Consider the following 72,089-nt stretch of genomic DNA (forward strand, 5'->3'; position numbering starts at 1 on the left):
TGTGTTCTTGACAGTAACAAGCCAGACCTCACATGTGTTTGCCACCTTCACTGGTTCCAATACTCGCTGTACACGACGGCTCGATCTCCTTGTTACACCTATGCACAAAAGAAAACGTCTCAGGCTAATTTCGCAAGCAGATGCTGCCTATAGTTATGAATGACATCTTTACAACTACCGTGTATTTAGGCGCCTTTCTTCGGTTCAAGTCATCCTCTTCAAGCGCATATTTCTTCACGAACACACTGGCACACCTGTTCTTTATGCTTGTCGTCACACTAGGTTGTCACGTGGCCTGCCCTATTCTATAACCTTCACGTTTTCTTTCTATAATTGTGCGAAGCGCGCACATTTCGACACCAAAAGCTCCGGATTTTTGTACAAACCACCGAGAGGTGAGGTGCCTGGAAGACAGAAACAACGGGAAGTTTTCTTCTAGCACTGGCAGTGTGCGTTGAAAATATATTAGTACTTTACCTACCTCGGGACCACAAGTCACAGTTAAAGACGTCATATGATGTGAGGGCTCTTTTTATGTTTAGGTGTTCTCCGGCATTGTCCAAAGAGTTGTGTTTTGTAAACGCATTTGGAGGGTGCACAGAGATAGCGTGTATTCGGCCGTCCAAAATCCGTAGTCTAAGAATACACGGCTACTGGTTTCGGAAGACATAAGCACCTCTACAGAAGGCTTAAGACGCTTCCTGAATGTCAGCAAAGAAGGAACAGATGTCCCTATGTCATGGCTGACACAATGCATAGCGACAGACATTTGGACACTCAATCCGTGGGTCTCCCCTCCGTGCCAACATTACTACTTTTAAAGGATAACAGATGAATGCTTTTTTATTACGAGGCAAAGGACCCGCCTTTATATGGCCTGCTTACGGTGAGGCCACGAACGTTCAAGAAACGGAATCTTCAAATAGAGGTCACAGCCAGTCGAGGAGCATGGTGCCAATCTTTCCAGTCATGGCTCCATAAGACACTTAATCGTCTCACTGGCTATAAATTGTGGCTGCGACGCAGGCTATGTACCTGGCGTGCCAAAGACTTTCATATTTGTCTTTCGTCGCTTGACGGGCGCAGAGATTCAGCACTAATGCACCGGCTGAAGCATTGGGTAGACGGGTCTTGGTAAATGTGTGCGTCTGTTTTAAGGCAGATTGAGATATCGGCTAAACATACCGCTACCTCTAACTCACACCGCTGCATAGAATATATATTTCATAAATATATTACTAAAACGGTAATGGCACAACCGAAAACAATAGTTTTCAAAAGTACAATCTGGGTAAAGGTTGCCTTGAAAAAGAGAAACCAATTGGGAGTTTTGTTGTATTTGTAGATATTCAAGGACAGTCTCTCAAAAGAAAAATGGTTTCGCTAGATAACTGTGGGTAAAATAAAACAGCACCATCACACAGACAGAAACAAAAGTGGAGAGAATGGGGAAATATTTACGTGCGATATAATGTAAGCGATCGAAAGGTGAGGATCTGTTAGTAGCCAAGAGAAAATAAATGAGACGTGTTGACGATCTGATGTTCGACTTGTCATAGCTCAATAAACATACCCCCTGGTTCTTTTAGGGAAAACTAAAACACGATAACGCGCAAAGTGGAAGCTAACTATGCAACAATATACGCGGTCCATTGGTACTCGTGAGATACCAGCACAGGGCTGTGGTGGCGAACATAAAGACGAGATCGCCTCATGTATGATATTTAAAGTTCAATAGCACAGAAAAGGAGTTGCTTGCAATCGAGAAGCAGGAGGATTACGAAAACTGTAACGACAGACAAAAGTGTAATATTACGCGCCTTAACGAAATAATAGGAGGCTCGTTTACTTAAGAGCCGCAAAACGGTGTGCCTTTACAAGCCGTTTTATTGTCCCGCCTTGATATGACAGTAAGATATGCCCAGAACAGTACTTTTGTACTATAAATAAAAGATGCTATCAATGACATTAACCAAGTCAACCTGCGTTCACGGCACTGGCTAAGCGCACAGCTTTACCAAATGTTGAGACACGAAGATTCATAGTTTTCTGTCAGAAAAACAACGAAGGCACAAACCTAAATGTTACAGCCTTCTTAAAACTTAGAATATACAATAGAATAAAGAATAAACAACAGAATTCTACAATATAATATAGAACAACACAAAGTATAATGGAGAAATGTAAGGGCCTACCGGCCAATATTATTAAACAAGGTGAATGAAAACATATGTATGAAGTTTTTTAAAGCAGGTTTGAAACAATGATTCTTTGGATACTAGAATTCAACACGCAGACAAAAACGTGGGAGCATACTGACTAGCATGCGCACTGCGCGGTGTGCGCAAGAGTGTGCTTACTCCGTGGTTGCGGGAGTAGCTGTTATTCAGCGTCAAATGGGAAAGACTTTTGACTGCGTATATCACGGGTATCTGTTTTCAGTAAATGGGCGAGTACGTCGGTAAGCGTATAAAGAGAGTTTTGAGCTAGGACACAGAAATTAATCGTGAATAAGCAGTTGGAACCACCAAGCGAGTGAATATGTCTGTATGGGCAAGCTGATCGACCAGTAGTTCAATTTTTGCATATTTAATACAGAGAAAGTCCCAAGTGACAACTTCTCCTGAAGAGATCTTCATCGTTTCTGTCATCAGCCGGTCAACCTAATGGCCGCCGCTGTAACGTTCAATAAAAGCAAGTGGTGAGACCTGATTAAAAATTACCCGAGTCACCATGACTGCACCACAATGGCACAGTTATAGCCGCTGTGCCATTTCTTCTCGTAACCAGCGGGAGAACAAAAGTTGTGGTTGTTCACGGCATGTGGCCACCAAACCTATTTGGTTGATTGGTGAGGAATGGGGAGCTTTTCGCGGATAATGTACGTACGTTCAATAAATTACAACCGTTATTGGAAGTGTAAGTAGTAGAATAGTGCTTACCATGTTATAATTCTAGGGTATGCAACGTGAGTAGTAGAGCTCACGCAGTTCGCGTAGAGCCGTGATTTTAGGGAGAGTATCACATGTGCTCGCTTGGTTCTGACACAATAACCAACATGCGAAGCAGAAGCGGAGCGAATGCAAAAAACCAGGTGTCGCAAATGCAAGCCGGGTTCCGTAATTCGAGCTAACAAAAACATTAATGCAAAGAAGCAGACACAAAAACGATGTAGCGGCAAAGTTTCATAGTGAGTATAGCCTGGCTCCCCCTCAAAAGCGCGCGAGTGAGACGAAGTGCCCTGCGAGCTTTCCGTCAATTTTGCAGTATAAATCCCTGAATGCTGCCATGGAGGAAATTGAACTAAATGTGTTTCAAGTAAAGTGCTTCGTTATATTCATTGTAATGCTATTTGTGTACTGAAAGAAAACAACTCCGTGTACAATTGCAAAGTGCTTCCGTGCTATTTAAAGCAGCTTGGTAAATTTAGCGAAATGCCCGAAATTCTCGCATTGGTAAACATAATTTTCCGCGACACTCATGCACTGGAGCCGGCTCACCACGACGGCGACATTATTAGGTGCCCCTCTCAACTGCTACCGGGACAGTGGGCCTTACTCGAACAGCCACGTGCGAACTCTGAAGACAGGGAGGAGAAGAGGAAAGGGGCAAGGTTATCACCTTCCAATTAAAGGCCACAACGCTGGTTTTGGTGTTGCTTGCAAACCAAAACTGGCACGTAAAGCTAATATATAATGTTTTAGACTCAATGTACAGAACTTTCAGAGACCACTCGTGTATTGGTTAGGGCGTTAAACTTAGAAAGTTGCAGTGACACAAGTCGCGTTGGGATACCGGCATTTCCCGTGTTTACGTGAGGCAGCTCATGAAACGGTTTTTACCCACTGAATGCAGTAATTGTTTGCGAACTCTGGTGCAAAAGCGGGTAGCGAAGTTGGTTTATGTAAATCAATCAGTTCACGGGCGCATCTAATGATAGTTTGTGAACCTTACACAAATGCGTCTCATCTGACTTTGCCAGCCGACGAAAGGCTGTAGATCAGTATAATCAAACCTCAATCACAGGTACAGCGATAGCGTTACACAGAATACATAGTGCGGGCATCGAACGATGAACTTTCTCTCGACTATGTAAACAGACCTATTATAGGTAGCTTTTTAAAGAATTTTCATTTCAGCGGCGTTAATAGGACGCCCAAAGATGCTCCTACAAACGAAAACATTCGAAAATATAGGGTTTTAATGTTTCATTTTCCTTCATCGCCACCATTTAAAATGAACCTCGTAAGTTGTGGTGCTGAAAGGCGTGTAGGCTGACCAATTAGGGGTAATCGCTTTGTGCTCGTGAACCAGCCAGGCGATGTGACACAGTTTCGCGAAGATACATTTTCCTTCACCACTATTAGAAACAAAAAAAGAATTTTGCTTTTGACAGCGGTCTCAGTTTGGAGTTTTTGAAGGGGTACCTCATAGGGAGCATACAGCGGAATTCGGATATGTAATTATTTTCCGCTTATTATTATTCATCAATCGTCTAGTTAAAGTTTTCATTCGTGGGATCCTTGTCTCTGCTTTATCGACACCTTGTTTATCAACAACATGTTTTTGAAACCAGTAATAAACTCAAACTGAAACGGAAATATGCGTGTACATATAATCGGTGAAATGCTAGGGAATGGCATAGAATGTACTGTAGTCTTTGTAACATTTGCATTTGTAACAACTTTTAAAAACGATAGGCTTCATAGTCTTAATTTGTTCAGTCTCTCTGGCTGTGTGGCTGTCTGCGACTCCATTCAGCCACCCGGCCAATGTAAAAAGAACTATGCGCAATAGCCACATATACTCAAAGCCAAATCTAAACGTCTAAGGCCGGTTTATATGTTCATATTTGTGAACCCTGTTTACCAAAAACAGCACATTATGAAAATATAAGACAATAAATGTATACACAATGAATATTTACACTGTGCCTTCGTCAAAAATATTATAGATGCTTGAACTTTACGGAATCAAATATTACATCCACTGCAGAAAAATGTCACCCTTTCGTCGCCTTTCGCACATGCAACTATAGCTTCTGGCGGCCTTTTAAGAAATCAAGCGGCAACAGTTACGAAAGGTTCCACTATATAAATTCCACGTTCTGCTTCCAACGCACGTGGACTCGGGAAATGCGGTTCTGGAAACGTTGAAATAGGGCGCCTCGATTTACGCGCGTCTACGCCGTGCGGCAGCGCTGGCATCGAGGCACCCGGCGTGAAGTAGAGAACAGCGGTAAACATAAATAGCCTTGAGCAATCCTTTAGCGTGTTTACCTTGGAATGAGCGCGACGGAAGAGGAACAGTATGAGAGGTTATCAAGAAAGCGAAGTGAGGCATTTACTTAGCATTTGTCGGCAAGGACTATCGTCTTTCGTCGACAAGTGCAACAAAAGCTGTAGATACACGGCTAATTTTTAAACAACCAAATATACGTATACTTTCGCATTTCAGGTAGTTGTATTGCTTTACAAAGGGTCATTAAGCTTGTTTCTTAATTTAGAGTAGTAAGGCAATGCGAAAAATAGTGACCTGGGGGCTACTAAATATTCTTCTTCGCAAGCCGCAGCAGTCTTCCTCTTTGGTGATACCTATTGTTCTCATATCATTTCACTATACCAATGAAGTTTGACGCCGAACGTGCTAAGACATTTTACTTATTGGATACACCTTAGCGGAGGAAAACGGTTACAGAAGCAAGATTCCGGCAAAACCTGAATGGCTTATTTGCTCACACACCAATTCCTCATTGTCGCGGCACTTTTCCAATGCTCTTATATTTAGGAGAGCCCAAAAGTGCTCAGAGCGTAAGTTGATAGAGAGGAAGGCGTGTAAGGACAACATCGTATGGACAAAGCACTACGGTGATTTTTCTGTAGTGCCCATAACACTGTGACCCAAGGACGCAGGCATGACTCTCAAATTGTGTGCTCGTGCGCGACAGGGGGGTGAACAGACTTTTCATTCTGGCGTATTTGTAGCCACAAATCCTACGTGCACATTCTATTTCAGGAGTGGGTTACAATGTTGTCCTTGAGAAACAAGAAGGTTTCAAATTGCGTCGCGTGTTGGACATCGTCAAAAAAGCTGTTCCTGAAGCCGAGGTCGCCGACGAAAAAAAACGTGAGGTCACCATCAGCCTGAACACCTTTCAAACCAAGAGCTTCGAGGCTATGTTCAAAGAGTTGGCAGAAGCTAAAAATGATCTTCGTATTGGCAGCACCAGCGTCACTATCGCAACAATGAAGGATGTGTACCTCAAGTACGTTGAACATTTCACGCTGCAGATGTCTTTGTCGGTCCATGGAGTCTAGGAGCCGATTCTGCCACAATGCCTACTATACGTCATGCAAAAACGCTTTTTAGTGCAGAATATTCAATCAATAAAAAGGTATGTTTTTGTTTGAAATAGAGATAAGTACTGATTAGGCATAATAAATACGTTACATTACATTAGACGAGTACAAAATACTGATTACGGCTTCGAAAAAAGGTTTTCGTAATTGGGTTGGTTTCACCGTAATGACGGCAGTAAAAAACGTTTGTCACTTAGCTAGCTCTAGTACTAGTAGGAACCTTATAAAAAAAATCCCGGGCCATATCCACTAAAGTGAAACCTGAGGAGGAGACATTATTGTAGTGTATAAGTGTATTATTGGCACCTTCGCGTTTCCGCCAACTGCGTGAACGCGGGGGGGGGAGGATCTATGTCTACAGCTTTCATGTAAAAGGCTCTTGTCTTTGGAGAACGAAGCTCTCAAGCGCAATTCGTAAGCGAGTGTCCCGGTGGTTTTTTAGTAGGCGTTGTGTGCTCAGTGGAAACAGGCGTAAACGAGTGACCCAGTGTTTTTCTTGTAGGCGTTAGGTTCTAGCGCGAGGCGTAAACGATTTTATCGGTATTTGAGTACCGTGTCTACATGAGACGACGATTACGACGACGACAGGAGACGCCAGCAGCCTGAACCTCTAAGGGGCTCCGCTTGTTGCCCTAAATGAAGCGCCTATGAAATCCGTCTGGTCTTCTTATGAACTAGCACTGTCTCGTGACTCAACGCACTTGCCCTTGGAATTCTTGATGAATTACCCTGATACGATTACACATGAGTGTTACCGCAAGATAACCACAAGAATGATGTGAGAACGCACGAAGAAAATAAATATAAACCAAAGAATCTTGCCATAGGTGCGTAACATCATTATAGTGCTAACATGTCCAAAGAAGCATGCCATGGGGCCATAAAGTACGGCATAACATTATCGCACATTTGCACCTCAGGGCTCAAGAATTAGCGTTCTTTTAAATATTACAAGTAAATACGGCTTGACTAGGCTATGAGCGTTTTCAAACGTCATCTTTTAACCGATTGATTAGTGATCGGAGGGTTTAACTCGCCGACGCAACGCAGGTTATGACGCGCGCCGTTTTGAAGGGATCAAGATTAATTTTGACCAACTCGGGATCTTTAAGGCACGCCGAAATCTCTTACACACGAGCGTATTTGCTTTCTACCGCCATCCTAAAAGCGGCCGCCGCTGCCAGAAATCAAGCCCGCGTCCTCGTGCTCAGCAGCACAACGGCTTAGCCTCTTGGTGGCTAAGCCGTTCGTGGCAGTTTGTAACGTAAAACAATAGCCAGCATTATTTACCGGTACCCCGTAGCAATGTCAACCACACTGTAATATGATTTTAACAAATTTAGAAACATTTGGCTGCAATGCATTTCGCTGAAAAACATTTGGCTGATCGACGTACTTTATAGCATTTACAGAATCTGTGATGGTAAATTAGAGAGGAATGTTTAAAAATATGTGTAAGGCGCCCAAGCCGAAAGACCTACCGGACATTTCAACAGTAGTCCAGTTCATACACATCTAAAATCAAGCTTAGGAGTATTACAAGGGATCACCAATCACGGACGAAAATTTTTTCCATGTTCAAGAAGCTCATTCGCAATATGAGACCAGCTATACGTACTATTCTGCCCGCCTCCCGGTCACCGGCTATTTCTCGGTATTGCGTGTCGTCGCCCTGTTAAGAACAGCAACAAGCATCGTCCGCTAATTTTTAACATGTTGATCAATAGGAGAATAATTATAACGATACATGCTTTTAGCTCTTCTTTCTCCGGGCCTTCCAATATTCCCAATTATGGAGTGCTGTCTGCTCAAGAGGTCAACATCATCCCGTATACCGAGAGGCTATACTACACTTATCCAACTGTGCTAAGAAATCTTTTGCGGACAGAACCTGGGTCTATCACTATAGAATTATGTGGCCACCTTGGTGGTGTACTCGAAAAATATCTATAACCAAACTCTGTCAAACTTGGCCTTCACTCTGGTTTTTTATTCTAGAATCAACCGAGAATCAACACAGGGCACCAAAGAAGAGGAGCAGCTTTTAAGTCGTGAGTGCCTACTTTGCGTAATTCTTCACCAGCTGTGATCTTGTAGTCCGCAAAGTCTAGAAAGAAATCAGGCGGCGTTACAAAAATGAGATAGTATTGGGAAACAAATGATGGAAGTTGTGAATCAAACCGGAAATTTTATTGCTCTGGGGTTTTGAAATAAAAGAGGAAATTCTAACCTGATGGCGCTACATGGCAGGCATTAGGCACACGAAATGAGAGAGGTATAGTTCTTTAATTATTACAATTACTTTTCTTTCAAAATTGCCTACCACATGTTTGGAGTAATTTTTGTTGTCCGCTTCTGTTCACGTAAACATCTCAAATGTGTAGCAGACGTTACTCACGTGAATAAAACTGATTGCGAGGAGATATGATAAAAGGAGGTTTTCGCTGCGAGAATTGGGACGGCCTGTGTTTTAAGACTGTGACGTTCTTCAAATCTTCGCAGTTCAAAATATGTTTAACGGGGCCTACGAGCCGTTTAGATGCGACGCTGAGAGCATCTCTTGTCGGCGGCCCTCTCCTTCCTGCGTGCGTCCGTTGTTGTTGTCCGAAACGCTGCGTCTATCCTCCACTGTCGCCCTCTCCTCTCTGATAGCGAACACTATCTCGCGAGGGGCATTGGATTGGATTCGATTGAATTGGCTTGGCTTGGCTTGACTTGGATTGGATTGGATTTGGATTGTATAAAGTGGATTGTGTTGGATTGTGTTGCTTCATAGCCGCGGCAGACACACTGGCGCCGGCGCGGGCGCAGGTGAGAGCGAACACTCTCTCTCAACATCTGCGGGTGTGAGGCCCAGCGCGCTCTCACTCCGCCGGTGGGGGGCGCTGCGCGCGGTGCTGTGCATGTGCAGTACTCTCTCTCTCTCCGCGGTCTCCTCTCCTTCGGGCGCGCTGCGCATATAACCGGTGTGCCGCACTCCGGCGGCCTTTCGGACGACGGTTGCTCTCTGCTTGCGCTTGAACCCCCCTCAGCATCGCATCACACCAGGGTTCCCGCGAGGGGAGGTGGGCGTAATTTTTTAATGGTCCCTTTTCCGGGTTGGTCACTTTCTGTACCAGCTTTTTGCCATTCGAGGTATATAGTATTATCTGCTCAGTGAAATTGCCCACTCGCTTTCCCATCAACGTCGCCTACATGACGTCTTGTCGGGTTGTATTTGTCACTACACACCTGCATAGCCTTACCCACAACTCACAATCACGGGGCGAGAGCATTGAGTCCGTGGTTTTCCCGAAATCTTTCAACTGAATCCTTGAATAAAGTTTACTGATAACTAGTACCGATAAGTACGTCTGTGCGGCGTATCATAATATGCCTTAGTGTTCCTTTTATGGCAATAATGCTGCCAGCAAAAAAACATTTCAACTGTAAATCTTACTGTCTGTGTGCTCGTCGCACCCCTTGCCGGCGGACTGGGCTGTGTCGGTCTGTCTCGGCTGTCCTGGTTTGGTCCGTCGCAAAGAGAGCAGTCAGTGGTGCGCCAGGCCCACTGTATTGGGTATTCAACGCCCATGGGAGTTTGCAGCAAATCCCGAGTACCTTTGATGGCATGTTCCTTCCAAGAACACCGATGCGTGATGCGGACGCAGGCGCGGACAGCCTGGCTGGCTACCGAGGTTGGTGCTTGGAATGGTAATTCTGAAAAAATTGCGGTTAAAATTTCTGTGGGTCAACTAAGACTCTCTTTGGCTAGGGGATGTAACGAGCCCCCCTGATTCACCGTGGGAAGATGTAAAAGGCGGGGGGGTGATAACGCGCCCCTGTCATCCAGCGTGGGAGGAGGCCGGAGGGTCTATGTTGCGAAGTTCGGACAGCGCTAAAGTAGTATAGATCGTCTATGCTTGGCGCACCATTCCTGAAGAAAGGGGTATACCTAATGATGCTGGGGGCGTGGCGAACCTCTGTAACATGTGCTTCGAAGGGGCATTAATGCGAACTGGTGTGCAGGCCGAGCGTTGTGGCTCTTTCAACCCGTCTTCGGGCCGAGAGCACTGGAGTGCGGGGAGTTCCCCAATATAGAGTCCACTGAAATTCGACGACACCGCTCCTTCAGCAGGGGGATCGTGCTCCTAGCTGCCGCCACGGACGTTCCTGGTTACGAGAATCAGGTCATTTGCAGGGGTTGACGGCTGCGTGCTAAACACTTTCTTGGTGAAGCAGTTGGGGCTCAAAGTGGACACGGTTGATAAGTTATGACTTTCTCTGGCTAGGGGAAGTAACGAGACCCCGTAACCCAGCGTTAGAGGAAGCCAAGGCCGGGGGTAGTAACGCGCCCCTGTAACCAGCGTGCGAGAAGGCCGGAGGGTCAAGGTTGGTAACTATTGTGCTCATGTGTACAGTTCGTGTACAGGCCTGGGCGGAGCGAACCCTGTAACTCACAATGGGAAAGGGGCCTAAATGCGAACTGGTCAGTGGCCGAGGGACTGACGAACCTTTGTAACCTCATGTCTCAGTGGTGAAGTGGTACAGCAGCCAGAGGCCGGGAGCGTAGAAACTCCTTTTACCCGAAATGAAGGGGGGAGGCTGGGTTGGTTCACAATCGTGAACCAACCCAGTTCACGATTGCGATTGGAGAGTGTACCGCAAAGGTCGGTAAGAAACACCTGCGAAATAGGTGGGTGAGAAACTCGGAATAGACAATCGAAAACTGTTGAGCAGATACACTGGCAGGATTCGAGGACGGAAACTACATGAGGTTGATGAACACATTCTTTTACAAACGAAAGAATAGAAAATACACATGGAAAAGTCCCGATGGCAGTACCAAAAAACTCAATGTAACTCCTTTTAAATGACAACAAGGGTATAGCGCAATACCTGGAGGTGGTAAGTGAGATTCGGAACAGCGATCCCAGGATCGTCAGAAGCAGGCTAATGCTAAATATCAGAAGTGAGAGAACGAAACTAGTGGAAAATAAAAAACCCCGCATGGAATCATTCGGAACCAGATCACAGTAGTTAAAAATGACACTTAAAAATAAACCCTCGTTTTTGAAGGTGGCATAATTAAGTGTCTAGACAGGCTAAAGGACAACCTAATGTCGACACTGAATGAATCAGCGGCAGCTGTGGAAGAGGCAACACCTAGGCTTTCATGATTAAGTGGGCAATCCCCCCTTGGAATAAAGATGACGGGTCATAGCGGAGCCAGAGGCCGACGAAGATGAAGACGAAGAATGAGAATGTAAATTTCCCGGGATGAGGGCGGACGAAGGACAATGTGACGCGATAGAGGCACGTGGTGAAATAACCAATGTGGTGGTGACCCGTGCGGTGGACACGGGCACAGCGAATGCAAGTGTGCCGCGATGGCCGGGCAAAGGCTATTTAATCCCGGGACACAGGCCGGGAGGGAGAGAGAGATCAGAAGAACGCCACAGCAGGAAGGTCAGGTGGCACGAGTCCGAGGAACAAGCCGTCGGTACGAGGCCACGCCATCGACCACAGCCACGTCAGCCTGGGCCGGAGTGGACCGAGGTGGCATCGGCTCCTACTTCCGCGTCGTACAACCAACCTGTGCTTTGGTGGCCCCAGCGGTGACGGTCCGGCGCCTGCGTACAGCGAGCACGCACCGTCAACTAACGCTTTGGCGGTCCCCACGCGGCGATGTTCCCGTAGCTCCCCGGTGCTACTTGCTTCCACGGCGACGGCCCCGGGGCCAGCGGTTGCTTCCTGCTACGAGGGCTACCACGAGGAGTAGCTGAAAAGCAGTCCACCGTGTGACTATCACGCCCAACTACGTCGGTACCACCACCCGGCATTTGAAGAAATTTGAAGATAATTGAGCTTTATGTAAAACAGGTAGCGCACTTCTTTAGTAATTTTGTCCCCATAACAACGATAACTTCTAGGTGGTATGCGCCATGCTATAGGCAAATATTGAAAGACAGCGCAACAAAGAGAAGCGCTTAGTCATGTACGCAGCATGACCGAACCCGGCATCAGTAAGCCGGGCAACGAGATCTATCGCTGTCCGATAAAAAGTTCCGCCGACGGTGGGTGTAATTCGTTTTTCCATAGAACCCTCTCATACAGGCTATTAAAAATCTTGAACACTTTTGAAATGTCAATAAACAAAAAAAAAATGGCTGAACGAAACTTCTAAAACACCCGACGGTGTAACGGCTCCTGAAAATGCGTCGCCTGGAATTTTCCTGATGTGTTCACTTCTTCGGTGCCTCTACTATTACCAGTTAACTGGCATATCAGCCTCTCAAGGTACTCCATTCAATCTAATTCCATTAGCGATCAACTGCATGGTTTGTTTCATTGAAAAACAAAAGCTTCCGTCATCCTACAGTGTTAAAGTAAGTTCCAAATTTCTGATCAACACAAGCTGTCAATTTAGATTTGTAACAAAACTCCTCATTTCATCCCGTAAAGCTAGATGTAATATGTGTAATTGGAACATTTAAGTGGGCTTTCATTCTGGCAGTGCCTACATAACTGTCCACTGCCCAACCTAACTCATTGCTAGCATTTTTTGTGAACACATGGCACACGTCATTTATTCCCACAATGAAGAATGCTTAGGGGGAAATATATTTTTTAGTAATTAGAAGGTGGGATCTGGAAAATTAGGCTCAGGTGAAGTGGCGTTTTTATGTTTTGCTAATGATATCAATTGGCTCCAATATCGATGGTCGATTACTGACTATTGAAACTTTGTCCCACATAATATTATTTTTTAAACTTTGCAGTTTTCAGTTGGATGCTATTATTCTTGAACACATATGATATTTCCTAATTAACTGCTATAAATTTACCAGAAATCATTGCCCGTTTTTTTTTCTTTCTGCTGTTCGCTGTGGCGTTCCCAAATACTGTGCCCTGGTTCCTCGAATTTTTATCCACAACAGGGATGTATCGATTAACATTCGCCCTGCAGTCAGTCTATTTTTCTGGTCTCATTTATCAAGAAACAGCCGGTACATGAGGCATAAACCCTGTTCAGTGCAATAATAACAAAGCTATGAAACCATCAAAGTTGTGAAACATGAATCCTAATATAATAAATTCAATCAAATGGGCGTTTCGCAAAATACCTTTAGAGCAGCCAAGTGCTTTTTCCCGTTTTCCTTGGAGCTTTCCCTTCTTTAAGATACGTTGGCATGCACGTAACACGTGTCGGTGTTATTACATTTATTACGCTTTAAGACGTAAAACGTGTGTTACTCTACCCCCCGACAAAATTTTTTATGGCTAGTTATATTGCAAAAATTTCTTTATGAATGTCCTATCCATCCAAAATTCAGGCTTGCCGCTTTTACATCTGGTTCCTGTAAAAAATTACTCCTTGCGGAATGATAGTAAGTCCAAAATTGTGCCATCGTACTGCTGGTTTTCGTTGTAACACGACACATAAATTAACAAAGCCATAAAATACAGGCTTTCTTTACACATTTTCCAGTATTTCAGAAACCTTTGAGGTTGTACTTTATTGGTAAAATGTAGAACAAATATCACATTCTATGGCAAAAGTGACTCTGAGCCAAGTTACTTATCTGCAAACATAGATCTAGAGTAGAAAATGCACGTCCTAATGCGCCATAGAGACCATTTTTATTAGTCGTTATCATACGCACTAACGACCGCTTTTTTTGTCGGTTTATCGCGAACATATGCTACTGCTTTCTGATGTGCTCTAAGCAGCCAATTATAGTGCGTCGCAATATTTCCCTGGTCATTCTCGGTATATATTTGTGCTGCTTCTGTTTCCCTGCTGCGGGTTGTGCTGCTTTTTCCTACTTGATTTGCTTCCCAGAACAACTACCTTTTATTCGGTGCCTTGAGCAATTACAAAAGGTTTTCCTACTTGAACTCATTGCCCTTTCAGACGCCGCAGTTGTATATGCAGCCAAGGGTCTTAGGCGGAATATTTCGCACAGGCGGTGGCTCTACGGACTTTTCGTCAAGCAGCTCCTACACCTAAAGCGCAGCCAGCCACTCTTTCTTGTAAGCCTTCTCATTGGCGTCATAATCGCAACATTCCAAAGGGCAAGTGGCATCCCCATCTACTTTGAAGGCAAGTCGAACTTCGTTGGGCAGCTGCCCCTTATTTGGGGACGTACGTCATAGCATTGAGCTACTACGGAAAATATCGACTTCACAAAACATGTTCCGTCTGTCATCTAGCGCTCATCAACCATGCCAAGCAAAACTTCCTACTGCATTACCAGACGTTACTTAATTACTAACTTTAAAGAAGAAATAGAACATACAAAGAATTGAACAATTTTTCACTACAAACACAGCTGTGGAAATAAGGCATGTAAGCATTTTTGTTTGAGGCATTGTTAGGGGTACACTGAGCGAGTGCAAAATTCTCTACAATGAAAGCGTAACTGAAAGAGCGTTTACGAAAACTCCATTCTGCTTAGGCTTTGCGAGTTTCCAATTGCAAATTTTGCATTTCCTACAACTAGAACAACGCTAAGCTAGCCAGTATTTATCCTAGTGCAATAGGACTGGCTGTTCATGCAAAGCGGCACTTAAGACATGCGTGGCAAGCTGATAATCACTCACTCAATAAATTAATCGGTCAATCGATCAACCAATCAATCAATCATGTGTATTTACGTGAACACAGAAGCAAAGGACTGAGTGCTCGTGCGCGGATATTTACATAAATACAAAATACAAGCAACATATTGTTAGAAACAAACAACCGACTACACACACATAACTTGAACCAGCGTAAATGACAAATAAAACACAGGCGGAGGGAAGAGTGGGTAGTGGTAAACAAAGAAACAAAAAGCGCATTCGTGGCTCTTCTTCTGTTCAGCACGACACAGCAAGCACAGCAACAATGTTTAGCATAAAAACAACAAAAACAATGTCAAGAGTATAGCGAAAAATGATAAGCCAAACAAATCACAGGAAACAGTTTCAGAAATGGGCAACTATGAGTTGGTTAATAAGGGCCGCCGAGAAACTAAATTCAAGCATTCATGACAAAAAAAAAACGGCACAGGCATGATAAAGGCTTAACATAGTGTATTGAACACATCAGTATAGTACCTTTTAAAGAAACATTGAAGAATGCCAAGGCGCCCAAAGGACTGGTTGTAACAATTCTGAACTCTGCGGACAGGAGTGTGATTCGTGTTGCGCGCAGCGGTCCAGAAAGGGCGATCCGACCTGGTGGAACTTTGGGAAAAACTAAACTCTAAACAATAAACTGTAAAGAAAGGTAACCATAAACAATTTTTTGAAGGAATGTAAGATCCGCCCGCTTACGTGTGCAGTTCAAGGAAGGGTCGGAATCATTGGTAAGTCAGAATCACAACCCGGACTATGAAAGGGATGACTGTACCTAAATATGGTTTAAAAATTATCCGTGGCTTAGCTCGGCTAAGCCAGGTTACACAAAAAGTGAGTTAAGGTTCTTCAGTTTATTCTTGGCTTTCCTGGTTGTATAGGTGTATTTTGATTGTCATGCTTACTGCTCCTTCAATGAAAAACACACGGTATACGCATTATGTGACACGTGTATATTTATTAAGCGGCTCCGGCTCTGCGTCGCCAATCGCCCCAGACCTGAGCTGGTTCCACAGGCGCCAACCGGTGTTGCTGCGCGAGCCACCAAGCCACCCGTGGCAGGATCTTCAAATGGACTAGGCCGCCATGTTCGAAACAGAGGTGTGCGAACACGCTGGACGCGTGGGGTGTGGTTCCATAGGCGTTTGCCGGTGCTGCTGCGATACACGAATCATTAGTTCCACACCCGACCACTCCTCGCATCATCAAGTGGACCGGGATGCCACATGCAACACTTGCGGCATATTGTATACACATAAATAGACATTGCATTACATAGCAGTAGAAATGAATCGGGACAAGAGAATTCCTTTGAACTCCACACATTTCCATGAGAATGATGAGCCTATTATGAGGAAAGAGTAGGTACTGTTGAAAAGGCCCCCGAGGTCCGTAAGATCCTCAACCCATCGAAGTTCAGATCCCTGAATGTTGCAGAATACATTAAACGATGGGTTTTTCGTCCGTACGTGATGACCTGCGGTTTAGCAGGGTTCTATATACGACAGTTTTTGCTGTACCAGGGCGATAATTCCGATACATCACCCTGCAAGCAACAGCTGCAATGAACGCCGCTAATGTGCTTAAGTGGTTGGACAACATCGATATAGAGAAGAATTGAATATTTTGTTACACTGTTGACACATCGTAGGATGAAGATTGAAAGCAACCCAACACGGAACTTTGAGGTACACCACATGTTACAGTGTAACCGCCAGACTTTTTGTTTTTTACAACCACGTAAAGGCACCGGTAAGGAGATAGGTGGACAACAAGGTATCAAGGTCTGCCTCTACACCGGATGCTGGAAACTTGTTAATTAAATGATGGTTAACCGAATCAAAGTATTTACTAAGGTTGAAATCTGCAGCCGAAGCCTTTGTCACAAACGTAGCATGTTTTGTAACCGTTCATCGAACCCAGAAAACGCTCTGCTGATTTGGTATCAGAATGTTCTTGACGTAGGAAGCAAGAACTTTGTGCAGTGCTGACTCAAGGAGTTTTGATGCGACACAAGGCGTGAAATCGGGCGATAGTCAAGGCTTACGTATCGCCAGACGTAAATACAGAAAAAATTCGACCGATCCTTTATGCACGAAGCATTTTGCCGGAATATTAATTAGTATAATAGTAATATTCATATATAATCTAAATAATATTAATGTTGGCAGCGAGTCATGCGGTACCCTTTGTAAAATTGACGGCTGCTGCAGTTACTTAATAGTCACTATCCCATACCTCATTTTTCTGTTGAAATTATCCTCATCATCTTCCATCTCATCGGCTCGTGACATTTTTCTTCACCTTCGGTGACCGTGTGTTGTGCGACTTCTGCTACGCCTAATAAACGTTTTGCTGCACCTGTCCTTCACGGCCATTACAAGTGTCGCCTGCTTCAACCCCGTCTTTCACGTCTGCGAACCCCTGCAGCACTGTTCTATTCGTCGAATACAATCATGCGATTGGCTAACGACATTGGAACCAATCACTACGAAGGACCTTTAGCGGTTTCCTCGTATAGATGAGACTTTATATTGCCTTCCCGGTGCTTTGTGTCTTTTGAACAGCAATCTGGATATTTGGGAAGAGCCGTTGGTATCTCGGACAGACGAAACTGCCCTTTAGTAAAGCTGGACGGCGTGTACGAGTTTAAAGTCATGTATTTCGATCTTTGTATGTCGATTGCGACACTCGAAAGGATGATGTACGGTTTTTCGCGGTTTGAAGTTGTGAGGATGCATTTAATACCTGGATGGCGCCATTGTCTTTTCCCAAACATTTAGACGACCTCCAATGTCCTGGGACGTCCTTGAGGTCCTCCATGGTGTTAAAATTCAGCTAAATTTGTGCAAATGTCATTTCTGTAACCCACAAGTGAACATATTTGGACCTGACTGGGACAATGTGATCACCGTGAAAGCGTTTTTGTACAGCGCTCTACGAACGAAGTTCGCAGCTTCGTGGGAATACGCTCCTACTTCTGTCGTTTTCTCACGCCATTTACGGAATGCCCGCCCACTGATGAATCCTGTGAGCACCGATACCTTCTCCTCATTGGGCTCTGCACAAGGAACGTAATTTTGTACTTTCATTGACCGCGTGACCAATTGACCACTTTGAAGTGTTTTGATGATTCGGGTCTGCCGACGATAGTACTAACGTTTGTGGCAAAGGGGAATGAGCTCTGTTGGTTCGGCAATAGACCGGTGTCACTAGACTGATAGCGTACACCAATCACATCTTGAGCCCTGCTGAAAGAAACTGTTCAATCACTGAGCCTGAAAGCGTCGTCCTTGCGTAAACTGTAAGCAAGTTCCTCCTGCATTTGTATGGCAAATCGTTCGCTGTGGTCAAGGATCTCCACACCTTATGTTGGACTTCTTCCTTAAAGGACTCCTCCAGTCGACTTATTCGTAGAGCATTATGACTCCAATAACACAAGTCTAGAAGTATGCACAGGGACGCGACCGTGCGGTCTCTTCATGCTCTTGACACATGTCAACCGGCATTCAAAGACGACTAATCCTTCGTATTCGCACTGCCAGACGTGCTGCAAATTGCTGACCATCACCGCTGTGGTTTGTCGTTTCGAAAAATGATCGAACATCTCATCTAAGAGCGAGACGATGCCACTATGCGTGCATTTATGCTCGGTCATTGCGTCTTATTCCCAGAAACGTGTGTTGGGATGGGGCTAACGGTTTATTTCTGTCCCTCAGCTTTTCCGTTCTTATGGCCTTCGCAAGCTGTACAACGCGCTCACGGGTGGTCACCTTGTCGGTGCTCGCACTTGTGACCACGTACGTTGAAGGTTTAACTGACTGGGCCGCTACCGGTCTTTGCGCAGGTAGGTCACAGATTGGGAGGTTTTTCGTCACCGAAAACATGTCATTCGCTTCCAGCAGACACCCTAAAACCGATAGACGTCCACTAAAAGCATTCTTCGGTGTTTCCTTATAACCATCACCATAAAAAACGTCATTTTTCGTTTCCCCGGTAGGAGAACAAGTGCATCGCTGTACCGTCACACTATGCAACACGTTAACAATGACAAGACCCTCCCCGTGAGCTGTGCAACAGAAGTAGCGTCCATCGACACGCTCAATTCTCTCACCCAGGGAACCTCGTCTGCTGCTTCAATACCAGAAGCGTAACTTCATTGTCAGGTTATCGATGACCTCCTTCGCTCCTGCCGTAAAACACGCAACCGTACTACCGCATATCACCCACGGACGAACGGGCTTACTGAAGGCTTAGCAATGCCCCAGGGGATTTATTCGCCAGGTACTTGTCCGCTGACAAGCGTGTCTCGGATGCCTCACCAACTGACGTAACATTTGTATAAAATTCCTGGCGCCTCAACACTGCTGCCAACTATTCTTTCTCTTAGGTAGTCGCGAAGCCACCTTGCCATTGGACACTGGGTTCCCTGACTCAGGGATTTGGCGACTCAGGAACAGTCACCAAAAGCCCTTTAAATGTGTGGTACTGCTGCAACTGTGGCGCTTCAAGCCATTAGAGTAGGAACTAAGGTAACAAGAGGCAATATCTGTTCAATGTTTCCGCGAACACGGCATTGTGTTTGTTTAATTAAATTTTGTGTTGCCATTTAGCCGCGCCCAGGTGTTTTCTCCGTTCCCATTGGAGGGCGTGTCTCATAATATTCTTTTAAGCCACACGGGTATCGTTTTTTGATTGGGAGAGTGTTTCAGCCTTTCGTCACTAGACTTAAATCATCTTCTTTGATATCTGCGTGTATCGATGTAATTTGATGGTTGAGAAACATTCACGCCAAAAGATAAATACTGGCACGGGAGACGCAGCGGCATTCGATTAACCGACACTCGCCGGTCCACGTCACTGTTGTGACATCTGCTTCCCTACATGTGTATTTGAGTTCGTAGGGTTGTAAAAGTTCGCCCCAATAAACTTTTTTTTTTCGAGAAGTATGCATCGCCTGTTGCTACGTGACATAGGTTTGGAGGCCTTGATATTGCTAATGCTTTTTCTGGATAGTTGACTCGTGGGGAACAAAAGTAGAACATTATCTTACTGTAGTGTTTTGATTGGGGCACACCAAAGTTTGTATAAATAATCCCGCATATGTTCAGTGTGATAAGAAAAAGCGTCCCTAAAACGGACGCTGGAGCTACCTAGATAATTACAATTATGTCATCTATTAACAATTTCTGTATAGAAACAGCCATACAATGTGTTCAATTCTTCCTTCCATTGCCTGCTGTTTTGCAGATGATAACTACACCTCATTTGTGCCCATTGATCTCGTGCGGCAGAAGTGGATCTCAACAACTATTCTTATTGGCGGTTCTCGGTGCCCGTCTGCCTGTGTCGAGTTCCATAACTTCTCGGTCCAAGAGGGAGCGAAAGTTGGCATGTTGACAGAAAGTGCCAGCGACGAAGCTGCTTTGAACATCACTAAATACATGACCACCGTGGCATTCGGAGCGAGATTCGAGAATACAACGTAAGAAGTTATGTATGTAATACCTTAGGCGGCACAAAAAGTGTGCCCTAAGACCGTCCCGTCTATAGGCGCTATCTGGCATGTCCGGCCAGCATCCAGGTTCTGGCAGCCACTGATCATGCATTGAACGGCCAACATTCGGCAACCAGCGCTTCGGTATTTTTCCGTCCGCCCGTGTCCGGACGCACAACGGCAGCTAACCGGCTGCCAGATTTTCAGTTCTCTTACGGCTGCCGATGTTGAGAAAGAGGACGGCCTAAGTACGGGCTTAGGGCATCCGTTTTTTATTCGGGAACCGGTAATCGGCCGAAGCACGGCAAGCGACCGGCCACAGAATATGCGTATTCTTGCGGCAGTTGGTGTCCGTAAGGAGAGCGGCCGGAGCGCGGCTGCCGTGCATTCGTTGTTTTAACGGTGAACCGCGCATCCGACGGTAGAATATTCGTTTTCTTCGGGCAACCAGTGTTATGAAGGATACTGGCCGAAGTACGGCCCCAGAATATACGTTTTTCATTCGGTTAGCTGTCCACGGCCGAATTACGGCAAGCGAATGGCCACAGAATATTTGGCAATCGGTGTTCAAGAGGAGACCGGCCTACGTAAGGTATCTGGTTATACGTCATTTTTTCGGCAAACGGCATCCAGCCGAACAACGGCACGCGCCTGGGCGCCGAGAATTTATGCACAGACGTGTTTGGAAGGAGACCGACCGGTTTTCTTCTGGGGGGAGAAAAAGGTGTTAGGGAGCCGAACCACGGGGACGCGTTTTTCATCCGCTCCGTGTTTCTACGTTTAAAATGAACGAACATCGTTTGTCAAACAGTAATGAGTGTTCTCGGTGAACGGGCAAGGTGCAAGGACTCACTGGACATAAGCAGGGAACCTTTTAGGCCATCGAAATGTCATTTATTGCCACAAGAAGACTGTGCCACACCGACGGGTGAGCTAAGCCTCACCAGTCATCGCTGCTACCACGCCTCTGCCACCGGCTTCGTCGACGCATCAGCTCGACGCAAGTCGCCCCCTCAAGAAATGGAGAGCATTGGACACATCGACCCGGCAAAGATGTCCGGTCCGAGATGGAGAGGGTTCATGAAAATAACTGGCCTTCAAGGGCGTCGAACAAACGGCCACCACGCAGGAGCTGAACCGCCACCATGTCAAGGACTCCCCACCAAAGAAAGGCAAGTGCAAGCAAAAGCGCAAGTTATTCTGCTTACAATTAAACTGCGACAAGCAATGTTGCACTATGTTGTTGGTGATAAAAGCAGAAGAGACTCGCTCGTGCATTGGTAGGATCAACTTCATGCCCTGCACAATGTTACTTCAAGTGATTTTACGACTGCCTATTTAGAAAAAAAAATTATTTTAAATTTACGATAACAACAGAGCCTTGTCACTGACGAAGCCTAGCTGTTAATTTAGTTCCGATGTTTGAAGGTGAGCTTAGCTACTCTAGGGATATGACTCATTTGGTTAAACATAATCGCCAGCATCCTAGCAAACACGGATTTTGTCAGGATTGTCTTGCTCAACGCAGATTGTTCAGTTCACGAACGATTAGGCTCTTGCAATAGATAAGCTTAAAGTGGTTGACTGTATATTTTTGGACTGAAAAAAAGCACATGATTGTGTTCCATATCACCTTCTGCGTAGTACATTTCACCCTATGAACTGAAGGAATCGGTTTTTGCATTGTTATTACTATTGGCCCTATAGCTTTGTTCAAAAGTACTGTGTAGTTTACCGGACTATAGCGAATGAACGTGATTCCGTATACCTGCAGCATTATTCGAATTTAATAACATCCTTGTGTGCTGATTCAGAAAAGTTTTTGGATGTTAAACAGTGTGTTAACGGCACCTTTACAAGAAAACCATAATTCCAATTGAATACGTATACCGTAAATTATGCTGCTGTGACAAGGGCCGAGGAATATAAATACCTAGGAGTTTATTTAGTGAGTGGTTAGAGGTTAAATAGGCAGGTTCACACCATAAAAGTTACGGCTGCATATGTTTTTGGCTTTCTGAGACAAAATTTCAGTGAACCTCCATCTAACTGAAAAGAACAACCGTATTTCACTCATGTGCGCTCAATCTTGGAGTACGCATGTGTTTTAGTGGATCCCTACACCAAAGAGCTGGTTGATACGCTCGAAAACATACAGAATATATCAGTGCGATTCGTATTAGGTAATTGGCACGCTCAACTGAGCATGAGGTAAAGTAAAAGTAAACTGAAATGGCAGGACGTGAAAGATCACACACGAAACCACAGGTTGAACTTTTTTCGTAATATCTATCATTCGAAAACAGGAGTACAAGGGGAGAAGTATGTCCAAGCGCCATTCTACATATCGCAAAGTGGGACCTCTAGCTTAGAGCAAATTATTAACTTTCCTTTCAAGGTGACCCCTTGCGCGATTCATTTCATTTTACATCAATACTGCAGTGTAATTATCTTCCACGTATGATTGCATTAACTGTTTATATTGACGCTTTTCAGCGAGCTTTGTAGAATTATTGTGTTATTTTGTCTCATATTTAATGTTTAGTGTTATGTATCTCCCTTCTTTAATGCATGCAGGCATCAAAGAAATAAAAAAAATAAAACAGTGAATAAATAAATAAATAAATAAATAAACTTCCAGAGGCGCAAGTTTGCCTCCGACGGGTTGAGAACCCTACGCATTCAACCTTGAACAATAAAATATTTATTACCCTATTCGTTGCAGTATGCAAGGTTTCCTGTATGCATTCTACAATTGCTACGTTATTGGTTATGAAACAAATTATGTAACTCTAATTTTACGCCTTTCCTTGCCTGAACACAGAAGGATACAACTGCAGCCACCTGAAGCAGGGCGTCATTCGCAACGCGTCTAGAATTTTTCGAACGTAGTATGACATTAGAAGGAAATTACGTCCTTTTGGACTATTAAGTGGTGTGGACGTATACTCATGTAAGGAGCATTAAAATAGATTGCAATTGAAAGTACCTATTCTCTCCTTCTTAGGATCAGCCCAGCGCAAGATCATCAGAAAAGTTGATCGAGTAGAAAATGCCTTTGCAACAAAAATGGGCAAAAACGGGACATACTTTTTTTGTGAAGGAGTTATAATAAATGCTCCTTAGTGTTTTGTTGAGAACCAAAACGCTTCGTAAAGGCATTCATGCCGGCTTTATATACATCAAGATTGGTCAAGCAACTGTTATAAAAATAGTTTATGTAGTCATAGCATGAAACTGTTCCGGAATATTGCCCTAAAGGAAATTGGCTAAAAGCGGCGCAATTTATCTCTCTGAAATTCAACCCACTAAAGTATGCGCACTCGCCCGCCCTCGCCCCTCCTCCTCATTCCCCGTTTATTACAGGTGCCGCCCCACAGAGGATATCAGGTCTTGGACAATACATCTATTCAAGCTCTACAAAGAACTGAATATTTTCTGTGTTCGGCAGTAAAAGAGGCACAGCAATTAAAGGAAGGACAATTTGTGAGCACTGTTTAATAAATGAATTTTGCTGTCAACTGAGGCTGGTAATTAAGCAAGCCTGCGCTGAAAGCTTGACGGCTGGTGGTTGCGCGCGAGCTCAATTTGATGTGCCTGCATTGGACCCGAAATGCTGGGTTTATGATGCTTCTGCACTGCGCGAATGAGTCTACTGCTTGCGCGACATGCAGTGACCGGCCTCAGTACAGTTAACGTACTGTGGCTGAACTCCAATGCCCGTAGCACGACCGTATTTCCGTTAGCGTTAGTCCGGCTGGAGTCCGACGACCGCATCTCGGCTGTCCTCCGGCGGCCGTACATCGGCCGTACACGGGTGGCTTTGGAACGGGCTGAGCCCTACGGCTGGAATCTGGCCGTATGACCGTAAGCCGGTCGACTGGCAGACGAAAACTGGCCGTTGGACAGCCATGGGAGTACGGCCGTATACGGCCAAAAGGCCCACATTTGGACATGGGCCGAACATGGCTGCCGGAAAACGGCCGGACAGAAAATCACCGGCCAAAGTACACCGACCTGTTTTAGGCCGAACAGTCCTGTGCTGCCTGGGTAAGAAGTCTCTATGTATGTGTCTGCCTGCATGCGTTTGTCAATATATATGCTTCAGGGAAATTTGTCGACGGTATGTTTAGGTGGTTTTCTTAGATCCATCGTATGGGTACATTTCACAAATTGTTACGCTGCAAAGATACGTATATTTGCAGGAATTTATAAGGAAGAACAAGCTTGGAAGCGCTGGGGTAAGCAACAGCGTGAGTACGGCACCAGGCGTTGTTGATCTCGTCATATTCCATCAGCGGCGCAGCATCTACCGAATGTTTCGGTCGAACAGGGATTTCCCCGTAACAATATTTGAGAAAAATATGCGTTGTGAATGTGGATTGACCTCTTTACCCACGGCTTTTCTTTGTTAGTGTGAAACGTCTTTGAACTTGAATGAATAAGAAATTTTTATGGGACAGTTGGCGATTACACTACTGCTTCTCTGTTTAGCTCTGTGTGTTTGTACGTCCTGCGTCACTTTCGAAACTGCGCGTGAACAAATCGTGGAATGTGTGGTGGCCAACGGTCTCATTAGGGCTTTCATGTACTTGTACTTAGAGGGTGTTTATGATTCTGTAGGCAGTGAAACCACTATGAAAAAATATAAGGGCTGTTGGCAGGGACATCTCTGTTGGAATATGCATCCGTTCTTGTTCGACGTAAAGTTTGAACAACAAAACCACTTAAGATGCTGGATTTTTAGATGGTGGCAGTTTTTACGGCCTAGAAAGCTATAACTAACGCAATATGGCTTAGTGACGGCATGTCATTGAGAATGGGTTGCCTTGTGAGTACATAACTAAGTGTAAGTTGTGTGACTGGCCTAAAATGAAAGATCCGCGGTATAAGCGCTGGCCAATGGACGCCCTTATTTTATCACATGTATTTATTACAGTGCATTCATAAATGGGGGACACTGGCGGTACACAAAATACACGCGACCGTTGCCCAACGCCGCACTCTGGGTTATGTCCTGCGTGCATTGAAGGCATTTAGTTTGGCTTCGAAGGATCAAAAACATAAAATAGCGATGATAAGTTTTGTTGTCGGGGTGCTTGTAAAGCAAGAATACTATAGACCAAATAGAAACAACTAACCGGTGGTGATATGGCATATTTACCCTGCCTTTCTCAACAGATTTTCAAGACATGAGAAGTTTGCCCCCAAAAAGAAATAGTACGATCGCACACTTGTGCTTTACAACACCGAAGTTGCTGGGTAAAATTAGAAAAATGCGCGCTGGTCATTCAGGAAAATAAAGGCATCGTGCTTTCGTTTATTGGGATCCCTACATGTGTACGCTAGGAAAGGTGCTCACAAAGACCTATCCTAACTAAAAGCTATCATCTGTTGGTGATTTCTGCACTTCAAGTTTCCTTTGAGGCTGTTTTATTTTCTTTTCTGTCTCGATTTGTATGGCCTGCCATTTCGCACGGGCTTGTTCGTTTAACGAAACAAATTGTTGCTACTTGTCTCACAGCACGCACATGTGCTCTGTAAGGCCTACTTTGACGGCGGCTCGCTCAGACAGTACTCTATAATTATGTAAACCAAACGCTTGCCCTCAACGCGATGGCTGCTTAATCTTTGTAGGGAGCGTTGACTTTTTTGCTCTCTGCCACGCACACGTCACCTGTGACACCAGTGTGGACCAGGGAAATTTACTAAAGCGATATGGTGTTTGTAAAGTTCTCTCGCCAGTACTCCCACAATGACGACGGTATAGATATCTTTACAAGCACTTCGATATTATAGAGTATAGAATTTCGAGCTCCATTTGGTGAAGTGTGCCTAGGCCAACTTTACAAAAGGGTAAGGTCTGGTAGTGTATTCCACTTATTTAAAGTTCGACAGCCTTAACATTTTAACTCTAAGCAATACCAGAACTCAAGCGGTCGTTGTGAAGAAGTCGTGAAAGAGAGGCCACCCACGATAAAAAGCCTCATTTCCTGAACGGTCGATACGGCACGAAAACACACAAATACTAATCAACTTGAAAATATCACAAATAACTGCACACCGATAAATAAAACTGGGCGCATATGCTTTAATCCACCCGGTCGGCCGAACAGAAACCGAGACACACATATATAGAGAGACACTTTATTGAGCATTCTGTAGTCTAAGGGCCCGTAGGGGCCCCGAACTTGTGACGAGTGGCGACTTTGGCAGCGCTATTGGCCATTGCGGTTTGTAACCCTATAGATAGCAGCTCCACAGCAAATTCTTCCACTACTCTTCACAAGTAACTGCAGGAAGTGCGCATTTGGGCATCCCCACAGGATATGAGCAAGATCGGCGAGGGCACACAATGAAGAACATTTTGGGGAGGGGTATAGAGAAGGCTAGAAAAGGGGCCTTCTCGATTATCAGTCCCTGATCGTCCGCGGACTACCGAGACGCGATCTGGCGCTCAATTTTCCCATGTATCCCAATGTGCCTTCCGGTCTGAACACAGTCCTCGGACTGTCCGCGGATCGTCCTGGACCGGTAAATTGAGGATGCCCAAGGTTTAGTTTTGTGGGATTGTGGAAGGTGTTAGTTTGAAGAAGACTCCCCGCGAGTCCTTGGGAAATGTCGTTATATTTGGCGGGAGGGTATCTACGCAGGGCCCGGTGGTGATGGGTAGTAATGTATAACGTAACTAGTCGATCCCTGGTAGATATGGCCACGTGGTGCGAAATATGACTGGACCCGGCTCGGATTGTTAGTCCTCGAGGCGCTTTTCTGGGTTGCCTCATTTCTCACGAGATCAGCGTGCCTCGGTGACCAGATAATATCTACAGGTGAATTGGGTCGATTTTGTTCCAGGATTTTGAAGGCTAGCGTCGATATTAGGCCGCTACCGAAATTTCGAGTTGCCGTTTTAGAATCAGATATTATGATTGATCGGATTGGCCTCACTGAGAGTGGCAACGCAATGGGCGCCGCCTCCTCCGTTGTGGCTGGAGGGGAAATTTAACGGTCAGAGATGTGGGTGGTTGGTCATCGTGGTCATTCTTACAGAGATGGCGTAGGCATCGTAGCGCCTATATTCGGCAGCATCCATATATACTACATTGGGTCGGACAGGGAGACGTTGTATAGAGCTCGTACTCTTTCTTCTCTACTGCCCGCGAGGGGAATAGCATGTATGTTGCGAGTGACTAGTGTGATGATGGGATTGAAATGAATGTCGCTAGAGAGGGGAGATTTTGCTTCGAGGTCACCGATACTGGTTAGTCCTAATGGGGCGAGAATGTGATGCCCAGTAGCCGCGTTTACATGAATGCGACAGAATGCGACAGCAGCGCGTCACATTTCCTAGCGCATCACAAGTAATGCGATGCGCTAGCGTATACATGTAGCGCATTACCCCTGGGGCGATGGTGGCGCCATACGGTGTCGCACATCGAAGGTAAAGCAGCGTTTCTGGCGCTTCCAAAGCTTCCGGAACGGCTGGTTCTGTTCTTTTTTCACGACTCGCATTTTCTGGCGTCTTACACTCGATTTAGACGTTTTTAAATGCAAAGCTGCAGTAGCAGCGCTTACTTTTCTTGTTGACATAATTTCTGATGCGATGCGCTCGCGTTTACACGCACTTCGAAAGTCGACTTACGTGTCTCAATCCGCCCCGGTCTGGCGCATTTATGCGACGCGCTTTCCTAGCGCATTAGCCCCATTTACATGGATGCGATGCGCTCGAAAATTGATACGATGCGATGCGATGCGCCACTTGTCGCATTGATGTAAACGCGGCTAGTGGGAGGTTTCGGTAGGCGCACCGTGTAATTGGATACATTGGCTTCGATGAGCTCCTCCGCCATTTTTAAGCCAAGTCCCTCGACGGTTTCAGTAGATCTATTGAGAGGGAGGTGACAGGAAGCCGTGCATGGCCGGCGGATGAGGCGATTGACTTTCTCTAATTCACGTTTACTGTGGTTAAAGTAGGTGTGTGCGTAAGTGACCCCAATGTTGACAAGGCCTGGATTAGTCGGATCTTCTCTGCCTCCTTGAGTCCATGGCAGCCGTTAAAGCTCGGCTAATTAGCCTAATAGTTATCTAGTATGCTGTACGAGTTTATGAAGAAATCTAGTGCTGGCTCGACATCGATGAATTTTGTCCTCGGTATTTTCAGCACATGGACCTCTGGGATCTGCTTGTTGGTCATCTAAATTTTAATTCCCCAGAAACTTTAGAATATCTTCTGGTGCGGGGTAATAGGAACAGTTATGACTTCCAGGGAAGGCATAATCTTCCAGCTTCTTCGACTACGACGAGCACCTGCCAGCGGAATTTCTTATAAAGGGGTAATCTATGCCGCCCGCTACACAAAAGGTGACGACTTCGGCGTGTAGGCTAAACTTGAGGTCGGAAGTTTGTTCTGATTGGGAATGCTTATTACTTCCAGGTTGGATAGTAGAGGGAAGAGCACCGCCCCCTGCAGGGTTCGATTGGATGGATGTTCAAACATGTCAGAGGTAATGCGGCCTATTTGGATCCTTGCAGTTCAACCGGAGAGACGTCTACGTATGTGGCCTAATTATTGTGCCCGTTTCATGTTAGGCTATGACATCTGGGGGAGAGTCAAACGACTGAATGTGTCGTTGCAGGGTGCTACGCTTTTTTCGGGAGCCTATGCAGTACCAAAACCCGGATGGTTTCCGTACTCATAATGATGGGCAAGCTCATAGACGGTAGTTACTGAAGGGTTGAATCCCATTCGGTTGTTTATGCGGCAGAGAATGTCTCGCATGTAAGTGTCAATTTCAGTGTGGAGTTCCTCAATGGTAGGTGTGAGGCTGGATTTACGGGTGGCAAAACTTGCCTGTAGCGCTTGATGGAGTTCTAGGCAATTGTCTTTTGTTCTACAAGAGTTTGCCTGTAGGATGACGCGATTTGACAAGGGTGGCAAGCTGCTGGTTTATCTGCGCGTCCTGAGGGTGGCGAAATGCTGGTCTATCTGCTATTCCCGTGTGCTTTTCTCAGCTGCCGTTTCCGTAGCGTCCGGGGCTGCACTGCGTTTGAGCGGAGGAGGATTTGCAATGGGGTATTTGGAAGTACGGTTCTTGATGTGATGTTTGATTAACCTATTTCTTGCCGCAAGGATTCAGTTTCTTGCATAACCAAGGTTATTCCATTCCTTATGTTACGTAGTTCCTTAATCATATCCGGGGAAATAGATTGAGGGGATTGTTGGGTTTGACGTTAGCTGTGTGAGTTTGTGCTGGGGCCGCTAACATTTTTTCCAGAAGCAGGCGTGGTATTCTTCGGTGGTTGACTGGGCGGTTGCTTGTTTGACTTCTGCAACACGTGTGAGGGCTTCTTCCGCCTTCAACCTGAGGGGGAAGAGCAGGGGGGGTTTGGAAGTTTGGGCCTGAAAGTGCCTCTTTGCGGACGCCCAGTGGTTGGAGAGCCTGGGCATTCCTTTCGTCTTGCCCAGAAGCAGCTACTTTGCGTAGGTTTCATGGTGTGTGCAGGTTGAGAGTGTGTGAACACGATGGCGAGCCCGTGAGAGGCGGGCCATCGCACACGAACTTCCGAAGGCTGGGGTTGGGTTCATCGGGATTGGGTCCCGCATTTGGAGCCGCATCCGCGGTAGGGCAAACCTCCTGGCGATGTTTGGCTTGCCAGCATGACGTTTAGGTTCAATCTTTCAGCAAAACGGCTTGAAACGGTGCGTTACGGCCCTATATCGGATCCAGTAGGAGACTCATGGCAGATCTAATAGAACTTTGACCATGTTTGATGGGTGAAGTAATTTCGACGAAAGGATCCGTACATTAGGTTTGCAGTCAATAATGCTGCCGTATATGTGTTCAGGTGTGTCGTCACCAGGTATCTTAAAAAGGACTCCCTTTGTCGTATTACTGGAGCGCACACGTGTGCGAAGGATTCCAACGGGTGGCCTTTCAGGGACAGGGACAGGATGGCAAAGTATCTTTTGGCCCGTTCTCTCGAGGGGTGCTGGGCAACAGAATGTTAGCCGCATGCTGCACCCGTACTTCATCTGCCTGGTTTTGTTCTATGTTGGCTTGTTGAAAAACTGCGTCCGCAAGGGAAGCCTCAGCCACTGATCTGAGATCGAGTCCTCCACGTTGCCGGTGGATGACATTGCTGTCAGTTTCAGGGAGTGGGGTAGCAGGTTGGCCGCGCCATCACTAGTGGCCGCCCTTGATTCGAGGCATTTGGTTGCTCGTGGCTGGCAATGCTGACGGGTTATCTGTACCATTTAGAAATGTACGTTGCCGGTGGCCTATAGTCCCATTAGGGTTTTGTATTCCAACTGGCGTTGATTCCTTCTCCGGTTACGATTTTCATAGCTGGGAGGCTTAATTCGTGTGGCGCATTACTCGAGGTGTTAGGCGCGAACCCAGAGTGCAGCGGAGCCATGGCTCTGGCGCTATACCTTATCAGGCCTAGCGAATGGTGCGAATTCAAAAATTTCTGGTGGTGATTACTGACCCTTGGGTTGACCGTTCCTTTCGATGTTTGTGTCGGGTTGATCCGCTTTACGCAGCGAATCATACGGTCCCGGAGTAATCAGTCTGAGGTGGTGTAAGCGGTCAACTTCGCTTTTGATAAGGGAGCCGGTGTGCAGTGCTCGGGCAGTGCCCGGGTGCCAGGTTTTTGAGACGTAGACGATAACCTGTGATAACTTTGCACATAAAGGGACTGCCGAAATAGAGAGCTTTGCTAACATGGTTTCGGAAAAGCGCGCAGCAACTGATTGAGGATTTTTTGAGCACAGAGGAACACATCGTGTTGCGAGCAGTTAAGAAGAAATATTTGGGTCAAAACGTCAGAACCGTCACCCATGGGGACTACCATGGAAACCCTAGGCCAGAACTTGATCAGTAACTCACCAGGGCCGAACTTGATGCCGCACTAGCCAAGCACCCAAGAAACACTAACCCCCGGAAAAGACAAAGTAACAAGATGTTGCGGAACGTCAGAAAATAGATGAAGGATAGATTCTTGTCGAAAAGAATGTTATTTTCGACAGCGGCAGACAGCTGGAAGTGAGGAAACACGGAGATGTCGCCATGCTCTCACAAAATAACACTCTTCGGTATATCCAAAATAAGGCCCATATCTTTGACTTCGTGTGCGGGAATACTAATAAGAACACTTGCTGCACGAGACTGACCTCTCACAAGCAGGAAGCAAGAGAGGGATGAAGGGCACTCTCAGACACGATATACGGATTTCACCTCTACTTGTCAACTGAGGACATCTTGTTACCAATACGTAAAGACGTCATCGATAACCTAATACCCTCAAAAACAAGAGCCATACTCGCCTTGGACGTTAAAGGGGCTTCTGACATCGTGTCGCACGTGGCGATACTCATAATCATGACGACTATTGAATGCTGAGAGAAAGCGGATAATTACAAATAGGCTACCTGCACAGAGGAGGGGACAGGTGGGACTTGCAAACTACTGAGTGCAAATTCAAAGTAACCGCAAGGTGTACTCCGCAGGTCTCGGTCGTCGTACTGTTGCCCTTTAATTTGGTAGTGATGAACCATCTTGCACACGTAAATGAAATTCCGGTATCAGACATGCCATCTGTGCCGACGGCGAGACCTTTTTGCAGTTGAAAGGCGAAGCAGGCCCGCAACAAGACGTCCTGCAGCAAGTGGTTGACTGTACGGAAATCTATCTGTAAAGATGTGTGGCATCTGTTGGTGAGGTGCAAGCAGACATTCTTATATTTAACGAGCGAACCAGAGGTAGAATACTCGCGGAGAACTAAGATCCAGAGGTAGCGCTTTACGGCGAGACCATCCGATGGACGGTACAGTCTGTTTGGAGCTTATCTTTGAAAAAGACGCGGCAGGTGCTGTGATCCTCCAAAAACTACAAACCACTCTCACCCAGGTAACCTACATATTACAGCGAGTGATGAGCAGAAACACAAGCTGAAAAGGGAGGACACAATAAGAGTACGTCAGATGCTTGTAAATTGCATATTCCCTGGCGGAACCTTTTTCTTAGCGCTAAAGATTGCTGACAAAAAAAGCATTTCGGCAATCCCAGATATTACCACAGGGGCTACCAGCTAAGATATCTACAGAAACACTTAATAAGTGAGGCATTATTACAGGTGACTAAAACTCCCCAAGGCGCACAAATACAGCCAAATCGAGCGACCTAAGCTTACCAGGACCGCCCGAGCTTCGCTTTGCCTTTTCGTTTACAAACAGAGGAAAGCACCCCAAAACCAAAAAAGTCCTTGAGAAATAAATCATTTCTGCGAATGTCTCACGCAACATGTACCAACTTTGCCTGAAAGGCCCATGTGAAGCCAGGGTCAAGGCGTTGCGAAAGGTCTACTGCGAGTACAAATACAGAAAACATGTCGGACCTGCGACATACCTGGCAAGAGCCAAGTGGGCTCCTGCAATTAGTCTAACAAACAATATAAGAGATGACGTCTTCCGCAATGGTTAATACGTATGACATTGACTCAGCGGAAGAAACAGCAGTTATAGTTGCCCCTACCACAATACCAGATACCGCAGAATAGGTTTCCGTCATCAGCGACTCCCAAGTGGCCTGGCTTAATCTTAAAAGAGTCCTATTTCAGCGCTGGCAATCGCTACAATCCAACCAATTAAAAAAAAAGAAATATTCTTTGGTCACGAATGCCGTTTGGACCATGCCGCGAGTCTTTGAGCGTAATGAAGGGGCAGATACCACAATCTCAGCCCATCACTCATGTTTTTAAACATTACAGGCAATCATCGCTCTTCCGACAACTAACCGTGAATTCCCTAATGCAGCAGGGACATAGTGGTGCACTAGATACTACGAATAGGGATATACCCGCCAACGCACCCGAACCTAACTAAAGAAGAATCCACCAAATTCCGAAGACTGCCGGTGAACTCACTACTACATTCCCCCCAGCTGCACAGGATGCACCCCGCACTCCTTAGCTACAATTGCAACTTTGCTCCGGGACGGCAAACACAGTAACGGTTTTACGTAACTTTACGGAAGGGCATTATAGAGCTTTACGGGGGGAATCACAGGTGTCGTGCGCACCCAATCCGCTGCAGTGAGCGGTCCTGCTGACCAGCCATATACTGGAAACCAGTTCGCCCTAGTAACAAAAGCCATTGAAGCTGCAGCTACTCACGGCCTCCCGGACTCTGGATCCCTCGCCATGCCTCACCGACAACCATCCCCCACTCCGTTCCTATTCCATAGGGGCAATAAGCGTATATTCCTTCTCCTTCAGCAAAGTAATCTTCGGATATACGTGCCACGCAGTGCAATCCGTACTGTGGGACATTTCCGTTTCATTTTTGGGAGTCCAAGAAAGACCATGGGTATGACGCTGACAGCAGAATTGTGCTGTCACATGCTCCATGGCGCACAGTGAATGTCGTGACATTGGTCTTCCTCTTAAACAGCGCTCAGAGTGGATCCGCTTATGCGAAGGCCTCACTCTTGGCCTAAAAGCAGATTGAGGTTTACCATTTTTTCCTGCTTGGGTAAATGATGCATAGCGCATTTTTGTCGTCACCTCACGTGCTGTCAGAGCCCAGTCTAAGGCAGGCTATCTATCATCGCGCTTAACAATGGCAATGGCACATAACTGCCGTGTCATCGGTGTATCAGAAAACACTCATCTCCGGTACATCGAAAAGATGTCTTGCTTGGTGAGTCCACTTAACGCTATGAAATATGGTTAAACGACGCCACGGAAAGAACGGTCACCAGGTGGCGACTAGACCAGAGGTGTTGTGACCGGCTTTGTTGTAACAGCGTTGAACCCCTGTAAGTTAGGCACATTAGCGGTATTCAGCTGACACACCCAGCTTTTTTTCTTTGCTGGAGTTCAGCACGAATCCCAAATCAACTGGAGACCAGATCCAAGCTGCAGAAATCTGTTTGCACAGCTTACTACAGAATATCTTGTTCTCTGCTTTTGCGGCAGGCGACATACCCCCGGATATTCGATGGCTGGAAGTTACACTTACAAATAACGCTTTCCACAATAACTATGCTAAGCAGCTTCTAAAGGTTGATATAAAATGGGTTTTTGGTATTTGCTTAATTTCTGCAGATTAGAATGAGAGGAAACACCGGTACGTCAAAGTGTGATGCGGAAATAGCTGAACTGGTTCCCACACTTCCACTAACATTCAGTTTTACGCTGGTTCTGTCGAAGTCTCCGGGAATGTTATGCTAACTTATGCTAAACTCCTAATATCAAAGCCACAATATTTACAGAAAGATTGTTAAAAGGAGAAGCTCTCTCTCATGCAACCAGAGCTAATTTGTAAAGTACAAACTCCTTCCAACTTTGTTGGAATTCGGCATTTGGATTAACATCGGCTTTAAAACGCAAGGGACGATCCAGGTTGGACTCCGACCATGGGAGAGGTTTGTGTTCACTCCACTAACAATTATCACCATCACCAGAGAAAGCTGGCATTCATCGAGTGCGGTTCGCGCTGCACACGGAAGCTTCATTCGGTTCAGACAGCTTTCCTTTAAAGGCAGAAGCAAACACCAACAGACTTCATTGTCCAACACTTTCTTCTGGAAAACTCCGAGCGACGCGAATTTTAATCGGACGCTGTTTCACATGCTGGCCAAGGATCATATTTCAACCGAGCTGTACTGGGAAACGCTGACGCTTCAATTTACTTGTTTCTAACCCCAATCGATATTTACAAAAGGTTGCATGTTTAGTACTTGGAGCATTTTAATTTGCATGGGGCAAACACCACGCTACCAATCGCCTTGGAACCTCGTTCGTACAGTAGATTTGCGAGCATTTTTCATAGTAGGAAGCATTGATTTTTTCATTAGTGTAAATGTGACAGTATGTCTAGTAGCTTCCCAGGCCGCACAGCACTGCTCGGCCTAACTCAAGCCGGTCTACTTTGGCCGGTGATTTTCTGTACGGTCTTTTTCCGGCAGCCGTGTTCGGCCTGTGTACACATGTAGGCCTTTTGGCCTTATACGTCTGTACTCCAATTGCTGTCAACCGGTCAGTGTCAGCCGGCCGGTCGACCGGCTTACGTTTATACAACCAGATTCCAGCCGTGGGGCACCGGCCATTCCAAAGCCACCCTTGAGTGGCCGAAGTACGGCCACCGGAGGACAGTCGAGATGCCGTCGTCCGACTCCAGCAGGAGTAAAGCTGCCGGAAGTTCGACCAAGAAACGAGCATCGGAGTTCAGCCACAGTACGTTAATTGTACTGAGGCCAGTGGACGACCACTGCATGCACCGCAAGCACATGACTCAGTCACGCTTGGAAGCAGCACAAACCCACCAATTTGGCTACACTGCACCCATATCAAAGTGAGCCCACGCGCCACCACAGGCCGTCCAGCCTTCAGGGCAGCCTGGCTTTATTATCAGCATCAGTTCACAGCAAAATTCATTTAATAAACTGTGCTCACAAATCGCCGTTCCAATAATTGCTGTGCCTCTTTTACTGTCGCATACAGAAAATATTCGTTTCTTTCCAGAGCTGCAATAGATGTATTGTCCAGGTCCTCATATCTTCTCTTGGTTGGCTAACCTGTAATAAACGGGGAAGGAGGAGGAGAGGTAGAAGGTGCATCCTTTAATGGGTGCAACTTCACGAACATGAAAGCGCCGCTTTTAGCTCATTTTTCTTAAGACAGTCTTCCTGAACACTTTCATGCTCTGATTAATCAGCTATTTTTACAACAGTTGCTTGTCAAGTTTTGATGTATATAAAACCGGCGCTAACGCCTTTACGAAGCATTTTGGTGCACAACAAAACACTCAGGAGCATTCAATATAAATTCCTTAATACAATAAGTATGTCCAGTTTTTGCCCATTTTTCTTGCAAAGAAATTTGTACTCGATCAACTTTTCTGATGATTTTTCATAGGGCTGACCCTAGGAGAGATCGAAGAAGTACATTCATTTTCAGACTATTTTTCGTGTTCTTTTCATGAGTTATGTGCATACCGCTTAATAGCCCAAACGAACGTATTTTCCTATATTGCACTGCGTTAAAGAAATTCTAGATGCGTTGCGAATGACGCCCACCTTCAGTTGGCTTGAGTTGTATCCCTCTGCGTTCACGCAAGGACAGGCGTAAGACTAGAGTTTCCTAATTTGTTTCAAACTAATACCATAGCAATAGTACTATTCATGCAGCAAACCTTGCATACTGCAACGAATAAAACACTAAATATTTCATTAGTAGACTTTGAATTTTTAACCTTCTCTACCCGTCGGACGCGAACTTGCAGCTCTGCCAGTTTATGTATTCGTTTATTTATTTGATACCTGCTTCGCCTTTGCATGCATTAAAGCAGGGAGATGATACATAACACTAATATTCAAATTTCAGACCAAATAAGTCTACAAAACGCGGTGAATATCGGCAGTATAAACCGTGAATACAATCATACGTGAAAGATAATTACACTCCCGTATTGATCTAAGATAAAACAAATTTCGCAAGGCGTCAACTTTAAGCGAAAGATAATAATTTGCTTCAAGCTAGCGGTCCCATTTTGGGATATGTTGAATGGCGCTTCGATATACTTCTCATCTTTTATTCCATTTTTCGAATGATAGATATTACAAAAAAATTCCAACCTGAGGTTTCTTCTTTGATCTTTCACGTCTTACCGCTAAAGATTTCCTTTATTTTCCTTCATGCTAAGTTGACAGTGCGAAATACCTAACACAAACTAGGGTTCTCGGGCCCAGTCAAGCTGTTCATACTCAGCTTTTAGCCCGTGAACCCTTCCAGAATGTTGTTGTTGTTTTTTCTGGAAAAATAAAAATTGAATTGAATTGAATTGAAACTGCACTGTCCTATTCTGTATGTTTTCGAGCGCATCATCCAGCTCTTTTGTGTAGGGATTCCAGAAAGCACGTCCGTACTACAACATCTCGCGCACGTGCGCAAAATACGGTTGTTTTTTTTAAGCTATATGGAGGTTCGCTTAATTTGCCTCAGAAAGCCAGAAACACAGCGCAGAGGTAACTTTTACGTTTTGAACGTGCCTATTCAACCTCTAGCCAGCCGTTAAATAAAATTCTAGTTATTTATATTCCCCACCGTTCTGAAAGCAGCTTAATCTACAGTATGCATATTCAATCGGAATGAAGGTTTTCTTGTAACCTTCACGTAACCCGGGGAAAACCAGTCCGGACATGTTCCTGTAACCTCAAAAATTCCCCAAAGCTCAGTTGCGGGCCCTCTTTTTTCTGTTATATATAACCGTTATTAATATTAGCTTTAAATGTTTGTTCGAGATATTCGGTAATGAATATGTAGTTTGCAGGACTATAGCGTTAACACACTTTTTAAGATTCCACGACTTTTCTGAACCAGCACACCATGATGGTATTATATTCGAATCACGCACATTCGCTACAGTCCTGTAAACTACATATTCATTACCGAATATCTCGAACAAAGATTTAAAGCTAATATTAATAACGGTTATATATAACAGAAAAAAGAGGGCCCGCAACTGAGCTTTGGGGAATTTTTGAGGTTACAGGAACATGTCCGGACGCACAACCATTGAGAGATACCGACACTGTCTTAGCGAAGGGTATTCGGCTATCCATGCAATAACCTATTCATTCAGTTTATAGCCCTCAACGTACTAACAAGAAGGTGATAAGAAACACGGTTAAATGCTTCTTTTTGCAGTGCAGGAAAATACAGTCAACTACTTTAAGCTTATCTATTGATAGAGCCAAATCGTGCGTGAGCTCAACAAGCTGCGTTGAGCAAGAAAAACCTGACGAAATCCATGTTTGCTAGGATGCTGGCGATTGTGTTTAACGAAATGAGACATATCCCAGGTGTAGGTAAGCTCACCTTCAAACACCACGACTAAATTAACATTCAGGCTTTATTATTGGTAAGACCCTGTTGTTATCGCAAATTTAAACTGACAATTGTTTCTGAATAGGCAGTGATAAAAACCTATGAAGTAACACTGCAGGGCACGAAGTTGAGCCTACCTATGCACGTGCGTAGCCTCTTCTACGTCTATCACCAACACAATAGTGCAACATTGTTTTTCGGAGTATTTTTGTAAGAAAAAGAGCCGCAAAGGTGCGCTTTTGTGTGTACTTGCCTTTCTTTGGTGGCGAGTCCTTGACATGGCGCCGGTTGAGCTCCTGCGTGGTGGCCGCTTGCTCGACGCCCTTTAGTGGTAGCTATTTTGGTGAACCACCGCCATCTATGGTCGGAAATCTCTGCGGGGTCAATGTCTCCAATGCTCTTCATTTCTTGAGGGGGCGAATAGCCTCGACCTGATGCGTCGACGAAGACGACGGGGGAGGCGTGGTAGCAGCAAAGGCTGCCGAGGCTTAGCTCATCCGTCGGTTTGGCACAGACTTTTTGAGGCAATAAATGGCATTCGGATGGCTTAAAAGGTTCCCTGGTAATGTCCAACGAGTCCTTGCCCCTTGCCCGTTAACCTAGAACTTTCATTATGGCTTGACAAACGAAGTGCGTTCAATTGAAACGCAAGAACAACAAGTGAATTCAAAACTCGTCCTCGTCGTACGGCTCCCTAACGGCTTTCTCTTCACCCGGGAAAAACCAGTCCTAAACCGGCCGGTCGCCTTCCAAACCCGTCTGTGCATGAATTCGCAGCGCCACACCGCGTGCCGTTGTTCGGCTGTACGCCGCATTCCGAAAGAAAGACGTATAACCTGAGACCTTATGTAGGCTGGCCTCCTTTTGAACACCGGTTGCCAGTTATTCTGTGGCTGTTCGCTTGCCTTAATTTCGCCGAACACCGTTAACCGAATGCAAAACGTACATTCTTGTACCGTACGTCAGCCGGTCTACTTTATAAGACCGGTTGTCCGAAGAAAACAAATATACTGCCGCCCGACGCGTTGTTAGCCGTTGAAAGAGCGAATGCGCGGCAGCCACGCTCCGGCTGGTCTCCTTTCGAATACCAACTGCCACAAGAATATGGATATTCTGTGGCCGGTCGCTTGCCTTGCTTCGGATGAACACGGCTTCCCCAAGGAAAAACGGATGCCCTAAGGCCGTATTTAGGCAGGTTTCTTTCTCAAAATGGGAAGCCGAATGTTAACTGCATACCTGGCAGCCGGGTAGCTGCCGTTGTGCATCTCAACACAGGCGGCCGGAGAAATACCGAAGCGCTGGTTGCCGAATGTTGGCCTTTCAACGTACAATCACTGGCTCCCACAACCTGGATGCTGGCCGGACATGCGAGAAAGCGGCCATAGACGGACCTGTCTTGGGACACACTTTCTGTGCCGCCTGGGTTAGGCTTCGATGTGGTGCAACTTCAGAAAAAGAATTCACGACATCCAATGCGCTAGCGGTACGGGTCTGCTTGAAGGTGAACGGCTCATTAGTGAGACACGGTATCATCATACATCCATTTCGGAGACCTTACGCTTCTCTTTGGGGTGCCTCTCAGCAATACAATTGCGTGTAGCCCTGTAGTAAAATATAAATGATTCGTTGTAGCAAGAGCGAGAGGGAGGGAGAAAGGGAGGGAGAGAAAACTTTTGTTGTTTCAAGGCTAATTCAGCGGAAGGGTTGCGAGTGAGTTAGGAAGGTTTCTGGAGACTGCCAGCCCGAGCGACGACGATGGCTTCTTGCACCGCCGAATCCGAGCTCCAAACACCCTCGCGCAGTGATCACCGTCTCGATAGGATGCTCATAGTAGAAGGGTGTGGCCCAAACGAATACATGGTGTCAGTACACAATTGTCAGAATGGGTGCTAAGAAATCGGTGATAGCATACGTGAATGCCTAAACGCATGCCACAAATACTGTGACGTGAAATCTATGGTTGGATGGAATCCCATCTGGTCGGGGTGGGTCATGATACAACGTGGATAAAAACACCGACCAAAAATATATTTAGTAAAATAAAAGACGTTTCAGGTCCAACACGGGAGCTTTTGTTCACCACTTATTGTGAACCAGGCTCCCCTGTAGGAGCGGAGACGTCTTTTATTTTAGGAAATATATTTTTGCTCGGTGTTTTTATTACCCGTTGTAGCAAATATTTTTACTGTTGCTGAACTACGCAGCTCCATGTTTGGCATGCGGCTTGCTTCCTAAATACCTGCAGAAAACGTATCAATAAAACAGATTTCTCTAACTTATAAATGTGGGTATGAAAGGCAGGATTCCTATGCCAAGTCTATGTTCCCCGCTTCAGTGCACATATTGAAATCTACAACACTCCGATGTAGCGTGAATTTACTGGAAAAAAAGGTCAAAGAAAGAACGCACGCACTACAAGAAGCATTCCTTAGCTCCACATCAACCTATAACTTTCTTTCAACATTACATTGCTAAGCTTGGGTTCCCGAAATATTTGCCCGAAATTGTGAGTGCTTGTAGTCTGAGTTTCGTTATTTATATTCGCAGAAATAAACATTTTGTCCCAGAAATTCTACCACAAAACCATAACGTTTTTCGTTTGCATCTTGCAGGGTTTTCGGCGTCTTTAATCCGACAAGTCCCGTGGCAAAACCTCTGCTGCAGAATATGCTGGTTCAAGCGCAGCTTCGAGCCGACACTGGGGACACTGCGGCGCGCATCAGTGCCAGCTTCCGATTTTCTACGCAGTCTCAAAAGTACCTAGCCTTCGCGAAAATAATGGACTCTCTAGAAGTTACGATTCCGGATGTGATCTCGACAACCTCAGTTCTTCTTTGGTGCCTCATGATCAGTATGTGCAGCTTCGTAGTGTTTCCGTTCCGCGAACGCACCAGCGGCTGCCGCGAGTTGCAGCTCATCTGCGGAATTTCTGGATGGTGCTACGTACTTTGCCATCTGCTGTTTGACCTCCTCATCTACCTGTTTGTGGTGGCTGCATGGGTCGCACTTCTGGAGAACGTTAAACATTTCACGCTCAAAGAAAACGGTAGGTTTTTTTCTGTTAGTTTGCAGCATGTGAAATCTAGTTCGGAAATAGCAGTGCTAGCTTTCGGCGTGCATCTCATCGGGCACCTAGGCACAAAAAATGTACAGAACCTGTTGTAGAAACGAATCTCAGCCCTTTCCCCGTGTAGCAGAAAAACTCCAACACTTATAAAAAAACACGTGTCTGGCGAAGTCTCATATAATGCAAAAATACTTCATACCGATATCATTCTCTTCAGTGGTCATTTGTGAGATGGGTGAGAAGGGTTTATATTTCAGTTCTCCTGTGAATTACAACGTATACTTCCCGGGTTTTTCTCATGAAGTACTCTTTAAGAAGGAAAGGACGCGCTTCGCGAATAATTTATTCCACTATTTGGGACCAACAGCTCTTTTCTGTCGTCGTATTATCCGGAAGAATGCCTAGTATAAAACGTGCCCTTTGTCGATTTCGAGGGACCCTCTGGAAAACGCGGTTTCCTGAAGTAAGGCTGGCCAATCGACACCATATATCTGCTGAAGAGGACAATTTTACTCCCAACTATCACACCCGACTGCCAGCTATATGGCGTAGCCTCGATTGTTCCGTCATATTCCGAGATCATTGGACAGCGCCCCAGTGACGACTTGATGGCAAGCCGGCCAAACGAAGGCATAATGCTAAATATTGGCGATTTGACAGTTCTTTAAATGCATTTTCCAAGGTAAATGATATTACAAAATACTTAAACGTTCCGGGTGATACGAGTTCAAAGGTCAAACCCGAAGGCTAAGTAGATTGAAGCATGCTTTATCTCAAGTTGATTTCTGGGAAAACCATGGTATTTTTGCGTGTCACTACTCAGTTGAGGAACAAAATATGGGTTAGTGGTGTTTTTAAGTTAGCATGGAAAGTGGAATGCCAGTGCATCTGTAACTGAGCTTAAAAGGGGGAAAGCATACAAAACCCCAAAAAAGGAAGATTCGTACGTAATATAATTACCTTTTTAAACCAGAATGAAGCAAAAGAAGCTGCTTGAAAACATACACTGATATTATTCTTTGAATGAGGCAAAAATATGAGCTACTAAAGGTTCCATGTACCACGTCTAAAATGGCTTCACTGTGAGTATTGTGTCGTTTGAATAGAGATTCAGTACCCTTGGCTAAGGTGAGTCAGGAGGGCTGCGATAAGGCCTTGTTGCCCAGTTTTTGGCACTGTGATCCTTACCCGTTTCAAAGCTGCCGCAGCGGTCACGCTGGTCGCGAAGTGTGGAGGTACGGCTCCGCCAGCACAACCTTCTTTGACACTATGAGAAATATCCAGAACACTCAAGCACAAAGTATGAGTGTAAAATTTCACACAAAAGAACGTTAGCGATCGTGGCTCTAATGTAACAGCATCGCATGTAAAGCATTCTTAGTGTCTCCTTCAGGGCTCTAGACCTTGATACTAAAAGACTTCCTTAAGCTTTCGACAAAGTTAGGTTCGCTTCTTATTTTAACCACGTGCGCGAACAATTTCCACTGTTTTAAAGCTTCCACCTTCAGGATGGAGGATACATATCCTCAAAACGATATTATTTGTTTCCTGGCGTTCTTGCTCTGGTGGGCAAACAACACTTACCTCTCTCCAGGAAGGTAGCCACGATATCAGTGTACATGTTATCCGTCATGGTGCAGGTTTCACAGCAAAGAAGAGGCAGGTCGTCTTCGAATTGTATCCATAACAAACAAAACAGTGTTCTTTACCCATATTTCTTGCATAAACTAATTAATTGAAAAATATAGGTTTGGTGTCTACTCGACTACCTTACTAATACCTCCATGGACCTGCACGTTAATTATTTTACGACATACAGAAGAATCTTCTGCTCATGAGCTAAGCTTTTGCGGTACCCGTGTGGCAAGAACTTTTTTGAGTACTCCCGACCGAATGGTGTGCCATAAGCGTTCCTAAAATTCAGCATGTGACTCGCTTTGGAAATACACTTTTAGGCGTCGATGTTGCACAAGTGACTAAACGCCATTCAAATTTGACGAAAGATACATGCAACCAGTCATAACGAGGAATTTGCTAATCGAATTAAGTATACCACACTGCGAAACCTGTTGTTATACACTATGGCAAGTTTTAAAGCAAACAAAATTTACAGAGGACGAAATATGCCATTGCTACCATTTTTAACCAGTCTCCTAAATTCCACGCCAACCAACATTTCAACCATAAACAGGCATCAGTGAAGGAGGGTGATATTTTTTGCCCCACAGAAACCGATCGAGTTTCAGAGAAAACCAATATATAGCAAAGATAAATATTTAGCACCATTAATTAACGGATATATTATACCACGTGTAATGGGAACCGAAACATGTTTTAATTCGTTTGTAACACCTAATCGCGACTTTCTTTTTATTGGCATGCACACGAAATTCACTTTATTTCAACGAACACCTCTTCTATAAAGTATGCACTTTCTATAGTAAGTCCCTTATTAAAACAAAGCTTTAAAACTGCAAAGACCGTTTTAAGATATTATATGAAGCAGCAATGCATTCTCCTTTGCCTACTCTTATACGAATTAATATGTACAGACATGGGCATGAAGGTTCGCTTTGGCAGTGATTTCGTTCATGGGTACTTTCAGTTCACTTCGCTAACGAATCGTTTCTTTTCTGCTTTATCATCATTGGAATACAGACTGTCATTGTGTGGACACTGTGAGCGCACAGTTAGTTTCTTCTGTGGAGGCCTAGTATATTTGGCATCGACGACGTTTAAGAGAAAGCAACATGGCAGTGGTGCTTCCTTCAACAATTGCTGTCAGGGCTGCTACACAATAGGCCCATACTGTGGCAACAGTTTTCTGTAGTCAAAGCGCACCCACGATATTGCCGCCAAAGATAAGGGTGAAAAAGTGTACAGAGCGTTGTTTAAGGACCGCCTATGAAGTTCAAGAAGTGAGTGGTGCCTCGCGTTGTTTAAAATATCCGGGCAGGTTTTGACGATTCGAACATAATTCGAAGATGATTCGCATCACTTGTATTGAGGCAAACGTAAGATAGCTTTTGTGGACGTTGCAAATCATTACAATCATAGCCGTTAGGTACCCTCCGCCTATGTAAACGAGGCCGCAATAGTCTAGAGCCCTTCCGTGGCCAGAAATATAGTATATGAAATGGACGACGTAACGCATGAGCTTTCTCCTACGTTAATTAAATTAAAGCGAAAAAAATTTGCGGCTCACTTTAGTAAATAATGCTTGTAGGATCGATGGAAAGCCTATTCATCGTATCAAACGCATTATGCAATATATTCGCAATACTATTAACATTTGATTACTCTTTGCAATATTTCTTCGCTATGCGGTTACAGTCATTTCTCCACCATATTTATTCTCCTCAAAAAACATGAGGGCAATCGCATGATCAGCTTCACATTCAGCACACATAGAACATTTTAAAGTGCACCCTATATTTGTACTAGTTGATTTGTCTCCAGATAACTGTCAACGGTAACGTAAATCATTCCTCGGCTTCCTGCCTTTGACTTTAGTTTGTGAAGTGCTCAATACGTCTTTTAATTCTTTCAGTGCTCCTTGCCGTCCCTTTGGCCTTCTATGGACCTGTCGTAATCCTGACGAACTACGTGGTGTCAGAATACGTTTCCTCTGTCACGGTAGGATTGACCGTGATGGGGATGCTGCTGTTAACCAGTTGTAAGTGACACGTTAAAAAGCTATGATTTGTTCTAATCTCTTTTTCTAGCAATACTTGGACCTTAGTCTCTGAGGTGACGAACACCAAACCTTTCGGTATTCAACATATTTCCAATTAGCATCATTAAGGTAAACAACTACCAAAATCACTTCATTAGCAAATATTTTGTCACTCTTTAAACCACAAGATAATTCAAATGTTCAGAAAAAAAACGTTCTCACTGCACCCAGGGGGAACAAAGCTGCAACAGTAAGTTTTTTTTTTATTTCGGGCAGTGCAGTTCAAGCAACGCCTCAAGTAAATTTAGAAGCAGACTAATTTATTCAAATGTCCCAGGTAACTCTGCATGAGATGACCAAATTTAGGTTGAAACGACATGCCGAAGCTGTTTTGGGGGAAAATGTGCAACGAGTGATGTACTATTGTGGAAGTATATTGAAACACGAAAATGACCGGGGAAGTTGCTTCAGATACCGTTAAAGCAAATTAAAAGCCTCATAAAATTCAGTGTTCTCGTTACAAGGCCGTTATTATCAATATTTTAGTGTTTTTTTTTGGACACAAAAACATTTACTGCGATTGCACCTAAGAAACAATTCGTTTATTGTATGTTTTATAAGCTGAAAGAATAATAAAGACAGTAAAGATTGTTACAACTTATACATACCAAAAGAAATTGTTGAGCAACTTTGAGAACAAAAAAATGTTCTGGAGTCACTACTAGAACTGCGTAAATTTTGTCGACGAGGAATCTCGATGCATATATTACTTTTAAAGTGCAAAAACTTCAGCATTGTTGTATAAGCCACTATTATTTCGCGCATCAAAAAACATATTTTTTCTCCTGCTGCAAGGCAGCCGCGTATTGTTGCGCAAACGGAGAGTTACAAGAAGTCCCCACAATTCCTTTTACAATCGCCTATAAATAAATTCACGGCAACAGGTTCACAAGCGCCACCTTCAGAAAAAAGTGTTACCGAAAAACAAGCTTAAAGAGTGATGAACCCATTACCATTCGGCACAATGCTTGAAGCAACCTGGAAGTAACTGCGAGAATTCGCAATATGTGCAGGGTCTTGGAGCACTGTGATGAGCCAGTAATCTATATCTGATCGTCACACACACTTCTTGGTTTAGGGTGGAAGATGACGTTTCGTGGCTTTTTTTCTAAGTGTGGCTTTCCTAACATGAGTGGCAGCTCTAAGATCTTATTCCCTCAGATGCGCGGAACAAGTTGCGGCGGCTTATGTTTCCGCGAATGTGTATGCAAAGCCACGCTCTGATGCTCGCAGTGTAGCGCACCCTGTGGGCAGGCATCACTTTGCTCACGCGGCGTCCCACGGGTCAATGTTCGGCCATTGCGGGTAGGGGTTTGGCCTGCCACTGGATTTTGTTTGTCATTTTATTGCTATCGGCGCACTATGTCAGCAAATAGTGATGCGAATTCCAAGGTTTTTTTTAAATTAGGGTAACAAAAGGTCAGGCAAGCTTGAAAAGGTCATTTTTTGATCTCATAAAGACAAGAAAACGCGGATGTCATTAAAATTTTATGGTCAAACAGTGTCGCATCATAGTGGCGATGGGAGCAGTCTATATTCCTTTAACACATGTAGGAAAGAAAAGGTTAGGAGAGGCCCTGACGTCACATTTGTGAAGCCGAGTCCCGCCATGACTTGAGCCCACGGAGCCCAGCACTCTATCCCATCATCCTTTGCTGTTTCCGGTTTGATTTGACTAACATGTCGTCGCCCTGCCCTCCCGCTTCGAAGCGAAAACAGCTTCGTCGTTAATTCCTCTGCGCGATGTCATGTTCTAAGCTGTTGATTTCGCCTTCAATTTGCCCATTCTAGCCCTCACCCAAAGTTTCAATTGAAAAACGGCCTTTGTTTTTTAGATAGAAGGACGATTTTTCAGCTCTTAAGCCTGGCAAAGTAGCGTTTGTCGTCGTCATAGCAACAGGCTCGCGGGATGGCGAACGCAGACGCCTCCGACGGCAGAGTTTTCAAACTGGCCTAATCTAAAAACGTTTGTCCTAGCGACTGCGCTGGTTTGCAAGCGTAGCGATGCAGCCACATACCAAGCCCCTTAAAAATTTGTCCGTTCTATTTGCCCAAATTTGGCCACCGCAGTTGTAAACAAGTAAGCAACATTGTCTATGGGCTCAAGAAAAATCACGTGACTTCCTCCACACTTTTCGCAATGCATCGGGGTGCTAGGGGCCTCTCCTGAGTATTCTTTCCTCCATGCTTTAACCCAACCGGGCCACCTCCTACCGCTCACTGACCAGCTAGAGTGACTGGTAATTATTGATGACGTCACTGGCTCCGGCTAGTCAGTGAGAGGAAGCGGTTTGGCAGGTTGCGCAGAAATCAAAACAGACTGCTCCCATGCAGTACCGCAATCCTCGTTGGGGTCGTTTCGCAACTGCAACTGTCGGACTCAGTCGGTCTTGATTTTACGCAACAGGACAAACCGCTTCCGCTCACTCACTAGGCAGTGACATTGCGCCCGGCACTCTTAAAAAAAATCATTCGGAGAAAACGATGGTGATAATGGATTTCGCCGTTTGTATGATTAGCGTTACACATCTGGATTTGCTGCAACGTGTCTTAACCTCATTCTCTCCGAGCTCGCATAGTGCAACATTGCGGAATCAATTATTGGTTACTTTCACGAGACTGTTCCACAGACTGCTCATCTGCATGTGGCTCAGAACGCGAAGGGAGGGGAGGGCGTGGCCTCGTTTGCCAGGAGGCAGTAGCTGAGTGGGGGTCAAGTCTGTGGAAGCCCTCGTGTTTCCCGCTTGTTTACACGGCATAAATGGCAAACAGTGCTCCGATAACGAGGTTATGTACCAGGTGTACCCGATGTGCGGTGCCCCAGAATAGCCCGCTGATCTATTTGTACAACCGCCGTAATAGCTGCCTGAATGTGCCCGCCGAAATAAATAGTTCAATATTTGGTTGCAAAACGTTTCGTCTGCAGAGAATGTTTCGTTTGTGGTGCACTCATGCTCGGAACGGGCATAGCTATACAATTAATCGGCGCTAAAACAGGGACGAGAGGAACACGTAACTCACAACACGAGGGCAAGGGAGCGCAATGAGAGGGCAGTTGAAAATAAAGCTGGTGGCCACCTATCTGATCACTGCGAACGATGCAAGTGTAGCCCACTGCTAGATAGGACAAAGTTCTTGCGGAAAGCACGAGGAAGGCTTGAGCGCGAAATTATGGAAGCTCTTTTTATTAGACAGGCAGGTGATAACTGCGTGAGTACTCCATCCTTATCGTTTACTGATAAAGAAGTGGCTTTTTTAAACACGTGATGCATTTAGACGTGACAATTGCTTCTCGTTTTTAGTTTTTTAGTTTTGTGTATATAAGCAGCATCTTTTTCAATAAATTCTAGTTGGAAGTTCGGCACCGTGTTGTGAGTAACGTGTTCCACTCGTCCCTGTTTTAGCGCCGATTAATTTTTAGCAGTATGTACCAACTCGCCCACATCAAGCTTTTTTTTATAGCTATACAGTCTGGCGATGTGGCCCTTGGGTCCCTCTTCTGTACGTCTACTTGACACCTGAGCATGATGGCACGCGAGTACAGATTCACACCAGCTGCGTAGACATATGCTGCGTTACAATTCGCGGACAGCTTGGTAAGCAGTCTACGAAGCAGTCTAATTAGACGTCTAAAGGAATTAAATTGGAACGGGGCCGCGGTCGCAAACGCAACACCAACGCAGACGACAGCGTCGTAGCAGAAATGTTGAGTTGAGCAAGCCGCAAGTTTCGCAACTAATATTACCGTTGTTATTACAAACGTTACGTAATTTAAAAATTACGCAAAGTCGTCTTCATCACTAGTAAATTACACTAGATATCTAAATAAAGGAACAAGTGCTGGTGTTTTAACATAAAAACGCAAAAAGGTGGCGCTGGCGTCGTTTTTTAGTTTAGACGGGAAGGCAGCCTGCATCGCTGCAGACTTCGATGCTCTCTCCACGAAGCAGCCTTCGTTCACTGCTTCGTTCGAATTGGAACGGGGCTTAACGTGGCGTACTGTCCGTGAAGACGGCAAGGAAACTGTCTAAACGGTAAATTGGAACGCACTCATAGCTAGGCTGTATTGCAGTCTTGATTGTGGGGTTTAACGCGCCGAGGCAGCGGAGGCAATGCGGTGCGCCCTAGTGTGGGGCTCCGGATTAATTTTGACCACCTGGGGATACTTAACGTGCGCCGAAACCTTGTACACACGGGCGTTTTTGCTTTTCGCCTCCATCAGGAAAGCGGCTGCCGCGGCCGGGAGTCGAACCCGCGGCCTCGTGCTCACCAGCCCAGCGCCTCAGCCACTGAGCCACCGCGGCGGGTGTGTTGCAGTCTTCTTGCTGATGTTATTTGTGCCGTAAGAACAAGAATCAAAAGTGAAGAAAGACCATTACACGGTGTAGCAGGAAAGGAGCCGGTTGCATTAACTTGCTTCAGGGGACAACAAAACGAAAGGGAAGTTATGCAACTATGATGAACCAGTAAGCAAAATAACTATGGTCATGCTTTCGCTGTCAAGGCACGTAAGGACACTCAAGTGACCGAAGGCATTTTTTGTGACATTGTTGCTAGAGAAGATGTGTCAGTCTTGTTTCAGTTTTGCAAACAGCATTTGCCAGTAAAAGTGCTACTTGACACTTAATTAAGATTTATGTTTCTTCTGAACTATGTGTTTTAATTTTCTGAATCTGTATTGGTTACGAACCCTCACACGCTAACCGCCGATGTGAGCATACGCTTATCATGGCAGCAGACTGCTCTGCCCTATTTGGTGCATAAAATTATACTGTCTATAGACTTCCTACATTCGTCGTCTCTGCAAATGCACGCAAAGTGGAGGGAAGGGGGGAATCAGGCGCTGTATTCAAGGCGGCTGTTTTGGTGTTGAAAAATGAATACCCCACCCCCGCACTCCTCCACAGAAACTTTGATATCCTCGTATGGCTAAGCAAGTCACATGCAAATAATTTCTGACACCGTTGCATCCCACTTCTTTTGGCCTCGTAAAACAGACAAAAACTGCTTATTTCCGCAACGAAAAGGTGCTCCTTCGCGGTATTGAAATGTACGAAAAGCCACCACAATCGAAGAAAAAACAAATGGTCACTAAATGTAGGAAACCCGATGGGCCTAATAGCGCAAACGTTTCGACAACTCGACTTCCCTATTTAATGTAACTTTGTTTAGATAAGCATGGCTGGCGTCTATCAGCAGCGCAGCGAATGCTGCCTACGTGCAACGAATGTAGTTATCATCTTGCCTTCGAATCAAGGGCGAATTCATGGAATGTATTCTGAGGCGCTGCTCCCTACTTAGCGCCGAAATGGGCGAGCGAATACGTACGCCGTCCCTCACCCCGCCGCTCCTACCTCTCAATGAACATAGCCATGTTTGACGTGTATCGTGCAGGTGGCCACGATAACACCCTTCAAATGAATTGCTATTCTAAGTTCTGATCATACTTCGTGCACATATGGCAGAGGAGAAAAGGTGTAGGTGCTAAATTATTAAATCAGGTTTGCCACTTCGAATGGCCATGGGGCCGTTTAACTATCTGGGCTTGTAAGTGCCGGTGCAGAGTGCGGTAGAATGCCCCAGCTGCGGTAGAAATAAAATTAGACAGCTATGGCTGTACTGCGTACAGAGGACAGCAAGAGTAAGAGATAACTGAGCGAGAGAGCACGTAACATCACACATGCAATAGAAAATGCGTAAAGTGAACGCGCCTAATGTTATCCAAGAAAGTGGTGTATGGGTTTTGTGCCACAAAAACTTCTCTAGACAGAACAAATTCCTTTTTGCAAGGTGGTGTTATCATTGGTCCTGTAAATATAGTTGAGAGACTTTCTTGTGGCTCCAGTTCTCCAAGCGTCATTACTCGTATCATGCACACCATCACGCTTGGCATATGAGCTTCTCTGGCTAGCAAAATGCAGACCTTGCCTACCTCGCAACTCTGAAGGCTACGGGAGGTATCCGTTAAAGCAGGTTATCTTACCGACAAATACCTAGATATTAGTTGCACATACAGTGCTCCTGTGTGTGTGCCTCGCGGCAACCGCCCAGCGTCCACGGCGCAGGTCTGTCATTTCAAGCATACCCCCTTAAGCGATTGGCCAAGATTGCAAAAAATAACTGGAACCTTCGCCGTATGCACTATATTGTGCAAAAATATTAAGCCATTCCACTTCGTCAAAGCAGATGACTAACCAAGCTTTTTAACGTACGACATAGAGATGACCCAGAATTGTTAGGAAATGTATGAGCCAATTTTATTTCTCTTGAGCGTTGACGGCAGCATCCCTGAGGAGTGCACATACATCAACGCACACACTTTTATATTTAAACCACATGTCACAAAAATGGAGAATATTCATAAAAATGTGTTTTAAATGCATATCTGAGTGACGAGACGTATAATCTTTAGGAACTATGTTCTAAGAATGTTTTGATATTGCAAACGGTGCCTATAAATAACCAGCCTGCTTAAGACATCCATCCAACAGGTCAGGCATATACGCTTCTAGTCAATAAAACGTTTTGAACAGAAAGCGACTTTGGTGGTGAGCGTGTGCTAGTAGCAAACACACTGGGACGTTCGTTTCCAGCGTCTCGGTACATAGAGCGCATGGAACTGCGAGGGCATATGACACTTCGAGAGCTTTTATTCTCTAACCTGAAATTTACATTGAAACGTAGCCGTTATGATCCCCTAAAATCGTTTGCGTTGCGAATGTACTGGTTGCCACCTGCATCATATATTCGGGCAAAGGCACGAACAACGATAAAAATTTGGCAGTTCTTTTTGAATGGAACGGTCAGCGAACGTCATTTAAGTAAAAAATGAAAGGCATGACCGTGCGAGTGGCACCCCCGCGAGCGCGAGCGGGAATGTCAAAATAAATGTATCTCAGCCGCTGGCGCAGAGCGACGAATATGCCCCTCTTGTTAGTCGCCCAGACAAACGGACGCACATTTCCGTGGCCGTCACCTCTCTTCGTAGCGCAGTGCTAGTATTCCAGGAACCAACACTGTAGAGAGAAAAAGGAAATGCGATGCCAGCCAGGCGCTGTGGAGCTTGTAAGTTTGCGCTGGGGGGGCGCGCAAAGCTCCAGGGAGTCCTGCAGTGCCACCGCTTCCACTCGCAATGAAACATCCCAAGTGCTAAAGCCAGACCATGCCGATAAGAAAGCAATTTTAGTGATTAAAACCTGAACTATTGCAGATTACTTTGAAATTGTGCGTTCAAAAGGCACCGCAATCGTGTCAACCTTCCTGTAAAACCCACTTTTTAGCGCAGCAACTTCCCAGTCTGCACTCTTTCAACTAGTGTAAATTAGTAAAGCCACATTTGAATACGAGTGATGGTCAGTGCAGATTGAGTACGATTACTCGTGAGGGCGGATGAGTACGAATGAGAGTGAGTACAGACGGCTTGAGTACCTGTAAGTAAAAATTGAGCACCACTACAACTAATGTCGACAGATTGAGTATGAGTACGACTGTGTACAAATTTGGCAAGACTATTACTCATGAGTGCAGATTGAGGATGAGAACAAGGTAGTAAAGAGGTGTTGAATACTCGTGAGTACGAGTACGAGTGGGTGTAGATGAGAGAAAGTAGATGTGAGTACAATGAAAAATGAGCTCGCGATGCTTGAGTACCAGTGAGTGAGTAGTCACTTACTGGTTGAGTGTGGGTTGAGGTAGTGCAGCGTAAAGGGGGAAAATGAGATTGAGTTTCAGTAAGTTCTTTCTCTTTTGCCACGCAATGCTGTCCTGGACTTGGCGCGTTGAACCATGAGAGCTGCTCAGACACAGCAGTTTCATCCGCAAACCTTGCGGCATTTCTGCGCTTCCGCCCTCTTCTCTCTCGTGCTAGCTATCGAGTGCACAGCCGCTGGGATATGGGCTGGACTGCATACTTCTACTAGACCATGCCCCATCCACCGCACACACGTCAAACGTATTCCCAGAGCACATATCCCGTCATCTTTGGGTGCGTTATCCGGCGCTCGTCGTTAAGAAAATCCGGCAGCATTGGCGTGTTTTTTGTTCATTTCGAGAATTTAAGATTCCTTAAAACGTCAACTCTAATCAATGAAGCTGGCGCCAATTCCCGCTCCCCGTAGGCGCAACTGAACCATGAGAGCTGCTTAGACACAGCAGTTCCATCCGCAAACCTTGCGGCAACTCTGCGCTACCTCCCTCTTCTCTATCGTGCTAGCTCTCGAGCGCAAAGCGGCTGGGATATGGGGTGGACTGCATACCTCTACTAGACCATGCCCCATCCAGCGCACACGCGTCGAGCGGATTCCCCGAACGCATTCCCCGTCGTCTTTGGGTGCGTTATTCGCCGCTCGTCGTTCATAAAATCCGGCCGCATCGGCGTGTTTTGTTCATTTCAAGAATTGAAGTTCCCTTAAAACGTCACCCAAAATCAATGAAGCTGGCGCCAATTTCCGCTGCCCGGTAGGCGCAATTACATATTTTTCAAATTTTCTAAACCTATTCTGGGGTTATGGACAAGAAAATAAAAACAATGTATCTTGCCTAGAAATTGGCTCAGTATTTCGAGCATTCCATGAACTCTATACAGAACTAGAACCACCACCGTTAGGTTTTCAATGTGTCTTAGCAAAAACACACAGAGTTTATAGGAGTTGAAAATGCATATAATTTCATTACTGCAGAGTACATGCATGCATACATAGGCAACCGCATGCATAGGCTTCCGATACCTCAACATATTTCTCTCGCCTCTCCTGCAGATATGATTGCTAAAGTGGGCATGCTATTCTTCCTACACTGGTCGCCCTACGCCCTACTGCTTTACCCCCCGGCTGGATTGAGCGACATCATTATTAATACGTACTCTTTCGACGTATTCAACAATATATGCGGGAAGATCGCAGCAGTACTACCAGGTAAGGTTGGCCTGATCATTTACGATGTGGGGTACAATTATTCGTAAACTTTTAACAGAAACGAAGAAATCTAAGGTAAATTACGGGTTATCTTCGCAATGAAAATATTTTAAAGCGTGCAAGGCACAGAGAGAGACATTCCAAAATTTATTACGTAAAAGAGTACGTGGTCGCATTCCTCTTTCGAGGATGCTATTAGGGCTTGCTGACTTCTCAACACGTTCAACCAGCCTGAGCTGAGTATCAGTTGTGGAGCTAGATGGTTGTCTCAGATGATGCGAATTAAAATGATTGAAGACTCGAAAAATATTCGGATTTTACTTTCAGCCCCACACCATGTGGTGCGGCGAAGAGATCCTATTACAGTGTGGGCAGGTGGAGCTTTAGAGCGTAAAATTGATGGCGTGAAGAAAGGTGTTTGGGCGAAGAAAAGTGTTTGCTTGCAACAGCCGAGTTTATGTTCCTGTTCTTTGGTGAGTAAAGAGTTTCCAGGAGGATAGCGTCTACGCAACTTGAAGTGTTCTGCCACGTACTCAGAAAAACGGTTGTCTGAGCAAGGATGCCGAACAGAGCGAATGGGGAAACGGAATGCGATTTCCACGTGTAGTCAGCCCCTATTACTTACACTCCCACCGCGTTGTTTGAAATGTGACTGGCATTAGAAAATTCCACACCTTCTCGCCGTTAACTGAAACAGTGGAGTAGGTGGGCTTGCTTTCCCAAGCTATTTTCGAGGAATATGTGGTATGTCTACTCAAAGCGATGCAGTGTTTTTGTAAAACAGACATTTACTGGCTACACCTGATAAGCCCGTAAGTTTGTATGGGGTCAGCTTCTTATTGCACCGTGTAACCTATCCTTGTGGCAACCACTTATTCTTTGCCTATTTTTTTGTCTTCGTCATTATACCTGTGGTCACATAATTCCGTGAAACCTCATATTTATATACTTCTATTTCTGGATGTAAGCCGACGATCTCAGCTTCAAAATGTGATTACTCTAAGGTAGCACTTTTTTCAAATCGCTCTTGAAATATTGTGGAATGTAGAGCTACTACTAAGGTGATAGAAATTCCGTTAGTAGAGAAGCTATTTCATGCCTCATGATGGTCGAGAACGAATAAAAAAAGTTAAGGCGCTTCAGCTTCACTTTTTAGCGTGGGTAGCTGTAGCGGCATCGGGTCCTGTTTCGTTCCACTTATGACTAGCCCATCCTCTTCTTCGGTGACCCAATAAATAAGATTTTGGTGTGCGGCGCAAGTTGGCACTACGCAAGTTTTAGCTGCCGTTTCTCTTTCGACCGGAGTGAAGTGCATCACGAAGCGAGGAAGGCGTTTTTCAGAATAGTGACTACATCTCCCCTGTGTGAAAGCTAGTCTCTTGGGCGGCATTACGCAACGTACGATCCAAAGGTGTCCCTGGGAAGCATCTGGGCGCGCTGAATGTGACCTGTAAAGGCTAGATCATGTCTTTGGCTATTTGAACGCGGAGATATCTGTCTGTCAGTCCTTCGATTTGCTTGCCCGGACGTTAAGGCACTTATGGTAGGAGACGAGCAAGAACAAAATATACCGCCTATATGACGCAAAGCATTAGTACCTAAGGGATATCTGCAGTGTTCGTTTGTTAAAAAACATGTGTGCTTTATTTTTGCGATAGCAAATAAAATACTAGAGCCAGTGTAGAAACATGAACTACGGAGCGCTCCGCCGAGGTACCGGAGGCGCCACATGACTGGCCCTTTGTGCTTGCGTCCTCGTGTTTCCTAGGGCCACTGGTGGGTCGCACCACTGCAGTGACGCCTACCCCGGTTCTAGCCCGTCAGTATATTCGGCGGTGCACACCATGGCTCGTATTTTTCTTTTGTATGACTGTACGCGGGCTTCATAATAATCCCGCCTATGTACGATTTCGGCCCAAGTTCAGGTGCTTGCGCGGTACCCTCGTGCTTCAGATCAGCAAGCCAGATATAATCCAATTTCAAAATCTTTGGAATTGGACATCCACGATGTTCACTGTTGTATTCTCAACGCTCGTGGTTGTAGTATTCTCGCTCTAACTTCGGAGTTGTCACACCTGGGAAGTGGAGAACAAACATTAGAGGTGTGAGAGGGAGCTGTTTCTTAAACTGTCTCACATTCAGGAGTTAAGCGGACCGTTAGCAACTTTTGAGTGGGGTCGACCAGTATGAAGGTAGAGTAAAGTACGGCTTCTGCGACATTCTTTTGAAGCCTTTACAATTTTAAGTACGGGTTCAGCAAGTCCGTTGCTTGAAACGTAGTGTAGGCTGGTTGTGACGAGACCGAACCTATAGTTTTGAGCTGACGTGACAAATTCAGACGGTGATAACTGCCGACAATAGTCTGATACTACCGCTTCGGAAACACTGTGACATGTGAAAAGGCAGTTACAGTGGTCAGACATAGCACTAGAATAGAACGTTTCTAAACCTGCTAGTTCATGATGCGAGGAATAAAAAACTACCACGATGAAGGTATAGCCCCAATTAAAAATAACACTTTCTCTGCAACGCGCGGCCATTGTCGCAATCAAAACTCTATATTTTACAGAGGCATAATCTGGTTGCGGGACGTATTGACACATTTGGGCCAGGGGTACAGTGCATTTGCTACACCTTTGGGTAGCTTGGCCACCAGACATTGTGTTTAGCGTGGTCATATGCCTTCGTGACCTCGAAAAACTACCAAACCTCGTTCACTCGAAGTCGTAAATCCACTATAATTTGGAGATCAGTGAAGCATACAGTTTAGCGAAATGCGAAAAGTTTGTGACCAGTTCACTGAAATAGGAGCTAGTGACGTTAACAAAAGTTTATTGTACAGGGCAGCTTTCGTAATAAAAAGAAAATAGGTCGCAGAAAAAACCAAAATTAATAATTTCAGAAAAAAGGGCTGCGTCATGCGCGCCTTGTTCGCTTTGGCATATCGTCAAAAATAGCATAGGAGAGCTGCTGAAGGCATCGCCTCGATGTTTGGTCATTACCGCTTCATTCTAACATGTTTCGAAGCAGGCGCAGCAATTTTCTTATTTTTGCCATTATAGCCACATCTGGGGCCTCCTCATAGCCCCCATTATCAGCTGCGCCATCCACAAATATCTCAACGATTTCGGCGCTGGAGAGCACTCCGGTAACGGGAACATGCGCCTTGTACAGACCAAATGCCACGTAATACTGCCGCTCACTGGCGCCTTCGCAGCGGCAGCTAATCATGATCACGTCGACCTTATCAGGGACAGTTGGAGAATTTACTTTGTCTCAGCCAACATTTTGCGATATCCGCATTCCCCGGAAAAATGTTTCGACATGAAAGGCGGCAAACACAAAACGCCTTTAGGGTCCGGAAAGCGAGGTTTGCCGGGCGAGCGCAGCGCCAGTCGCGGCAGACCCGCACTACTCTGGGTCGGTCACGCCGGGCACACCGCCTTCTGGGCCCGTGAACGCAACTTTGCAAAAGCGCGTGTCATAACGTTACTTGCGTGTATATCTACTACATAGTTCAACGCGGTCATGCAGAAAATTATTTAGTAGGGGGAAGCCCACAAATAAAACGGGGCGCCGATAAAATGGTGTCGGCTTGCTGCCGAGCCGTACGTTGACGCAACTGGGACGCGCGTGTTCAAGGTTTTGCATTCTTCCGCGAATCCTTCTTCTCTCTTTTTTTCGCAGATAGAAAACGTGGTTACCGAATCTTGAAAAACCCACACTCAGGGAGCGGATTACATGCTGCCATGGTGTACGAGCAGCTTGTTAACATGCTGGTTAGCGCATTACATTTGGTAACAAAGGGGACCCCTAAACACTGTTATGGCAGCGTAGGTTATCACCCAGTGGTTGCACCCTGCTTCATCTAAACTTCCACGTGCTTATATCGCCGTAATAAATACACATCGTGAGAATCAATCTGTCCGATGCGCTAGTGCCTACTTCAAGGAGACATAGATAAGGGCCCTTGTACTGCGGTGGCCAATTCATCGTATACTTCGTCTGCTTCCCAGGACAATTATCATCATCATGCCGTACCTCATCTATTCTTCATACCCATCCTCATCATGATTCCTGGGGCTGGAGTTCTTGGTTGTCGCTCAGAAAAAAGAGCTGTTTCCACTTCCTCTGCGACGTGTCTTCCGGCTGACGGCTGCCCTTGACGTCTCCCTCAAGTGGTGAAGGTGTACCTCGGTCCCGTCCTCTGTCTTTCCCAGTCGCACACCTGGAGCTCCGTTCCGGTAGGCGCTTGCCTCTGATGATGCAGCACGAGAGCGGGAACAGCCCCCCCTCCCGAAGAATCAGCTGCTGTGTCTACTGCGTTTACAATCCCCAGCTACCAACGCGATCCGCCAGGGTTTTCTTGCCGTCGAGGTGACGATGTCGACGACTGGCTGGACAGCTATAATCGGGTCAGCAGCTTTAATCGGTGAGATGACGCATTCAAGCTTCGAATCGTCTCGTTCTCCCTGCACGAGGCAGCCAAGACGTGGTTCCATAACAACGAACACACGATCACCGACTGGACCAACTTTACTCAGGAGCTACAAAAAAATTTCGGCACGCCGTCCATTCGCGCCGACGTAGCCAGACAAACGCTTGCCGCGCGCATTCAGCGCCCTGAAGACGACATTCGCCTGCTACATTGAAGACGTCGTCGCTCTTTGTCGCCGTCCGTCAGAAGGTGCGTCTTGTATTGAAGGGTATCGCTCCGTTTGCCTTTATGTTCTGGCTGTGGAAAATCCTGCAAGCGTCAGTGATGTCCGCAAGACTTGTCAACGGCTGGACCAACTGCAGTCTATTCGCCACCGGTAGGAGGCTTGTGCCTCTCATCAATACGGGGACTCGGACCTGCGCAGCCTCATTCGCGCGATCATCCGCGAAGAACTGCAGCAACAGGACTCGCCTTGCTCGTCGTGTGACCATTGTCACACTAACGCGCCGGAGCTTCGAGATATTGTCAGGGAGGAGCTAACATCCAGACGGGGTATTCACCTGCACGTTTCCTCTTGCCATCGTCTGCACTCAGTCCTACTCGCCCACGACCCCTCCCTCGGCCACCGTCTACGCGCCGTTCTAATCTGCGATTGCGGCCAAACCATCCTTGCAGGTTCAGCCACTGTTGCCGCGAGCCCTTGTGACAGCGATTGCCGCAGCCCCTGTTTCCCGCCTTTATTACGCCACCATGCTACCAGGCCATCAACGGATTCCTGGAGATGGCCCAGTGTGCTACTATTGCGAGATCAGGGGCCACATTTCTCGTTTCTGCCGTCGGCGTCAGCAAGACGAGCGAGAAGGCTACGCCCCGTTCGAACATACTATTCCTGGTTTCCCTACGGCTATCGGCGTACCAAACACGTTTCCCCTGCGCGCCGCCCTTCGTCGCCTCCAGAGCCACTCGAGCCTTCCAGTCATCGTTCTGCACGCCGGCGCTCGCCTTCACCGTACCGTCGTTCTTTGTCCCCCTCCGTCCTGCCACCCACGCTACTAACACCCACCAGAAAAACTAGCTCCTGAAGGTTTTGGAGGGAAAACTGCACTAGTGGGAAAATCGACAATTCCTCCAGACAAACCCTCGAACACTGTAAGAGCCGATGTAGAAGGTGTTATTGTTGATGCGCTAGTGGACACAGGATCCAGTATTTCAGTGGTTGATGAAATGGTATGTTTGTAACTGCAAAAAGGGAAAACTCTGTACACTGGGCCATATTTATGTAACGCGAACCAAGGTGTCATCGAACCTACTGGATATTGTACAGTGGGTGTTTTCATCGATGGAATTCGGTAACACATACAGTGCGCGGTACTGCCGCATTGCGCCCATCAGCTCATTTTAGGGTGGGACTTCATCTCGTCGGCATACGCTATCATATCCTGTGACCGCCAAGACATGCAACTGACGGAAATGGATGATTCAACTATTGATGACGCGCCGCAGCAGCGCCTAGTAGCCAGCAAGCATTACGTACCTGCTCCTGGCAGTGAGGAAATCATCTCAGTTAGTTCCAATCAGTTTTGCGATGGTGGCGTTCTCATCACTCCGTCTCCTCGCTTCCTTCACAAAGGGCTGGTGATCACTCCGAGTCTCGTGGGCTTTTCAAGGGGAACTGCTGCTCTAATCGTAGTTAACACCAATAATGACCCAATGATCCTACCTCGGCGCACCACAATTGCTACTGTTGCTGCCTCTACTCCCGTCTGTATTTTCCCTTTCTGTGCGGTCTCATCTACTACTAATCTCAATTCCGACTCTCCTGATCCCGCTGTAACCGCCACAATGAGCTCTGACGTTTCCCCGGCTGAAACTGAGTCGTTACTGCAGCTTCTGAACAAACACAAATCTATACTCTACTCTAATTGTACCGTACTGGGTAAGACATTGCTGGCAGCGCATCGTATCGAAACCGACGGGTCTCGTATTATTCACCGCCGTCCTTACTGTGTGTCTTCATCAGAAAGGAAGGAAAGTTATCAGTGACAATGTCACCGAAATGCTTCAGCGGAACATTATTCGGCCTTCAACTAGTCCGTGGTCTTATCCGGTAGTGCTAGTGCAGAAAAAGGACGGATCGGTGCGATTTTGCGTCGATTATTGCGCATTGAACAAAATTACCCGAGAGGACGTTTACCCGATGCCACGGATTGATGACGCCCTAGATTGCTTACAAGGCGCCGAATATTTCTCAAGCCTTGATCTGCGCTCGGGGTACTGGCAGATCCCCATGCATGAGGACGATAAAGAGAAGACCGTGTTCGCCACCCCCGACGGGCTCTATGAATTTTACGTCCTGCCATTTGGGCTTTGCAATGCCCCTGCAACATTTGAACGAATGATCGACACTGTCCTCCGTGGTCTCAAGTTGAAAACATGTTTTTGTTGTCTCGACGACATCGTTATCTTTTCTTCAAGTTTTGCTGAGCACCTAAAGCGACTGGATGAAATTCTCACCTGTCTTTCCAATGCGGGGCTTCAGCTGAACACTAGGAAGTGCCACCTCGCTATTCGAAAAAGCATTAAAGTTTTGGGGCACGTAGTAAGCAAGGATGGCATTCGACCTGATCCTGAAAAAAGTGTTTTCGTAATCAACTTTCCGCGCCCGTTACAACAAAAAAATCTGCGCAGCCTCTTAGGTGTGGCCTCGTACTTCCGTCGCTTCGCCCGGAATTTTGCTGGTATTGCTTGCTGCTATTAAGTTGCTGCTAAGCTCCAGATGCGACCACGTCGCGTCGCACGACACTTACCATCGCCCCTGTCGGCCACATAGCGCCTGTCAACGTGTCTGACTTGGCAGCACTTTAACAATCAGATCCGTACTCCCGTGCAATAATTAACTACTTCACCGGAACCAAACATCCCGTAAACAGCCACTGCCGTCGTCAACATCAACAATTTCGGCTTTTAGATGGAGACCTTCACCATTCCAACCACCACCCTTCAGGCTACAGATGGGTTCTCGTTGCACCGCGTTCCCTCCGCCCTACGATACTGCAAGCCCTACATAATGATGCGACAGCTGGACATTTAGGCTTTCATAAGACGTACGATAGCGTCCGGAGCCGCTTTTTTGGGCCTGGCCTTGCCACCTGTGTAGCCCGCTACATTGCGTCGTGCGGCGCATGCCAGCAGCGCAAATGCTCCACTTCCGCACCTTCAGGATTCCTACAGCCCCTTCCTTGCCCGTCGGTACGGTTCGACACCGTGGGAATTTCCCCCTACGGTCTACTACCTCCAAGGACTGCCGGATATTGCTGGGTCGTAACAGCCGTAGACCACCTTACAATGTACGCGGATACAGCTCCAGTTCGTTCTGGCTGTGCTACTCATGTCACCGATTTCTTTTTACGCTCGATACTCTTGCGTCATGGCGCCCCTCGAGTACTCTTGAGCGATCGCCGCAGGACGTTTTTGCAAAACCTTCTCGAGGAAGTTCTCCGAGCCTCTCATACAGTCCACAAAACAACGTCCGCATACCACCCGCAGACAAATGGGCTAAGTGAGCGCTTCCACCGTACCTTGTCTGACATGATTTCCATGTACATTTGACCCGACCATTCAAATTGGGACACGATTCTCCCATATGTTACATTCGCATACAACAGCGCTGTACAAAAGACCACTGGTTATTAGCCATTTTTTCTCGTTTTTGGCCGCCACCCGTCTTTTATTCTGGATACCACCTTCTTTACTGCTCCCGTGTCTACATCAAGCCCCTTATCCGAGCAGTTTGTCTCACGCCTTGCCCATTGCCGTCGCCTTGCTTGCCTGCACACGGAAGCCTGCCAAAACGACCGGAAACTTCGATATGACACCACGCATCGTGCTGTCCAGTTCCGCCCTGGTGACAAGGTACTCCTTTGGACGCCAATTCGCAAGCCAGGATTATGTGAGAAATTCCTTCATCGATTTCTTGGTCCCTACACCATCCTGGAAGAAACCTCCCCCGTCAATTATCGCGTCGCGCCTTGTTCTCCTCCTTCGGACCGCCGCTACAGGGGCAAAGAGATGGTGCATGTGACCCGACTGAAACCGTTCACGCCTCGCACTCCATAAACTGCTCCCAAGCGGTCGCTTCCGCGAAGAGGGGGAACGTGTGAGAATCAATTTGTCCGATGCGCTAGTGCCTACTTCAAGGACACATGGATAAGGGCCCTTGTACTGTCGTGGCCAATTCATCGTATACTTCGTCTGCTTCCCAGGACAATTATTATCATCATGCCGTACCTCATCTACTCTTCATACTCATCTTCATCATCATTCCTGGGGCTGGAGTTCTTGGTTGCCGCTCACAATAAACGCCTGTTTCCACCTCCTCTGCGAAGTGTCTTCTGGGTGACGGCTGCCCTTGACGTCTCCCTCTATATAAACAGATAGGGAGCAGTCACTTGTAGGCGTTAACGTTCTCAAATGTACCGCAAGCTATTGAATAGCATAAAATCACCGCCTATTCTTGCAAAAGAAACAATAAAATTATTGTCTAAGACACTTGAAAGCGATGAAAAAAGCGATAAAACGTTCCGCAATACACGTTGGAAATACATGAACGCATGACAAAATTTTCGCCCTCGGAGAGGTGGAGGCGGAGGACAAACTTTCTCGAATCCGGTGTGATTGCGCCCACTCCGGGCCATTGCGGGGTGTCCTCAGGGAACTAAAGTTTTCTCCCTTGATTTTTTCTGCGAAGGTCTTGACGGTAATAAAAGCGCTACTATTTCTTTCTAAGAGATCTCACGCGGGACCCGCTGACGTGGAGAGAAAATTCCCGAATATGAACATTCGGTAATTATTTCCGATACGGCTATTAGATGTTCTTCTGCTCCGTCTCCTCCGCCCTCACCTAATGTAATTTCTTGTGATATCCTTCTCGTGAAGAGTTTCTTTTTTGGAGCGGGTTTTTATACTCGGCCACACCTGGAAGCCCGAACGTTTCTTGGCGGAGCGGGCACCTATTGGCGGCAGAACTTTCGCTATACACAAACAAATGTGAATTTTATACTCTTACATGTGTGGAGCATTACATTCTGATCAAAGATCGATATGTAACATCCATGTTGCCCACTTAGTAGTTCTGCCCCCGCAAATGGACTCATGCGGATGGAATAGCTCGCGCGAAAACGTCGCGGAACATCTGGTATATTTGCAGACAAAGCCTCCTATTTTGTGGATTGAACAATATAAATTACATTTTCTTTTGAAGGAAAATATGGTGGTCTCGGGAAAGGTTTTCCCGCAGGCAGGCTGTACAAGCGTTTAACTTCTGGGCATCGCGCCTATGCGGCCTTTATATGCCTTCCCATAGGCGAATTCAAGCGGATAAATCCTTCTCAATTTCTCCATTTACCTCAACTATCTGGCAGGATTACTGTACGATCTCTTACTTCGTTTTAAACCCAAAAGGAGCTACAAATATGCTTCATCCGCGCTGAAAAAAGAGGAGCCCTCCTCACCCAGAAATGTAACGGATTCCGGGGACCAACCCAGTACTGCGCGTATCTGCCGAAGGGGGCGCTGAGTGTCGCGGGCTCCGTGTCGCCCTCTGTGCGCTGTCCAGCGCCTATACGAGAGAAATGCACGGAGAGTAAAAGTTCCCACTAAACGCATATTTAGAGATATGCGTGTTTACATTACGAGGGGTCACTGTAATTTCATGCACAAGAGTTAAATATGCTTCCTGCAAACCAGCGGAACAACCACTCGGGTTGCGTATAGTAGCATACAGTCCTCTATCGTAATTCAAACCAGGGGCGAGGATTGCCGTGGTCGGAGTTTGGCACTGCTTGCACCACCCCGCAGCGTCAATGCCGAGGTTTTGTAAGGCTCCCAAGGGGCTACTCACCGCTACATCGTCTTAAAGTTACACGCGCGCATAAGCAGGAAACGTCTTCTGCGGACTGGGACAGAAATTGCGGCTCTCTGATTTTGCTGGGTGGTGACCATACGCGGGTGCGTTGTCCGAATGGCACTGTACTGGGTTATCGAAAAATGTACCCGGGCTTGCTCTTTAACAGCGAAGCCGGTTAGGAAACTGTTAGAATTTGGTGTCCGCAGTTATATATACCAAGAAAATACCGAACGCACGTGAGCGCATGCCTCGTGGTGGGCAGCGGCTGTTCACTCTTGTGTGCGTGCCTCGCCGCGACCTCCCATCGTCCCCGGCGCCCGCAACTAGAAAGACTCCGGCATTCTCCGTAATCCTGGCAACACTTGCTCGGAACCGGAAAGACCCGTCGTAGCGTACGCCCGTCTAAGATGATGTCCACCGATTACCCCACCCAAGAAATCAAAGGACGCTCACAATTACAGCTTTGCTGATAGAGTAGAGGCCGTTGCGGCAGCGAACAAAAAGCAAATCGGCTGAAATACGGACCTAAACAGTCGGGATGGTCGTGAAGTTTACGCACAGCTTTGCCACCTCGAGAGCTTACAAGTTAGGGCGAAAATACATGGAGCGATCTTCTACGACGAAGTTCGCGCGGGGGAAAATCTGCCGCTGCAGGACGCCGTATGTGTATCGGGCTGAACTACATGAAGCGAAGACATGACGTCCACGGTCGCGTCGCCGCAGGGTAGTTCTCAGTGTGGCTAACTGAACCTGCATGACCAGAATCAGCAACAGGCCCAGTGAAGGTACTTCCCGCTTGTGTTGTACGTCGTTTGACGAATCTGCGTCACTCGGGGTATTTTTTTGCTGATATATGCTTTTCCAGTACCCGAAAGCGCTAAAGGCATAAAAAACAAACGTTCCTACGAAGATTCGAACCAGGGACTTCTAGAAGATGGAACAGCGTTCTACCTACGCCCCATCTCGAAAGAAAAACATTTGGTTGCAAAGTAGATCATGTCTAGCCCGACTTTGAATTGATACGGCTTTCTCCTATTTGTTTTAGCTGTATTTGAGAGACCCTGGCAGTGATATCGCTTTTCCCACACGCCGAATTTGCAGAAAAGACACCATGTTGCTGGTATTACGATTTATTGAGCAAGATCATCTTTATTTAACCTAATAAAAGCTATCGTACATACCTATCTAGACGACACAAGCAATAGTAGTTGGGTCGGCGCAGTGTTGCGCTTGAAGTTCGAGCTATCAAAAACGCGCAGACTTCACTTCTTGACACACCATTTCCTCAATCGATCTGACATATGCAATATCTTTTTTCAGCTCAGGTAGGAGCGGGAGAACCGCAGGTCTATCAAACTCTTTAACAGCGGCGGTCTGCACCGGCCTGTGCATGACTTACGCCATGGAAGGGAAATCGGAAGACCTCATTAGTTACTTCGGTTCCGCTCACCGCCGCTCCGCCACCGTTGAACTTTTATGGCCCGGCTATACCGGCAGCGAGGATGTTTTTTTCCGCCGCCGCGCATCGGGCTTTTCGTCGCATATTCACTCCATGTATTCTGTGAGCTAGCTTCAGTTTTTTCTTGTTTCTCTTTCACTTTCGCCTGCCCTCACCGAGCGTATATATTGTCCTGAAAAGTCGAAGAAAGGGGCAGCACAAGGTTGATGATAGACGTGAAGCAGCATCGGGCTTAGGACAGCGATGCCTTCCGATCCACCGAATGAGTGCCAACAGCCATTGGGAGTCCTGACGGAGAATGATAAAAGACGTGGCGTGGTCGTCTTGCCGCATCACCACTGGTTCTCTGTAACCGCGTTCAGGTTCAAAAACGCTCTTCAATAAAGGTACCAGTGGTTTGTGGTTTGTATTAGGTGTGGAAGACTTCTCGACTGTGAACGAATGTAAAAGAACATCTTCAGAACCAAACTATGGCAAGAGACGCTTTCGCTTTTTAGCATAGAAAATTTGAAGGAGGAACAGGAGCTGGTAGAACACGCATGATAGAAAACTTGTACCTACATTGTTTTTGAAGCACCGCTCCGAATCCTCTGGAAGAATCATTTGCGCTGACCATAGTCTCTTTTGTAGGATCGCGAAAGGTGAACACTACACAAGGCTAAATGAGTTTTTTTCACTGGTAGGACGGTTGCCGTTGTCGATGTTCCCGAACGAACTCCTGCTTTTTAAAAGCTGAGCTGTGTAAGATGGAGTACTGTACACGCGGGACGTTACCAGAAAACTGTCATTGTCGAAGTAGAGGGAGGGTCAAATCATCGGCGATAAAGTATGAGGGAAATTTGCGAAGAAGCAAGGAGCTCAAGGGCAGGTGTTGCGAGTGGCAGCATCAAGAAAATAATGTGGTTATGTAGGTCTCGGGAATCAAAGCCAGCATCTTTATGCCGTGATACCCGCCAAATTGCCATTCAGCCAAGCCACAGGCCGAAGGGGTACCGGGTTAACAGCGCATGGGAACAATAACACCAGCAAACAATTGAAAAGAAGAAACGTTTCGTCACAGAGTGCGCAAAAACCCACAGGAAAAAAGGCCACAGACGAATTTACAAATGTATCACAAGATAATGGGTCAAATTTGGTGTGCACAACTATAAACGTAACCAAAAATTCAGGCGCCACAATTCTGCAAAAGCCATCCCGTCTCGGCTGTCCAGGCGCCCTCATTACGAGACTGGAAGGCAAAAGCTCACACGTGTTCTAGAAGGTGAAAAAAAGAACAACAAAAATGATACCCTAACCCTCCAGATTAAGCATAAAACAACACAATTAAAAGACCTCTGTTGGATAAAACGAAAGACAAAAATCAGAAAAAAAATGCTTTCCGTGGTAGGAATCTAACCTGCATCCCTGGCGTTATAAAACCTCGTTTTATGCAATTGCGTTTGTGGCGTGATCTCTCGCGTGCTTTTCTTCTCGCGAGTTCACGTGCGGTATGGACTGAAATTCGGACCACAGATGCCGTGTTCGGGCTACAGACCACGAGTTCGCGAAGCCAGTGGCTGTGAGGTCTAGCGCGTGCATGCGCGGCCCACTTTGGGAGAGTTGTGAAAGCCAGCGGACTAAACAACGTGGACCGGCCAGTCATGGAGAAGTTTCAGCGGCAAGTTCAGAAATCTGTGTGAGATGCAACAGGCGGGTCTCCGACATCGAGAGAGGGGCAGCCAAGTCAGCTGTTTTTCCATCCTTGCACCACTACTGCAATCTGCCCCATTTGTTAGGTAATTTTGCACATCCTTGAACTACTCTGCAAATACGAATACTTTGGACGTCTCAGAATGGCGAAATCGGATAGACATCGGCTTCACAACGCGAGGGACCGATGTTGGTTCCCAACCAGATTAGGCATTTTTTTCTACACCCACGATCATCACCGTGAGAGAAAGTTATATTTTCTGAAGTGCGTTTTCACGCAACGTAAGCCATCTATGAAACATAGCAAGCATCGCGTTGAAAGCAAGGGAAAGGTGAACCGAAGAAATGGTTGAGTCAGCTTAAGTGGCTGCTAATTTCAGCAAATTGTCACCCATAGTGCTCCCAGACCACCATGACTGCGTGACGTTTAGAGGCATCCCTTTCATGAAGCAGCACAATAGTACCAAAGACCTTGCCAAATGAAAGCGTTAATTGTAACTATGCCAGCTATTTAATACATATCATGAATGCCTGGGGCGTTTAAAAGAAATTTACGCCTTTGGTATCTCTATAATTTCAACCGAAAACTGCATATCATTTAAAGGCAATGAGGCCAGGACAAACTGACGGAATAACAACGAACGTGCAAGCGCTCCTTGTGCAAGTGAGCAGACATAATAATTACAAGGAGTACGGTTATTTATTAGAAAAACCATGTACACGAATATTAGGAATGCCTAATTGGAGATGTTCACCTCGTAACCGTAACATAATTACACGTCATGTTGTCCATAAAGGCGAGAGCACCTAGTGTGTGAAGTTGCAACAGCGGAGGTCCAATGCTACAAACGTCCTTATCATTAACGTTAAGCTTCTGCGTCACATGAGTTTTTGCATCATCTGCATGAGTACTTATTTATTACACAACTTTGTCTGGAAATTGTAGACGACTCTTCTTTTCCTCCGAGAAAGCCTGTACGCTGAAATGTAACCATGGGACAAAGGGGGCTTCACTTGGTGAAGGCCATGACTGTTTGAAAACGTTACTGAATTTTAACCCGTAATTGGTAAAAACGTTTACGTAACTTTTATGCGCAAGTTTTTATGCAATATTTTGATATTATTACACATCATTTACAAACCCTTGGTTTGAATATATTTTCGAGAATTTAGAAAAGGGTATAAAGCAGAACCTAAAAATAGAAGTCCAAGATTAAAGAAGCGGGTATTATTGCGACGCGCACAAGAGCTTTCCGCGGTTCCTTGCGTGATGCTATCGACCGTGATAATGCCACGCCCCAAAAATCCCGGCAAGTCATTAGGTCTGCATGAACAATACCGTATAATCATCAGCTTTGAGCATTTCCATCCTGATGTATTTTATGAACTTCCAAATTGTGCACTGAAACTAAACCATCCAAAGTCTTGCTGCTGTGTCTGGCTAGGGACCTCTTTATTAGTTCTAAACCCGAAATTCCGCACATAGGGTTCTTCTCAGTTGACACCTCGCAAAAAACAGCTTTTACTCGTTTTCCGAATACTTTTGAGTTAGCTTTTATACTGTTACTTTGCTTTAAAAAATGCCTTCAATTTAATCCTAGAACTCGCCAACTGTAGTGAACACGTTGCAGATCCAGCTGCGAAAACCATAACATTTAAAGGTACCTTCATTTTTTTTTTTTTTGCAACGACGAAGTCGGTCGTCGAGAAGCCCAGGATTTGTTGCTCGACAATGCCAGCTTGTGTTTGGGAAAATAGTTCGATGTACTTTTAGAACGCCCTTTTCCATTCCTAGGGATAAAATGAGACTTAAACGGCTGGTTTCGCGCAATTGTACTAAAGCACTACAGAAGTAAAGGAAGTAACGGAGTACAGACAACAAACGGAAACATTGCAGGAATTTCCTTGGAGCGCACCCCAGTCTTTCAGAGAAAAGTACAGGTCAAGGTGAACTTTTTCTCTACATGATGCATCTGACAGAATACAAGCAAGCTACGCCACACCCCTCATTCGTTTACTGTGCCGTCATATACACTTTCGCTGACTTCAGAAATAGGGGGATGCCTTTTAGTCAAATTGGGCTGTATGTTGAAGATCGCCACTGACTGGAACTTTTTCCTTTCAACTACATGAATTTCAGATTCCTACTGAAAACACATGCGAGACTAGCATGCTCAGAATTTGCACTGCGTGTTTTCACGACGTCACCTACATAAAGAGCACACTTTACGCGCCGCGGTGGCTGAGTGGCTATGGCGTTGTGTTCCTGTGCACAAGGACGTGGTTCGCATTGCCACCCGAGGCAGCCCCTTTTCTGATAGAGGTTAAAAGCAAAAAAATTACGGCCCTTGCAATCTGTGAAGAAGGATGACAAGCAAAGCTAAACACAGTCCACGGAGTTCTCGAAACAAAACACGTGTATAGTAATTTACAAGGCACCATAGTTCCTAGCCAATTAGCTGAATGAACCTCTGACAGATCGAAGCTTCGTTCTTGCAGATAAACATTGAACTGCCTTTGTCCATCCCGCATCGTAAGCACCTTACTGCTTGTGTAAGTCCGGGTGCAGACTGTTGCCGCAACTGTCGTTAAAATTTTAAACAATGACGTCATTTCAAGTCTCAACCAACGACCCTGGGTCACATGGCAGTTTTTCGTCCATAGATCACGATATGGGATTTGTGTCGGTAATCTGAACATAACCTAACACAAAAACCCAACCCCCCCTACAACTAAGGACTCCGGACAGGTCCCATCGGGCGGTTTAGCATCCGTGTTTAAATCTCGCACCAGTACAACGAACATGCCATCCCTCAGTACGGGCATGAAATCTATAGCTGCACCTTTACGCCCTCCCGCCTCCCTCACACAATTCTCCACTACAAACCTGCGCATGCATAAACCGGCAACGGCATGTTCCCGGGCTTAGAAGTGACAGACGCCGTCGACAATATCCCCTGAATACCCCTCTGAAGAAGTGATATTGTCTCACACCCGCGGTCCAAGCGGGACATTTGCTGTTCATTCTGGAGGAATTCGCCGCTACTACACTAGCTGAACTTGAGGCGGTAACGGCGGTGCCAGCAGATTACCGTTGTCGTGCACCCATTCGCGCTTGTATTCCGACCAACGCCTAGATTCTTGCTGCTATTCCTCCAAAAGAACCGCATATGTCCGTCACATAAGGACTTAAAACCTTGAAGCACTTAAGCTCTATGCTCGCGTACAAACATGCGGTTGTCCGTTTTCCACCCCCGTGGTATACATCTTAGTAGGTGCGAGAAATGTCTCTAACACATCAACCCACTCCGGAACAACTCGATTGAGGAGGACAGCCGACTAACCGCATTGCACCATGTATTTCGACATCTAAATACCAGCACATCCGGCATTTCATCGGTAGCGGCATGAATTCTAGCCGTGCGTGCAGACCCCACTTTTCCTACCCATAACAGTGCACGCATAAACCGACAGCCGGTGATGACGCATACTTCGGCTTGAGAGACAACGGCGAAAATGTCGCTCGGACGGCCTTCCAATCTGAAAAAGAAATATAGGCTGGGAGGAATTGCCACCTACTTGGCGAAGATAATTTGAGTGGAAACGGCGACGGCGGTTTTCGGTCGTTTTAGGGGAAACCATTTGGCAGCCATTACCTGGGCTTCGCATTAGCGGCGTCTGTTTATGTCCGCTTGACCGAATAAGAGAGCGCAGTAGCGACGAAAGAAAGAAAACGGAGAGGAGCGTCTAGCGAAGGGTGATTTGGAGTACGACACGTGCTGCTATGGCGTTATCTCTCTGACTGGTTTCCCTCACACATTTTTCATGTGTCGCCACCAAGGAGCGCCCTACACCTCGCACTCTCTCCAGACGCTGTTCTATTCTCCCCTAATCCAAACCACGTGATGTTTGGGCTGGAGGTTTAAACACAATATGCAACAACATGCTCGCTGCTCCCTTGTGCGGTGCAAATCCGAACCACGTGACATTTGCAAGGGAGGTTCAAACACTATTTTCTACAGGCTGGCCGGGAACGGCGGGGCACTGCGAGGTAGCGACAGGGTAGCGCACGCCGCTCTCGGTTTGCTGATCACGCGAATACTTCCTAAGACGCAGCAGAAATGCGCTGTGCGTGACTGAGTAGACTGCAGCTCGAGCTGCGCACAGATTTCATATTAGGGAGTGTAGTAATTGTCAGTGCATTTTTTAAGGTCCCTCCGTGCTTCTGTTTATTTTTCGCAATCAACTGGTAACCGCATACCGGCGTTACCTAGTGACTGCGCGACTTGCCAAAGGGGCATCAGAGGAGGCGAGGGGGAAATTAGTTACGAAATTGGTGTCACCGGTGGTGGGGACGAACCCCGGTGGGTCGATGAGTAAATTGATGAAACCGGAATGATAACCGATGAAACCCGTTAGACAAAAACTTCTCTGAAGTAAAACGCCCCTGTGATCGAGATTTCAGCACCTGTTCAAGATCCTCAGGTGGTCAAAGTTACGCCGGAGCCCTCCACAACTGGTAAAATAACGCCTC

The sequence above is a fragment of the Haemaphysalis longicornis genome, unplaced genomic scaffold (assembly GCF_048455015.1).
Source record: "Haemaphysalis longicornis isolate Haplotype H1 unplaced genomic scaffold, Haemaphysalis longicornis Haplotype H1 scaffold_15, whole genome shotgun sequence".
NCBI lineage: Eukaryota > Metazoa > Arthropoda > Arachnida > Ixodida > Ixodidae > Haemaphysalis > Haemaphysalis longicornis.